General features: G+C 44.7%; 3 protein-coding genes across 4 annotated transcripts; 1 reads left to right on the top strand and 2 right to left on the bottom strand.

The window, feature by feature from the left end:
- Positions 1–8,033: 8,033 nt before the first annotated feature.
- Positions 8,034–8,741, bottom strand: LOC146617682 (uncharacterized). Its single transcript, XM_085373508.1, has one exon. It carries the CDS (start codon positions 8,739–8,741, stop codon positions 8,034–8,036), a length of 708 nt encoding a protein of 235 aa, XP_085229634.1.
- A 3,916-nt stretch (positions 8,742–12,657) lies between these two features.
- Positions 12,658–47,209, top strand: LOC146617681 (pleckstrin homology domain-containing family G member 3-like). 2 transcript variants are annotated; one of them, XM_085372355.1, is made up of 18 exons: positions 18,214–18,373; positions 19,509–19,571; positions 20,651–21,123; positions 27,357–27,466; positions 28,103–28,172; positions 28,256–28,302; positions 28,398–28,548; positions 38,228–38,359; positions 38,995–39,177; positions 39,272–39,364; positions 39,451–39,537; positions 39,618–39,651; positions 39,750–39,851; positions 39,931–39,963; positions 40,368–40,378; positions 43,539–43,640; positions 43,828–45,286; positions 46,173–47,209. In XM_085372355.1, exons 1-18 carry the CDS (start codon positions 18,214–18,216, stop codon positions 47,042–47,044), a joined length of 4,182 nt encoding a protein of 1,393 aa, XP_085228481.1. In that variant the 3' UTR covers positions 47,045–47,209. The 2 variants fall into 2 exon arrangements, with proteins under 2 accessions (XP_085228482.1, XP_085228481.1); XM_085372356.1 differs by lacking the exons at positions 18,214–18,373; positions 19,509–19,571 and adding an exon at positions 12,658–12,706.
- Positions 47,210–57,347: 10,138 nt separating this feature from the next.
- LOC146617680 (uncharacterized) lies at positions 57,348–59,508 on the bottom strand. Its single transcript, XM_085373506.1, has 2 exons — positions 58,216–59,508; positions 57,348–58,076 (listed from the first exon to the last, which is right to left on the bottom strand). Exons 1-2 carry the CDS (start codon positions 59,506–59,508, stop codon positions 57,348–57,350), a joined length of 2,022 nt encoding a protein of 673 aa, XP_085229632.1.
- Between the last annotated feature and the right edge of the window lie 12,223 nt (positions 59,509–71,731).

Here is a 71,731-nt window from a genome sequence, read left to right as displayed (position 1 = left end):
TCGCTTCCGCTTATCCTTTTCAGGGTCGCGGGGGGCGCTGGAGCCTATCCCAGCTGTCATAGGGCAAAGGGTGGGGTACACCCTGGACAGGTCGCCAGTCTGTTGCAGGGCTAACACACAGGGACAGACAACCATTCACACTCACATTCACACCTAGTGGCAATTTGGATTATCCAATTAACATATCCCCACAAGCTGCATGTCTTTGGACGGTGGGAGGAAGCCGGAGTACCTGGAGAGAACCCACGCAAACACGGGGAGAACATGCAAACTCCACACAGAAAGACCCCGGCCTGATGGTGGAATTGAACTCAGGACCTTCTTGCTGTGAGGCAACAGTGCTAACCACCGTGCCACCGTGCTGCCCACAATACATCATGTTACAGATTTTACACATTTAAGAAATAGCACTAATATATACAGATCACTCAAGTGTAAATATCAAGGATTAGCAGAGATGATTATAAATAAATATCAAGAAAATTAACAAGAATATTCCAGAGTATAAAAGAGCGTGTGTAAAAAGGGTGTAACTATTGCAGTGTTTACAGTGTATTAGATGGAGGAATTGTACAGGGAGATGGCGACGGGCAGGAATGATTTCCTGTGTGGTTCAGTGGTACTTTTTGGTAATGTCAGTCTCTCGCTGAACATGCTCCTGTGACTAGCCGGTACGTCATGGAGTGGGTGGGAGTTATTATCCACGACTGTCCTTATCTTGGACAACATCTGCCTCTCAGACACCACCCTAACGGAGTCCAACTCCAATCCACAACATTACTGTCCTTGTGGATCAGTTTATTTATTCAGTTGGCGTCTGCCAGAGGGTGTGTTGTAAGAAAAAAAGAGAGAGAGACAGAAGAAAGCAGTGATTTGCGTATCTCAAAGCCATTATTTATTCACAGTGTAACATAGAAAAGATGTCAAATGTCTAAACCTGGACTATGTCGTTAAAAATAACTCCTTTTGATGGCAGCAATATGTATCAAAACAGTTGGTATGGGGCGAGAAAAGGCTGATTACATGATTCGATATTAAAACAGCATCTTAGTGAAGCAGAGTTGCTCTGAAGGAAATGTGGGCAGAGGTTGATCAATCTGCAAAAAACTCCATTAACAAGGCTTGTGTCTAGACACTGTCCCACAGGCTCGTTATTAGCAAGCAGAGGTGAGGCAGATCAATTTTACAAATCAAATTTATTAAGAAAAACTACTACTGCTGTGGTCGGCATGAAGCTGGACACTCTGGTGACAGTGGCAGAGAAAAGGACACTAAAGAAACTGCTGGACATTATGGACAATGCTGGGCATCCTCTGCACACGGCCATAAACAACCACAGGAGTCTGTTCAGTGACAGATTGCTTCTCACAAAGTCAAGAACCAACAGACTTCAAAACTCCTTTGTCCCACATGCCATCAAACTGTTTAACTCCTCTCTGGAGGGGAGAGGGAGTGGAAACAGGAGGACAAAGGGGAACAACTACGCTGTAGTGCCTTTTCACTGCAGTGCTTAGCCGCCTAACGCTCTCTGCCTTGGATGGGAAAAGAATGACAAATGGCTCCGAATACAAAACAGTACTTTGATAAAAGTTAAGGTCTCCACTTATTTCAGAAAAAATCATTCTGTTATTTATTTGCTTTATCATGCTCTCCTGTTTATGTTATGCTAACATAGCTGTGTCGCTAGCGGTCATGTAGCACATCATTATATACCAGCTAGCCAAACTTCAGTAACCCTACAAAGGTCACTGCTGTTTAGTTTTCTGTCTTCATTTATGTTGGAAGTGATAACAGAGCTTGTACGTTTTAATTTGTTTCCAAAACCCCGCAGTCAGGACATGCTATATTGTATTTAGATAGAAGCTAGCGAGCTAACTTCCTGCTAACTTCTAACTCCGTTAAATGTCATAAATTCCGTTTTCATGGATGCCTGGATGTTAAACTCAATTGTTACACCTGGTAGAGCAGAACGCTGATCATTTTATTAAAGATGAAAGACTTTAGACAGTTTTTCAACTCTCAGTAATGCCATAGTGATCATTTGATATATGGACCTGCAGCGGAGTTTAGGCCCAGACACGGCTAGTGACGTCAGACTTAACGGCCGGATAGAAGGGAGAGATGGTCTGTAACGTCTCCTTCTCGAGCGACGACACCCCCATCTCTTCCCCCTCACTGGGGATGTCGGGTCTGTCTGCTGGTGTTCTGACAAAACGTCCTATTTTGGCAAAACGTCCTACTGTAAGTAGTTTATGCACATTTCTGCTGTCACAGTGTCCATTCCAGCACAAATGTAAGTAGGTATGACGGTTTGCCACTTAACTTTGCCCATCAGAGTATGCTTCATTTTAGCCGTTAAAGTATGCTTGTAGGTCACATTCACAAAGGTTGCATGGTTTGGCACGTAATTTTACCCGTCAGAGTATGTGTCTAGCTGTTATTAACAAAGGTAAGATGATTTGCCACAGAATTCTAGCTGTAAAATTATGCTTCTAGCTCATATTCACAGACGTAGGATGGTTCGCCACTTAATTTTAGCTGTTAACGTATGCTTGTACGTTACATTTACAAAGGTAGGACGGTTTGGCACTTAATTGTACCCATCAGAGTATGTTAGTAGCTTATATTCACATAGGTAGGATGGTTCGCCACTGAATTTCGTGTTGTGCGCATGCGTAGAACACCAGTAGCGCAGCTGCAGGGCGCAGCGCTAACAGCTGATCCCTAACATAAACAAAGGAGCCATGCGCAGGGTCTCCAAATACGGGTGAAAAAAAGTGGAGACAAAAGAAGAGAAAAGTAAACAGAACTAGCACGAAATGGTAGTGCATGGTGGCAGAATCTAATTGCTAAGATGTAAGTTAAAAGTTAAGAGAAGTAAAGAGGAACATATTAAAAAAGCTCAGAAATGAGCAGAACTGTCGTAACTGACCTCCCAGCCCATTGTTCCTTCAGTGGGCTGGTTTCAGTCATTATGCAAATGTACTGTTTATAAGATTGGGGAAACCTGCAGTCAGCTGAGACTGAAGAAGTCACTTGGATGATTGACGAAACGTTTCTCCCACAAAACGCTATGTCCAGATGAACAGAATCAACTTTTGGAGATTTACTTACCTGGATGATTGAGCATGCATCAAGATGTCGTAACAGACACAGTTAAGGTTTCAGAAAAAGCATTCTGTCTGCTAGATTATGCTTTAAACATATCAAAATGCATAGTGGGATTATAATACAAGTGAATACTGTGACAAACATTGGTACCGAATAGGCAATCACTTAGCAGCAAGGTGAATCTGTAATGAATTAGTATGGTCTGCACTTCCTTTTCTTTGATTGGGTGAAATCTGTTGAAAGTAATTGGATGAGGGTACCATGAGGACTGCCCTGCATAATTTCAAGAAAAAAGGCGTTTTAAACGCTGACACAGAACGCTGTAAAAAACCCCAAACAAAAACAAAACAACGCTGTTTTTAATCCGTCTTTGAACGCCGTTTTCTGCCGAGTGATGTAAAAAGCGGCGTTCAAAGAATGCCACTCAGATGGGGCGTTCAAGGAACCAGTCTGTGGCGTGAAAAACAGCATTCTGTTGGGACAAACGCCGTTTTTTATGGCCTTTTGAATAATTAAACGCAGTTTTTACGCCATTTCTTAACCAAAGAGGTTAGAAAAGTGGCGAATTTTTGCCCTGATATCTTGCCATAGATTACCTTAAAATAACAGGGCTATGTGCAGTGATGCTAATGTTAGCCATGTTAGTACGTTACCTTCAACAGGTGGTCAGACTGAGTAAAGAGGCGCACAGTCAGAGCTTCAGCTCTCCATTTTGCTGCAGGGTCCCTTCATTCTTCAAATATCCGTGTCGATCAGAGTGTAAATCCCGAGGCTGAACGGCCTTTGTACAAGCACACACGCTTGTTAGCAGGGCAAAGCTATGAGATAGAAATATCCAGGCAGACAGCTGAGAGCTCCTTACATCCCAAGGTGTGGCTAATTTGCATTGCAGCAGGATTTTTAAAATGTATAACGTATTTTCCACACTATAAGGCACACTTAAATACCTTTAATGTTCTCAAAAATCGAGAGTGTGCCCTATGTATGAATTCTGGCTGTGCTTACTGACGTCAAACCGATTTTGGCGTGCAGAAATCTGTTAAAAAAATGTTTTAGTACACTGCTTGATGGATTGTCAGAGCATTACGGCTGTCGTAGTGAGGAGCTTCGCGGAGTAATCTGGGTCCAAAACTCCGTCCCTTCAGGTCCCAAAGTCAAACGAACACTAAGAGTTAAAAACCGTCTAAATTCTTTCATCTTTATCATCAGCGTTGCTGCTTTATCGGGTGTAACAATTAAGTTTTACATCCATGCATCCATGAAAACAGAATTTATTAAATTTAACGGAGTTAGAAGTTAACAGGAAGTTAGCTCGCTAGTTTACACCTAAACATTTCATACCATGTTCTGACTGAGAGATTTTTGAAACTAATTAAAACGTACAGCTCTGCTACCACTTCATAAATGAAGACAGAAACCTAAACAGCAGTGGCGTTTGCAGGGTTACTGAAGTTGGACTACCTGGTATATAATGTTGTGCTACGTGATTGCTAGCGACACAGCTATGTTAGCATAACATTAGCACAGTGAAGCTGGAGGATGAACGCCAACTTTTTTTCCACTCGATAAAAGTTAATGTGGCGGATTCTGGTGGTTAGGGACAAATGCAATCGCATAGCAGGATGCTATATACGGACCAAACTTCAGTCAGGAGAACAACTGAGATTATTCATCCACAATACAAGGTTAGTTATTAATATACTGCAAGAGTATATAATATACTGCTAATCCAAATGTAATCCAAAGACAAATCGTTTCCTTCCTTGTTACTAAAACCGAAAGTACGACCTCACTAACTCAAAAGGTACAGCGGCATTTTGTCCTGAAACAACAGCTGTGATCTGTACATTACCACTGTTATTTTTCAGAATGATCAATAAATCTTCTAAATGTGGCTTCGATAGAACAAATTTGCTTATATAAACTTTAATTTCTATCACATTTCCTGCAATTTATCACCTAAAACGTGTTGTGCCATTTATTTACAACCCCACACCAATGATGTCGAAGTCTCAAAAATGTATTAAAACATTGGGTTAATTAACGTAATCCCTGGTTCTTTAATAACAGAGTGAGGTGTTTCACTATGGGAATCGCCTCGGCGTGACCAACTACGGAAGCTCCAATGACACCACGTCTGTCTATGACAGACCTGTCGAGCCGTGCTCAGGGCTCTGCCCCCTCATGCTAACACGGCCGACCAGCTCCTCCTAACTCATTCCAAGCAGATTTCTTTCCGTGCCTAAGCAAGGAGGGAAGTGTTGGTGAAACACCTCACTCTGTTATCAAAGAACCAGGGATTACGTTAAGTAACCCAACGTTCTTTTTCTAACTTCTCGGTGTTTCACTATGGGAGATATGGCCCACTCCTGGATTGCGCCAGCTCCCGAAGCTACTCTCCAATGCTACTCCAGGATCTCAGGTCAAACCTGAGGCACCAGAATCCAGCACCCTCTTAATTTGTAAAAATGTGTATACACACACACACACACACACACACACACACACACACACACACACACACACGTAGGAAAATATTTAGCATACACATCCAGAAATGCATACACTATTATATATTGTACATATATTTATTAGTTTCAGGTTGGCCATTCTTGTATTTTGCTCGTTTGTGTTGTTGTGTTTGCACATCTCTGTTGCTTGTGGGGCTCGCACACAAGAATTTCACTCGCATGTGCTGTGCCAGTGTGCCTGCACATGTGATGTGACAATAAAAGTGATTTGATTTGATTTGATTTGATTTGAGGGGAGGCCCAGGAAACAAACAGCTGATCCGACTTCCTGAATCCAGCTGGTCTGTCAACATAAGTCCCCAAGGCCCGGACAGGGCACAAAGTGTTCAGCCTCTGCTCCCTCCCTGAAGAGAATGGAGGGGGGTGAAAAGCTAGGAGCTCTACTGTAGAGAACCTGTATAACGTTTCCAACACTTTAGGGACAAAGGCTGGGTTAGGCCTCAGGAGTGCTTTAGTGAGTCCCGGGGCCAGCTGTAGACAAGAGGGGTGAATAGACAGAGCCTGTAATTCACTAACTCGCTTGGCTATGGTTAGAGCCAACAGCAGAGTGGTTTTAAGAGAGAGAAACTTCAACCCCACTGCCCCAATAGGGTCAAAGGGGTGGTGGGAGAGGGCGTCTAAAACGACTGACAGATCCCATAAAGGGACCAGTGGTCTAGAAACTGGGAGCCTTCGACGCGCCCCTCTCGTGAAGCGACATACAAGGGGGTGCTGCCCGGCAGGTTTATCACCAAACCCCACGTGGCAGGCTGAAATAGCTGCTAAATAGACCTCTATGATGGAAAAAGCTTTCCTTTTGTCCAGCAAGTCTTGAAGAAAACACAACAGCTCCACCACTGAACACTGAAAAGGGATAATCTGCTTTTCATGGCACCACTCTTCAAAAACACGCCATTTACTGCTGTAAATGGAACGAGTGGAGGAGGCTCTGGCATTCTGAATGGTTTCAATAACTTTCGGGGGCATGCCTGCTGCCTTCAAATTCCACCTTTCACGGGCCAGGCCCAGAGAGCAACCTGGTCTGGATGGGGATGGTATATCTCCCCCCGTGCGGCCATGGCTCGTCCACCAGAAGCTGGATGAGTTCTGCTATCCAGTGTTTGGATGGCCACCGTGGAGCTATTAAAATCAGTGACAGCCCCTGATCCCTCACTCTGATCAGTGTTGGGGAGATCAGGCTGAGGGGAGGGAAAGCATACAGCAGAGTTTTTGGCCATGGATGGGCCAGCGCATCCACGCCCAGTGGTGCATGTGCGTCTGACAGGGAGAAAAACAGAGGGCACTGTGTGTTTTCTCGCGAGGCGAAGAGATCTACGGCAGCCCGGCCGTATCTCTGCCAAATCTGCTCCACCACCTGTGGGTGAAGCCTCCATTCTCCTACCGCGTCTTCAGAGGCCCGCTCACAGCGCGGCTGGAGCGGTGGCACGCATGCGCAGTTCATCCCTGGGTCTTGTCAACCATTTCCCATGGTTACAGACTACAGTTTGCGGCAAAACCACCGAGATTCAGCTGAGTGTTAGCTTCTGTGGCCAGTGGTGATTCAGCGAATGTGCTGGAGGAGGAAATATCCTCCCTGTTACACAAACAGGCGATCAGAGTGGTTCCGAGCGAAGAAGCTCAGCAGGGTTTTTACTCCCGCTATTTCCTCATGCCCCAAGGTCTTTGGTTCTCTACCTTGGCCTGGAGGGCACCCTGCTGGCCTCCTGCTCCTCTCTGCATTCTGACCCCACTCTGTCTCCCTCTCACAGCTGCTGCTGCAAAAGCCAGCTCTTGGCACCTGCTAGGGCTGAGAGTTAGGTTTTCTGGGTAAGCAGAGGTTGAATGCTTCTCCCTCCTGCTTTCTGCGGGTGCTTGTTTCTCTCATTCTCTCCAGGGCTGGGCCAAAGAGACCCTTGGTTGGGTCATAGGCTGCATCCATGACCTCAGCCTTCTGAGCATCACCTAGGCTTGACAGGTTTAGCCACAAGGCTCTCTCTCCCGAGACTGCAAGGCCCATAACGCGGCCACACCCTTGGACTGCTCCCCTGGAGGAGCGAAGAATGAGATCATTAACCACGCAGATTTCATCCCAGAGGGCTGGGTTCGGGGAACCCGAGTCAAGCTGACGACCCATGTCTTCCAGAATTTCTGCCTGATATGCTGATAGCAGTGTGACTGCATTAAGCGAGCATACTGACTGTGCAGCATATTTGTACATCCTTTGATAAATAGATGCCGTGAGGCGATCTATCTTGTTGGGCAAAGAAATGCTAGAAGAAGCTGAGATTGCCCTGCGGTTAGGGTGAAGGTGATACGCCACTGAAGGTTCCACTGCTGGGGATTCGGTCAGCCCCAGTTCACCCAATCCCCTGGATCTCAAGCTTAGATCAGCCCTTGGTCAGAAGCTTGCTTTTAAAAGGGCTTGACCAATAGCGACTCATTTCTTTCATGCAGGCCGGGACTGCTGGCAGAAGCTGCTTTCGATGGAGGCAAGGCTGGTGGGAGCCTCTTGCCATCATACAGGTCGCGTTCTGCCCCTTCGGCATCCTTGGCGGCTGGCCATGGGATGCCTAGCTTGGCAGCAGCCCGTTTGCAGACCTCGTACAAATTGCTGTCCACCGGGGGTGCAACTTCAGCCCCACTCGGTGGCCTGGACTGCTGGGGAGGAAAGGTAGAGTCATCCTCCTGTTCCTCATCCATGTCCTCCAGGTCGAGGAGGTCGGAGTCGGCATCGCCCTCCGCGTCCTCGCCACCCAGCTCGCCCACGTTTTGATCGAGGAGGTCCTCGAATGATGGGGGCATGAGCGGGGACTCTTCTTCCATCATGTCCGCCCAGATATCGCTCGTAGCAGTAGCAGCTGACAGGCAGGGGTCCTGACTTTTCGTTACTGCTACTCTCAGCCTCCTTTCCAGGACTTTCTCTGGCATCAAAGCACAGTGTGGGCATCCCTGAGGGTCCGCCAGTGAAGCCCGAGCATGCTTGGCACCCATACAGACGATGCACATTGGATGAGGGTCCCTGCCCGAGATGGTGGCACCGCATGATGCGGGGCACGGGCGGGAAGCAGCCTCTTTAGCCTTCGACTCCGACCTTTTGGCGGGAGTAGGAGCCGTAGACATGGTTAGCGGAAAGGGGTGAGACTAGGCTACACCAGGCTCGTCTCGACACGTTAGCCCATAAGGAGCTAGGACTAGCAGTGGGTGTTAAATCCGATCTAGTCGCCGCGGGAGTCAGCTCGTCGTGACACGTTAGCTGCACTCCGCTAGCCAATATCGTTAGCAACTTAATGCTAACCGAACCCTAGGTCGACCAACAAGCTAATGCTAGTGAGACGCTAATGTGGTTCGTGGCCTGCTAACAAGTTAATGGTAGCCGGACACTGAACAAACAACTCGCTGTAACGTGTTAGCCAGAGTCACACAATGTCGGCTACCTCGCTAACTAAAACCAGGAACCGCTGGGACAGCTTGCCTGACGCGGTTGCTGTTCCACAGTGCAACTCTAAGTACACTTCTTTCGAAGGACCTACTCAGCACGATCCAAACTGGAACCGGAAAAACTGCGTTCGGCGACGTACTACTACACGGGACGCCTGAGAACTGTTAAGCAGCTAATCAAGTTAGCCTGGATGTGCTGAGGGAGCTCAAAGTAGTTTCTCACGGGAAGAAAGCGAGAATGAGTTAGGAGGAGCTGGTCGGCCGTGTTAGTATGAGGGGGTGGAGCCCTGAGCACGGCTCGACAGGTCTGTCATAGACAGACGTGGTGTCATTGGAGCTTCCGTAGTTGGTCACGCCGAGGCGATTCTCATAGTGAAACACCGAGCGAAGTTAGAAAAAGAACATATATGATACGCATGGCGTTGACGGCTTTGAGTCTGGGCCCCTGTCACAACCAGTAGCACTGCCTTTTTCTTTCACTCCTTTGTTACATCGATGACTCGAACTGTGTTCTCTGTGGTGTTCGTCTCAGGCCCATACATACCTGCAGCTGGCCCCAAACCCCGCCTCTCGCATCATCACTACAACTCCTTCCATTAGTCACATCAGCACTGTCCTTCAGCAATTTCGCTGAAACATCGGATTGAACCAGGAGCCAATGAACATCTCCCAGAGCCATCATGGGGTGGAAGAATGTGGAAACGAGCAGCTGCAGGAAGTCGAGTCTGGACTGATTACAGACAGGGTGACAGGCGTGGATATGGGTCAGGGTCAAGATCCAGAGCTCGGCCTGCGGATTTCACTTTAATCAGACCAAATCTCATGCCTCATGTCAGACTGCACTCCAGAACGGAGGTGAAAACTTTTCTGCCTGCGCTCTCAGACGTTACACTCGACACTGCTGCAGCCGGAGTCACGAGCTGTTCTTCTGCCCTCGGACAGGTCGGGACTCGTTTTAGGCTCGCTGTTCTGTAACTGGCGGTTTTGTGAGTCACAGACATCTGCAGACTTGCACAGCAGTCACTGACTCAAATCTCCACCTGAAGGAATGTGTCTGAGTTCACTAATCGGCAGATCTGAAGCCTGCTGCACTAAAACTGTTACTAACATCAGAGGAAACATTTGTGAGGGTCCGAGTCCACCGAGCAGGAAAACACAGGCACGAATACATCAAAATCAAACATGTTTCTAAGCCAGTAATGAACAAGTGCACAGATTTGGTTCCTCTGGTGCTGTGGAGCTCTGCTGCCCCCGAGTGGTCAGTGCAGTTTGGGTGTGTCGGATACGTGCACACATTTACAGTGTGTGTCTGTGCGCGTGTGTTTTACTCTTTTCCTTTTTCTCTCATTTTTTAAGATTTAACTATTTTGATGGGGTTGTCATATTTATTTATGTTTTTATTTTTTGAGCTATTCTACTTCATGAATTATTTTCTTATTAATATGATTTGTTTGTGCTGCTGTTATTGGGATAACTGAATCTTACTGAAACACACAGATTTCAAATTGAAAGCTGAACGAGGTTCTCTTCCGCGGCGTATTTTCAATCGATGACGCAGAAATGCAGATGAGGCTCGTTTTCAGCCTCTATTGCTGCTGCTTGAATGACACGCTGCGTTTATGCAAATCTATTTTGCCTCCTGTATTTACCTGCAGAGCTCTGATGTGTTTTATAATGGCGATGTGTGATGTCTGATAACATTCTCTAGTAAAACAGAGACAGCACTAAGCTTATCACCTTCGGTCCATCCAAATGTAGAGGTACCTGCGCTGACAGGTAGTAACCTCACCCTTCAACTCTCTGTTCTCCTCTGTCCCCTTCTTACTGATTAACGCACGTGTGTCTCTGTCTTTCATTTCTTTCACCTTCCGCTTCTCAGGTGTATTTTACGCGTCAGCGCAGTTTCAGTCGTTTTTCTACTTTTCAAAGGGAGCGCGTGCGCATGCGCAGCGGGAGTCGGCGCAGACCGTAAGGAAGCCGTGCTGCAGAGTTTATTTTTCCTGTAAAGTGCTGGGGTCAGCTGGAGGGCTGTGGCGGCTATAAATGAGGCTGAGGTGAGTCCACACTTTAACTTTTTTGGCTCACAAACTCCTCCGGGAGCAGCTCCGAGTCCTGCCAGGGCTCCGGGTCACTCTCCAGGCTGTGCTCGCGGAAGTGTTCTGCCTCAGAGGAAGAGCCCGGGCTCAGCTCAGATCCTCTTCATCACAGCAAAGGCACGTAGCGTGTGGGTGGGATTCTCAGTCATAAGTCCGTTAGGAAGTCTTCACATTTAAAGATGAGCTGATCAACGCAAATCGTATTACAGACACTCGGGGGTGGGGGTATGATGAGGGCGGGGGCACCTCAAATCTATGGCACCGCGTCTCCTCTGGATGTTTCAACTTTTACAGCTGTCGGTCGGAGCAGTCAGACCAGGGAGCAAGTCTGTACTGCGCACAGATTATCGGTCCAGATTAGGCTGTGTGATGAAACACGAGGAGCCGAAAACAAAGATGGGCCCAGGTGTTTGAGAAAAAGTACACGATCAAGTTCAGACATGTTTGTGTTTGCAGAGAAAATCAGAAAACACCAAATTAGACGCCTTTAAACGGAGCTCCGCGCGAAGGAAACAGCCGCGTTGCCCAAGCTTTAATGAGCTCAGATCACAGCTGCTCCTCGGTGGTGCCTTTTTTTCTTTATGTTTGGTTGTTTGTGTTTGTTTCATAAACACTTTGAGCTTTTGTTCATCTAAAGGTTATAAACAGCAAAACTTTATTCAAATCAGGCTTACCTGGAAAACCATGACAGGAAAGTCGACCAGTGCGCGTTCATGTGTTGCCATGGAAACCATCCAAGGTTCATACCTGCGCAGTGCCGCAGTCTGCACGTGCTCTGTCTCTTTGCCTGAGGAATGAGACTTTTTCTTTTTTTTAATCATTTTATTAATGAATTATTTCTGATGAATAACTTAGATTCATCAAATCAACCAAATCCAATAACTGAAATTAGCTGAAAGACTTCAGATTAAATTATTAAAATTTTCATTTATTTTTGTAGGAATTGTAAGAGTAAAAATTTGAATTCATTGAATACATACATTTCTAAATCCTGGGTTTTTTTCCACACAAGTCATTTTGTTAACCTAAGAAATGACAAAGTCATTAATTAAATTATTTACTATATTATATTTTGTTTAAATTATTTTTAATTGAATTTGTTGGTGCTTATGTTCATATTTGAGTTTGTGGACAGTCAGATGAGCAGTAAAAATAACAACTGTAATAAGTTTGTGAACAGGAAGCTTCAAAAGCTTTATACATAAAATCATCACACAGGAATCAGTGGATGCATCACAGGTGAACTCTGAATCGTGTCACTTCCTGATGTCTATGCAGGTTTCTGTCGGTCCAGTTCTTCAGTCCTCACTCTGCTCGGTTTCTGTTTTGCCTTCATCATCACTCTGCACACTCAGGTGAGTCTGATCACATGACCTCCTCCATCACCAGATGATGCACGTACTGACTGCTGCCGCTTATGTTAAACAGCTGAAGGTCTTCATCAGTCTCCTGTGTGTGTGTGTGTGTGTGTGTGTGTGTGTGCACGTGGATGCTTGCAGGTGATGCCTGAAGGATCTCTCTGCTCCTCCTCAGATCTCCCCATGGATGAAGGTAAGACGCTCTTCCTATTCCTCTTGGACCCTGGTTTTAGTTCTGACTTAAATTACGAGCTCCCTGAACGCATCTGGACTTCCCGTTCTGTAGGGGCACTCTCTGGAGCTGCTCCAGTTGGCAAAAACTTTATTTAAGTTGTAGAAGGGTGTCCCTGTGAGACTCCCTCAGGTGGACCTGAGGACTATCTGCTGGTCCCGGTTCTGGTCCCAGTCCTGATTCTGGTCCTGGTCAACCACAGATGAGTCTTTGTTGGCGAGAGTGGATGTGAGGTGTCTTTCTTCTGCGTGCTGGAGCGAGCTGGCGGCACTGTTGGAGGACAAAGGCTGTCTGTCCTCAGAGTGACGTCAGGCCTGTTGTTTCCTGTTTGCACGCACACGAAGCTGCAATTGAACGCTGCGTCCTTCGAGGCGCGGTGCTCCGATTTGCAGGAGAGCAAAAAGTGAAAAAGCAGAAGCAAGATTAAAATCAGCCACGTTCACAAACAACAAACATCCACCGACTCATGATAAAAAGAAAATAAACATCAATAATAAAAACAAATCTTTTAATAATTAATTTAATGACTGTAAACAATAACATAAAAACCTGAGAATGAAGAACACTGAATGTACAAAATTACAGTTCGCAAAGTAAAAGTATTAAAATGAATTGAAAAAGTGAAAAAAAATAAATAAAAAAACATAATAACATAAATAAAGGTCCCACATAAATAAAAAGAAAAAATAACTGAAATAATTATAATAAATAATTAAAACATTTAATATATTTTTTAATATTTACAATAATCTGATTTTCAATAATATAACAAATAAAATAAATAAAAAATTAGAGTGATGTTTCTAAAACTAAACCTGAACAAAGAGAAATGAAAGAGACTGTGTGTGTGTGGGTAAGGGTGTGTGTCTTTGTATAAACAGTTACTTATGAGGACCAAAACGGTTGTCCCCATGGGTTTGAAGACATTTTTGAGACTCAGAATGCAGTTTTAGTGTCAGGGTTATGATTAGGTTTAGGCAGGAAAACATTATGTCAATTAGATGTCCTCATTAAGCTATCAAAATGAGACGTGTGTTTGTGTGTGTGAGGGCAGGTCAGTCACCAGCACGTGGCATCTGGTGCTCCACGTTACTCTGAGCCTAATTAGATTAGGCTCCACCCCCTGGCATCAGGGTGGCAGGTGGATCAGTGAGACCTGGCAGTCCTGAAGAGACTCGGTCTGGAGACATCCTCTTTTGGGTTCTGCTTCTCGCTCCCTTTAAGGTAGGCTGGGATTCTAGAGTTTCAGCACAAATCTCAGGTGTTTCTGCAAGTGAAGGGTGAAGTGCTGAGAGATGTTTTTTTTGCAGAGGTGACTCAGCTTTTTGTGTAGGAATCTGGTCTCTGACTTGGATCAGCTGTAGAAACAACTGTGTGAAGGTTACCTTTCTGTTTAACAGCCACTCAAATCACTCCGTGTAGGAGCAGCAGGTAGAAAACATGCTGATTAAACCTGATTGTGTGATTCAAACCAGTTGAATGTGGCAGCCATGCCCCAGAGCATCATGGGAACTGAAGTCTCTAGATTCAGTCTGCCGAGTAGTTCTTATTGATTATTTTTGATCCCAGCAGGAGGTGTGTGTGTGTGTGTGTGTGTCAGACTTGAACATGATCTCAAGTCACCTGCCTCTTAATCACTATGGGAACCAGCTGATGTGTTGCATAAGATAGGTGGTGGGGTTATCGCGATGACATCATCATGCTGCTTTGTTTAAACTGGTTTGAGGCAGTTCTGGTCCACACAGGACTGGTTCAGACTGGCTCCTGTGTGTGAGGAGGTGAAGTTTGGAGTCCGGCTGTTCGCACTCGCTGGATCTTACTGACGTGCTCTGAGGTGGAGAAACTACAACGTACTTCAGCACATCGTTGCTACTCTGAGGTCAGAGTTCATGACAGCACTCTGAGAATCAGACTGAACGGGTACGACTGCTTGGAAGGACTTCACGGGAGAAAGCCTCTCCTCTGTGAAAGAACAGGGCAGCACAGCTGCACCTGAACAGAGCCCAGAGGAACAGACATAACCAGAGTGCAGGTGTTGGTCCATCATGGACAGAATCAAACACCTCAGACCAGCGGTGATGATCAGAGTGGACCATCAACTTCTCTGTAAACACAGTGGAGTAAGCGTGAGGCCGTCTGTCCCACAGCTCTAACTCAGAGAGCTGTGCATGTTCATGTTCATGAAACGCTGGTATGAACATGTGCTAGCTGCTGTCTGTCAGACCTCAGTGTGTGTGCAGCAGGTTTGTCTCCGTGGACGACTGACCTAAATACTCATACATGAATAAACTAGAACATCAGAGGAGTTCTTCAATAACAGAAACCCTGAGCACGGTAATCACTGAAAGCCTCATCACAGTGTGAAACATCAACATTTACCCAGATTATTAAAAACGGGAGAAGTGAGTGACGACTGGCCACAAGGCTCACCGACATCAGCTAAGAAAAACACGTCAAATAAAGCTGTTTGTCAGCAGGTGTGAGTCTGAGTAACAGGTAACGTGAGGCCAGTAGTCCTGGGCGTACCTGAGAGTATGGCCACTGTGCGGAATATAGTTTATACTTTGCTGGTGTTTTAAAGTGAGCTCACCTGTGCAGATTACAGTGGCTCAGGTCCACAGTGTTCAGCTCTGCTTCTCCTGTTGTTGTTTCCAGTGTGTAATCTGTGATGGATTAACTCACAACTTTAATCCCCATTACTCCAGATTAACACACACACGCCTCCAGCTGAGGAAACATGCTTATCAATAAGGAGATGATTAATCTGTAGGTGTAAATGTCACTGTACTTGTTCATTGTGCAGCTGCTGATCGATCACACCGACAGATTATAGATTTTGTTTCCGTGCTTGTGGTCGGGGTTCAGGAGGTGAAAGGAGCTTATGGGAAACGAGGGGTTATTCCTGTTAGAATGAGGCATTCGAGGTGTGCAGGAACAATGACGCTCCACGTTAATCCTACTCTCTTCCCCGCAGAGGGAGAAGATGTTTTGTTTACCTGCTGTTTGACTCAGCACTCTGACAGGAAGTGATGCATATCCTCAGACACCACTTCCTAAGTTATTGTGTGAAAGCAGCCAATCATGAGTCATCTCAGATGTCAGATTTTTTTTTATAAACCAGTAAAACAAAGTACTGAGTGTTACATTAGGAAATATTTTAACAGGAAACATCAGAGGATCTTGGACTGAACCCTGTGGAACGCCACACGTGAGACAGATTTAGCCAGTCAGCTCTTCAGCTTCCTGTACTGTGTTCGTCTGCAGATTAAAAAAAACCTAATCAAAATAAAAATAACATATCAGGAAACTAAGGTTTTTAGTTGATGTTGACTAGTGCAGCAGCAGCACCCCTGCTGTCTGAACTCACACATTTTTCTTTCATCACAACAAACAATAAAAAGTTTTAGTACTTTGGGCTGAAGCTGTGTGAGGTTTGAAGGATCTTTAGGAAGATCAGATCTGGTTCCTCTAAAAGAGGATAAGCTGCACAGATCAGGACCTTCAACGTGATGAATGCTTCACTCACTGTTTCCTCTCACACATGTTTCTTGTATGATACAAACCGTAACTCTGCCGTTCACGACTCACAGTGTCACACTTCTTGCAGCACTGATCTGTTCCTGTTCCTGATATTTTGTCCACCCCTGCTGGTTACAAGTGGCGTGTGTCTGTGGCATCATGGCGAGACACTGTGGTTAAACGGCTCCGTTGTGTCTCAAGAACAGTTGGCCATTATTCCCCCCCCCCCCCGAGACGCTTCAGGACACAAACAAACAGACCGAAACAAAATGGAGGAGCAGGAGGTGGAGGAATAAAAACATTCAAACTGGAGCTGAGCCATCAATGTCAGTGAAAGTAAGACACATCTCAGCTCTGACCTCGCTGAGCTGAAGGAGCGACAAGGAGAAGATGATGTCCAATTATTCATAGCTACGCAGCGTGCTGGAGAGGACGAACGTGACTCGGATCATGTAAATGTTCATTCAAAGCATTTCCATTTCCATAATATGTTTTGAATTTTCACACCCTAAACGTCTCGTGGCTGCAGGGACGTTTGATTCATGGAAACGCTGTGAATCGCTGTGTTTCCATTCAGCATCTGCTGATCAGGGTTTGTGGTTACTTCAGGTCAGCTGGGAAATGGAGGGGATAATAATAATAATAATAATAATAATAATAATAATAATAATGATGATGATGATGATGATGATGATAATAATAATGGATTGCATTTACATAGCGCTTTTCTGGGCACCCAAAGTGCTTTATAATTCTGACTGACCTGATTTTTGTTTCTGAGAGAAATGAGAGCCACATAGGAGGACATTTGTTTTAAATTTTGATAGAACAGTGGCAGTATACTGTCTTCGTAACTGGATATCAAGCCCTTGTAGAGCAGAATGTATTATTTTGGTCTAGACATCCCACAAATGTGATGTCCACATATGTGGACGCCAGTTCCTAGCAGGTTAAGACAGAGCTCCGTTTGTATTTGAAATGAAACCACACTCAGTGATGTCTTTCAGGCTCCATCCCCAGTAAACATGTGACTCTTTAAAATGAAATAAAAGAGGACCTAAAATAAATGATGATGCTAATAAAGTTTTTTATGAACAGAAACGGATGACATCAGTGATGAGTTCAGGTGCAGCTGGGTAATCTTCAGACTGCAGTTCAGGTCCCATTGAACAGAGCTGAAGAGAAAGTGTGTGAGGAGGCGCAGAGGAAGGCACTCAGTCGAGTACAGTGATTAAAGTTGTCCAGAGGGGCAGGGCCAACCTGCAAGCGACGAGTAAATCGGAGCCGACGGCGAGGTTGCCGTGGTTCTGCCGTGTTGTTGTGTTGCTGCCTGTGTATCTGTTGCCGTAATGTTGTGTTTTGTGATGTCTTGATGCTGCCTGTGTGTCTGTGTTGTTGTGTGTCTGTGACTGTGTTGTTTATGTCTGTGTTGTTGTGTGTCTGTTTTGCCATGTTGCTGCCTGTGTCCGTGTTGTTGTGTCTGTGTTGCTGCATGTCATCATTAAATCGTGAGCTCTTGTGTTTGTTCAGATGTTTCTGATCAGATCCCGAGTCTCTGTGGTTGCTCGGTAACGCCCTCTAGTGTATTTCTGGCTCATGTCAGGTCAGTTTGTAGCTCCTCCCTCTGCTAGCGTTTCTTTGTGATTCTTTTTTTTTTTAAATATTTTTTTATTCATTTGAACCCAAACAGAGAGGAGGAAGGACCTTCATCTTCCTCACTTTTTAAATCTTTTCCTCCCCTCAGCAACTCCTCCTGCTGTCTGCCCTTTCTCCTCCTCCTGTAACTCCTCCTCCTCCTCTTCCTCCTCATGTTTCTGTTCAGCTCTGCAGTCACAGTTTACAGATGTGGGGCATTCAGGGCACTTTAGAGCTGCAGGAAAACTCAACCTCTTCTCTTTCATCCGCTTTTTGTTTTTGAGGACGTTTGTTGAGCCCAGCGTTCAGGTTCAATGGGGTATCAGAGGAGCATGTGGCGCAGTCTGACTGGAGGAGGAGGAGGCGATGTAGCTGTGGTCAGGTGTTTCTGCTCAGAGAAACAGGTGAAGATCTCTTTCAGGAGTGTGGAGGAGGATCGGCGGCTCAGACGAGTGTTTGTGCGCCGCTGGTTTGGTGAGTCGCCGTCAGATGGTCCCTGAAAATCTCAGACTTTTTTCCTGATGCAGCATTTTGGATGGAGTGAGGTCTCAGAGACTGTTTTCTAGTGTCAGAGGTTTGAATAAAGCTCATTAGTGTTAAAGCTATGAGCGGAGTGGATAATTTATTTATTTATTTATTTATTTTTAAACAAACACGTTTTTCTTCACAGGTGTTAAACGGAGCAGGTGAAGAGGTTTCAGATGTTTTCAGCACATTTCTCTCCTGTTTGTTTGAGTTTTTATTCTGGTTTCAAACTCTGGTCAGGGTCCTAGAAAAGCTGCTCTTCCTGTTGGTCCAACGGTTGCAGAGGTCAAAGGTCAACCCTGTGTGTGTTTGAAGGTGTTTGAATGTAAACTCTGAGCTGTGACTGGCCCACCAGGCCTCATATCATATCCATAAACTCACTCCCTTCCTGTCTGGTGAGTAAACGCCTCCCTGGCTGCAGAATGGCAGGAAGCCAAAGAGCTAACGGACTAGTGTGTGTGTGTGTGTGTGTGTGTGTGTGTGTGGCTGTTTTCATTCAAACACGCACTCCTCCTCCCCTCCTTCTCCTGTGTTCCCTCTCAAGGAGGATTTGTGTTTTGGCTTCTGAGATTCCTGTCATGTGGGAGGAAGTGAACACAGCGTGAAACCCTCCGGCTGAGCTGCTCTTCGGAGCCGGAAGAGGTCCGTCTGATCCTCCCGCTGAAAGTCCTGCAGGGTTAATTTACTTCACCCACAGCTTCACATTAAAGGCTTTTAACTGACTTTTATTCTGAAGGAAATTCAGGAAACTGTGTTTGTGTCTGAGTTTGTTGAGTATTGGACAGAGGATCCGTTTGAAATGATTCAGACCTGAGCTGCTGTTGTGTTCAAGTGCAGTTTGTAATGTGTGTGCAGCGAAGCAGAGAGGACAGGTCCGAAAGCTGGTTACCCCCTGCCTTTGTGTGCCTGCTTTTCCACCTGTTGGGGAGCATGCTCTGTCTGTGTTCTGAAGTCAGGTTTGATAGTTCTGTGCATGTTTAATGGGAACATCAGAGACGGTGGCAGCAGGAACTTCCTGTCTGAGGAGCACTCTGCTGTCCTACTGTTGTCGTCCACATGTTGAATGTGTGTGTCTGTGTCTCAGGTGGACTGTCGGTGTCGCTGCTCTTCAGATATTTAGCCAAACCCTCAGAGGACTGGTTAGCCGGTACGTGCGCCAACCAAATCTCTCAGTATGCGATTCCAAGAAATCTGTCAATGAAGCTAAACCAATTAATCCAAAAGGAATCAATGACTATCGCTGATCTGCTACATGCTGATTTCACTGAAAGAGTCTGTGGGAACCTGCTGTGATTGGCTGGTTGGACCATGCTTGAACACCTGATCCGAGAATCTGGTTACATACATGAAACACGAATGTGTAGCTTCCACTTTCTCACAGTGTCATACCTGTAAACATCTGCCAGCATCAGCAAGTAACTGCACAGCAGCCATGTTGTTATTGTCATGATGATATCATGAAACTCATCCTAAAGGATAAAACAGCACAAATAAGACAGCTAGCAGCTACACCCATCTGTGTAACCATGCACCTGTAAGTCATAGAGGCCACGCCCCTGATAATGCAAACTCTCAGTCTTCATACACTAAACAGGTGAGTTATTGACTACAGGTGTTTTGAAGATAGATCAAAGTGTTTTTTACAGGCTGTAAACATGTTTATGTTAATATGGGAGTCAATGGGGACTGACTCACTGCTGCCTATGCTGGACACCAGAGGAACTATAGGTCGATGGAAGAAATGGGCGTTTGAGGCGTTTCACTTTGAAACTCCCGGAGCTCGAACCACCTGATGAGTCAGTTCCTGAACATTTGATTCCCAGCCAAGCAGCCCGCATGTACATGTTGAAATGTTGCTCATTCGTTCAGTTGCTTCACACAGTACAAACTGTTTCTTCACTGTAAAAACATCTAAACACATTTGGATTCCTGACATTCCTCAGGTGTGGTTAATAGGCCACAACCTGTGCAGATGTTTGCAGCTGTGGATGTGAGGCGTGAGTGTTTCCTCAAAGTGAATTCAGACTCCAGGACCAAAATAACACACTGCTTTATCTGTCTTTGCGGACAAACATTCATCATGTTCTAACTTCTCCTTACACAAGCTTTTATTGTGAAACTCTGCTCTCACTCTGACAGTGGAAAAACCTCAGTGCTTTTATTGTGAAAGGTGATGATGTAGAAGTTTGCTATCAGTGACATCATCTCTCTCCCTCCCCTCCTCAGAGTCCCCCCGCCTGTCCACCGCCTCCATCAGCAGCGATGAGCGTGCTCCATCGTCCACACCCTCCGACTCCTCCGACCTGCTGGCATCTTACCGGCGCCCCGTGAGCCTGATCTCCACTTTGTCCTCCGGGTCTGGATCTTCCAGAGACGACAACCTTGCGCTGCCTTCATCTATCACCAGCTCCTCCTCGGACCCTGACATCAACCTTAACCTGAGCCCCGAGGAGGTCGCTGCAGACCTCCAGGGGTCGAGCCCCCAACCCAACAGGAAGGGGCGGAGCTTCATTCACAACAAAAACAACAACAACAAAGACTGGAAGGCGAGTCGTACCTTGAGCCGCCGGCAGCCGGCTTCACCGTTTATCCGCGCCAGCATGGCGCCCAACCCTCAGCTGACCTACCTAGACCGCGTCGTCATGGAGATCATCGAGACAGAGAGGATGTACGTGAGAGATCTGCGCATGATCGTGGAGGTGAGTTACCTAACTGCGTGACCCTATAGGTGTCATGGTAACAGGTGTGGGCTCTACGGGCTCAAATTTTTCACTGATGTGGATGGTTGGTCATTGTGGTTGCCTAGGTAGCCACCTGTCCAACCATATCCTTTATTCTCATTGGTAGTTTAACTCAGTACCACCTCCTGAGTTCCTGGAATTCTGTTGCCGAATACCTGGAACATCGATCGCTGCTCGCTAGCGGCGGGTTCAGGACGAGTCAAGTTTGCTTTGATCACGCTCGCTGATGGTTTGACGCTTTATCCTGAAACTATCTCTAAAGTAACTTCAGGCGCTAAGCTTTTCTCTGAAAGTCTAGTCTGTGATCTCATGAAAACACCTGGATGTCCACAGAGGGTGGCGGTGGATGATCCCAGGATCATTTCCATGGTGTAGAACATGAAGTAGAAACACTTCCATCCTTGGGGTCTTATTTTCAAACGATGATCAGTGACCATGGAGCTGGACAGGGTTTGGTTTTTAAGCTGCTGATGCATGAGCTTCTCATCCTTTAGTTTTAATCTAAACTCACCAAGGTAAAACTGTCTGAACTTCAAACATTTCATTTCTATTCTGAAAGCACTCAGGACAAAAATTGACCCATTTTTCTTAGTCTGAACATTTTGGGCTCGTGAAACATACGCGTTTCCTGAACGCATCTCCACGTACAGAGGACAGCTCGCGGTGTCAGTCGTTACCCCGGCCATGACTCAGTGCCAGACTATAATTAACAAGCTAAGACGTTCTGCAGTGATGGGATTAGCTGCTTATGTAACAGGCTCACCGAGCTGCACGCACCTGTTTCAGTGTCTGAAGTACGACTCAATCAAACCAGGCTGTTTAAAAGACTTAGGAAAACAAAAAACAAACCAGTGAAGGAGCAACGGAAAAACGGAAATACTCTAACAGATATTTATTATGATTTATTTACCAAGGTTTCAGAGAATAACAAAGACCTGTCCTTATAATAAAATAATAACAAGTTTTAGGCTCTAAAAAAGCTCTAAGTGAGATAGAATATGTAATATGAAATCAGTAAACACATCAGACATACGAGTTTTCTCCATTTTTTTTAAATATTTAAAAATCAAGTAAACTCTGACACATTAAACATAAACTGATACACAGATTTTAAAGTTCAGTTTATAAAAATAAACATAATTACGTAATCACTTTTATTTAAAACAATAAATGTGTTTATGTACTTACCTCAATAATAAATACCAAACATATGGAATATAGATATATTTAATCAAACAGAAAGATAAGATAAAACTTTATTAATCCCTCGGGTGGGTTCCTCTGGGAAATTCAGTTTCCAAAAGCACAGCACCGACAGAAGTTACAGTTACAGAATATTATATATATATATATATATATATATATATATACACTCAACAAAAATATAAACGCAACACCTTTGTTACTGCTCCCATTCCCCATGGGATGGACGTAGAGACCTAAAATTCATTCCAGATACACAATATAACCATCCCTCCCAAACAGTGGTCACAAATCAGTCCAAATGTGTGGTAGTGGGCACATCTGCTATATTGAGATAATCCATCCCACCTCACAGGTGTGCCACATCAGGATGCTGATCGGACATCATGAGTAGTGCACAGGTGTACCTCAGACTGCCCACAACAAAAGGCCACCCTGGAATGTGCAGTTTTGTCTCACAGCAAAATGCCACAGATGCCACAAGCAATGAGGGAGCGTGCAATTGGCATGCTGACAGCAGGAATGTCAACCAGATCTGTCGCCCGTGCATTGAATGTTCATTTCTCAACCATAAGCCGTCTCCACAGGCGTTTCAGAGAATATGGCAGCACATCCAACCGGCCTCACAACCGCAGACCTCGTGTAACCACACCAGCCCAGGACCTCCACATCCAGCAGGTTCACCTCCAAGATCGTCTGAGACCAGCCACCCAGACAGCTGCTGGAACAATTGGTTTGCACAACCAAACAATTTCTGCACAAACTGTCAGAAACCGTCTCAGGGACGCTCAACTGCATGCCCGTCGTCCTCATCGGGGTCTTGACCTGACTCCAGCTCGTCGCCGTAACAGACTTGTGTGGGCAAATGCTCACATTCGATGGCGTCTAGCACGTTGGAGAGGTGTGCGCTTCACGGATGAATCATGGTTCACATTGTTCAGGGCAGATGGCAGCTGAGAATGTCCCAGTTCTTGCATGGCCAGCATACTCACCCATTGACATGTCACCCATTGAGCATGTTCGGGATGTGCTTGACCGGCGTATACGACAGCGTGCACCAGTTCCCACGAATATCCAACAACCTCGCACAGCCATTGAAGTGGAGTGGACCAACATTCCACAGGCCACAATTGACAATCTGATAGACTCCATGCGACGATGTGTTGCACTGTATGAGGCAAATGGTGGTCACACCAGATACTGACCGGTTCTGGGTCCCCAGACCCCCAATAGCACAAAAAACTGCACATTCCAGGGTGGCCTTTTGTTGTGGGCAGTCTGAGGTACACCTGTGCACTACCCATGATGTCAGATCAGCATCCTGATGTGGCACACCTGTGAGGTGGGATGGATTATCTCAATAAAGCAGATGTGCCCACTACCACACATTTGGACTGATTTGTGACCACTGTTTGGGAGGGATGGTTATATTGTGTATCTGAAATGAATTTTAGGTCTCTACGTCCATCCCATGGGGAATGGGAGCAGTAACAAAGGTGTTGCATTTATATTTTTGTTGAGTGTATATATATATATATATATATATATATATATATATATATATATATATATATATATAAAAAACACCCAGCACGCCCCTGCGGGCGGTTTATCCTTCAAGCTCGGGTCCTCTACCAGAGGCCTGGGAGCTTGAGGGTCCTGCGCAGTATCTTAGCTGTTCCCAGGACTGCGCTCTTCTGGACAGAGATCTCCGATGTTATTCCCGGGATCTGCTGGAGCCACTCGCCTAGCTTGGGAGTCACCGCACCTAGTGCTCCGATTACCACGGGGACCACCATTACCTTCACCCTCCACATCCTCTCGAGCTCTTCTCTGAGCCCTTGGTATTTCTCGAGCTTCTCGTGTTCCTTCTTCCTGATGTTGCTGTCATTCGGAACCGCTACATCGATCACTACGGCCGTCTTCTTCTGTTTGTCTACCACCACTATGTCCGGTTGGTTAGCCACCACCATTTTGTCCGTCTGTATCTGGAAGTCCCACAGGATCTTAGCTCGGTCATTCTCCACCACCCTTGGGGGCATCTCCCATTTTGACCTCGGGACTTCCAGGTTATACTCGGCACAGATGTTCCTGTACACTACGCCGGCCACTTGGTTATGGCGTTCCATGTATGCCTTGCCTGCTAGCATCTTGCACCCTGCTGTTATGTGCTGGATTGTCTCTGGGGCATCTTTACACAGCCTGCACCTGGGGTCTTGCCTGGTGTGATAGACCCCAGCCTCTATTGATCTTGTACTCAGAGCTTGTTCTTGTGCTGCCATGATTAGTGCCTCTGTGCTGTCTTTCAGTCCAGCTTTGTCCAGCCACTGGTAGGATTTCTGGATATCAGCCACCTCCTCTATCTGCCGGTGGTACATACCGTGCAGGGGCCTGTCCTTCCATGATGGTTCCTCGTCTCCCTCCTCTTTCTTGGGTTTCTGCTGCCTGAGGTATTCACTGAGCACTCGGTCAGTTGGGGCCATCTTCCCAATGTATTCTTGGATGTTCGTTGTCTCATCCTGGACTGTGGTGCTGACACTCACCAGTCCCCGGCCCCCTTCCTTCCGCTTAGCGTACTGCCTCAGGGTGCTGGACTTGGGGTGAAACCCTCCATGCATGGTAAGGAGCTTTCTTGTCTTTATGTCAGTGGCTTCTATCTCCTCCTTTGGCCAGCCTATTACCCCAGCAGGGTACCTGATCACGGGCAGGGCGTACGTGTTGATGGCCCGGATCTTGTTCTTACCATTCAGCTGACTCCTCAGGACTTGCCTGACCCTCTGCAGGTACTTGGTGGTTGCAGCCTTTCTAGCGGCCTCTTCATGGTTCCCATTTGCCTGCGGGATCCCCAGGTACTTGTAACTGTCCTCTATGTCTGCAATGTTGCCTTCTGGTAGTTCAATCCCCTCAGTTCTGACTACCTATCCAGTCTTGTTAATGATCTCACTGAGGGGGTTCAGGCCTATGCAGAACAGCAGTGGGGACAGAGCATCTCCTTGGTAGATCCCGCACTTGATGGTGACTTGTGCTATGGGCTTGGAGTTGGCCTCTAGTGTTGTACGCCAGGGTCCCATTGATCTTGTACAATTCTAGGCATTCCAGTATCCAGCTGTGGGGCATTGAGTCATAGGCCTTCTTGTAATCAATCCAGGCAGTGCACAGGTTGGTCAGTCTGGTCTTGCAGTCTCGGCTGACTGTTCTGTCTACCAGTAGCTGGTGTTTTGCGCCTCTGGTATTCTTGCCAATTCCTTTCTGTGTCCCACTCATGTATTGACCCATGTGCCTGTTCATCTTAGCCGATATGATGCCTGACAGGAGCTTCCATGTAGTACTGAGGCAGGTTATTGGTCGGTAGTTGGAGGGGACCGGTCCCTTCTTGGGGTCCTTGGGGATCAGGACCGTCCGACCTTCGGTTAGCCATTCCGGGTGTCTCTCGTTAACTAGCAGCTGGTTCATTTGTGCTGCCAGACGCTCGTGGAATGCAGTCAGCTTCTTTAGCCAGTAGGCGTGAACCATGTCGGGCCCTGGTGCTGTCCAACTCTTCATACTGGAGACCCTTCCTTGGATATCTGCCACTGTGATGGTTACTGGACCCTGTTCAGGGAGGTTGCTGTGGTCTGCCCTCAGATCCACTAGCCACTGAGCATTGCCGTTATGGGTTGCGTCCTTCTCCCATATGCTCTTCCAGTATTGCTCCGTCTCCAGCCTTGGTGGTGCTGTTCTCTTATTATTGTTCCCTTGCCACTGAGAGTACACCTTTGCTGGTTCTGTGGAGAACAGCTGGTTTATTCTCCTGCCTTCTATCTCTCTGGTGTACCTCCTCAAGCGGCTGGCCAAGGCTGTGAGTCTTTGCTTTGCTTGCTGTATTTCTTATGCACCTTCTTTGTCGCACCTTTCTGCAACTCTGTTAGTTGGCTAACCTCCCTCCGTGCTACTTTGATCTAGCCTCCTTCTCCATGGAGGGGCTATGTACCCAATCTCGGGTGGGGGTGATGATATCTCCCCCCTGACCTGGCGTCCTGACTCCTCCTTGCCGTAGCATTTGTGTTGTACCTCGTCAATCTCTAGCTGTGAGAGCAGTCGAAGAATCCATAGGTCCGTCATCCTATTCATGTAGCCCCTTCCGCCGGGGTTACTTGCGTAGTAGCATTCCAACAACGATGCCTTCTTGTTCCAGTAGCCCACTTTTCGTCAGGGTGCCCTGGTTCCTCAACACCTGACGCGGACCTTGTTGATCCGGGCGACGTCCGAGCCGGCATGCCTTCATATTTATCTGTGTCGCTCATGTCTGCGGTAGGCTCGCTTAGCATAGGGGGTCTAGCCTTAGGACCCTTACTGGATACAGACGCCCCAGGCAGGAATCGAACTTGCGATCCTGTGTTCCAAAGGCGTTCCAAAGGCGTGTAGTCTAACCACTACGCTATCCAGCTGCTAGTGGTACCAGGCGTGAGATAGAGATAGATAGATAGATAGATATATATATATATATATATATATATATATATAATACAGAGACATATATAAATAAAATATACGAAGGGGATAAATAGAATAAATAGGAATAAAAATAAAGATACAAGTGAATTGCACATTTCAAGTTTGGAGTCTATTGCACCATTGACTATTAACAAAAGTATTGCACAAAAGGTATTGCACAGTGAAGTGAAGAGGCACTACAGCTTAGTTGTTCCCCCCTCCTTTGTCCTCCTGTTTCCCCTCCCTCTCCCCTCCAGAGAGGAGTTAAACAGTCTGCATCTCTGATCAAGCCAGAAGTAATCAGATTACTGTGGTATAGCTCAGTGAGCGTTCAGTCTGCCTCCTGTTGGAGAAATGGAAACATTCCAGTTTATTTTAAAGGGTGTTTTATTTGACGCTGAGCTTTTTAAAAAGTGACCCCTGACCTTTCTGTCACTTCCTCTTATCCTCTTCTTCCCTGCTTGTCTCTTCCTTCCTTCCGTCCACTCTACTAACCTCTCCCTCCTACCCTGCAGGACTACCTGGCTCACATCATCGATCAGTCCGACCAGTCGGATCTGTCGATCCGTCCTGAGCTGGTCTGCGCTCTCTTTGGAAACATCGAGGACATCTACGAGTTCAACAGGTGAAGAAGATAAAGTTTAATGTGTCCGTTATCATAGCACGATATTTTGTCTAAAACGGTTAACGTTGATGTTACGTCTCCCCCATGTCAGCGCTCTCTGTTTCCTGTCGAGGGGTGAGTTTGCTTTGCAGACCGGCGCTGTTCTACTGCACAACATGGAGTGCTCTGTTTGCTGTGACTTTGAGTGCCTTCATGTTTAGGAACGATTCAGCAGGTTAAATATGAACAAACCGTTTCACCCATTTTCACTCCTGAACGGTGCAGCCACAGACGAACACCGTAACACAAACCAGATCGTATATATAAAAATAACCATGACCACCATGATGTCAGCCTTTGGTTTAGTGTTAGTCGAGTCATTCGAGTAGAAGGTAACAGAGACTTTCACTGCATGTCATTCGTCTGCTCTCCTCCCTCCTTCTTGTCTGCCTTCATGGTTAAAGGTAAAAACTCCAAAACATCAGAAGAACATCATGAAATATTAAAATGAGCGTTAGGGTTCAGACTCTGAAGTGAGAACCAAGGAAACTGCTGAAACGAGAGAAAAACTTCAGGTTTCCTTTGGTTTGCTCCTGGTGACATGCAAAGCGTTGTTGTTGCTGGGGTCGCCACGGTGACAGTGTTTCCTGTTCACAGCGAGCTGCTTCAGGATCTCGACCAGTGTGACAACGACCCCGTCGCCATCGCCAGGTGCTTCGTCATCAAGGTGAGACCAGATCTGATTGGATTTGGGTGAGGATGGTTCGTACAAGCAGCGGCTGATAAAACTCTTGGCTTGTTGTATTTCAGAGCGAGTACTTTGACATCTACACACAGTACTGCACCAACTACCCAAAGTAAGCCATACGTTAGGTTTCGAGCACATTTTAAAAACCTTGTCTCATTCACATTGACCTGTCCACACTTGTCTGTCTCCTCTCTCCTGTTGCAGTTCGGTGGCGGCGCTGACGGAGTGCATGAGGAACAAATCTCTTGCCAAATTTTTCCGGGACCGCCAGTCCTCGCTTAAACGTTCGCTGCCTCTGGGTTCATACCTGCTCAAACCTGTTCAGAGGATCCTTAAATACCACCTGCTGCTACAGGTACCACACCAGCACACCTGACAACCAGTTACACCTGCATCCAAACCTGTAGAAATAGACCAGAGGACTGAGATGAAGCAAATATGTCTAAGGCCACGTTTACATCACATTTCACACGAAGACTCACACGGATTCCCGGAGGATCAGTCAGAGTTAAAGTGTCTTCAGACATTTCCTGGTGTGAAAGCAGAAGTTATCTTCTTAGTTATATTTTTTTTTAGCCAACTAACTGAAAACTATATGAGCAACACATAAGTGAATTTTGAGTGGATATCCACGGTATTTGGAAAAAACTTCCAGATGTGGATGATTCGTTTGGGTTGAGAGTGTTGAAATCTCCCAATTCTTTGAATCTTTGGGCTGAAGGAAGGACAATACTCGGTGTATTTATGCTCAATCAACAATCATTTATTTCCATACAATTCAACACTTAAGAGCATAAGGACCATCATGATGGGGAGACATGCCTGAAGAGGGTCACAGCAAGTCTCAAAATGGTGACGGGTTGCTCAGCTTTTTATAGTCTCTAGTGGCCCCCATCTAGTCGTAAAAGCCAAAACATCACATTCTTTCTCCGTTACAGCGCCTAAGTTATGACCTCGGCAGTTGTTTCTCTGCTTTCTGTAAGGTGGGGGTATGGAATGTGGTCTGTCTATCTCCCCTGTCTTAGACACAGAGTCTCCTTCTCTTCATGATTCAACAATAGAACATGTCAAGAAAACAGTGTAACACATTCCCAGCAGATCAAGGATACAGAGTGATGCACATTTATCTAATGAACTAATATGTGAATATGTTCTGTTAACTCAAAAGTATAATGAGAACTAAACTACATACAGCTCACACACTCTATATTAAAGGGTATAATATGATCTACAGCAGTATTCTAATTCAATTACTTTGATTACATATATAAGGTAACATATAATAACAGAATAATCTAATAATTCCCCCTTTTGATCTCTTAAAAGAGATCACTTATAACATGCACTCCAGCATTGCAAGGTCCAGTTCTTCTTGGTCCTGAGGCCCTCTGTCCCCCTTTAACGGGTGGACCATATGTGGGATGACCTCTGTGTTCACGCAGTTCAGATGCAAGCAAAGTTAGATTTACAACCATAACAGCAGTTACAGATGACACTCCCATCACTCCCCAATTCTCCCACAGCTTTATTTTGGTGCTCCAGTTTTCCACCCCCTTTTTAATGCCCCCTTATACCTTTCAAATGTACTTAGACTAGAACCTCTGTCTAAGGAGCTTTTAACCTTTATTTTTATTGCTGCAGCTACCAGTGTCTTCCAGTTGGGTGATTCTCAGCTTCTTTCTTCGACCTCCGGGGTTAGACCACCCTTTAGTCATTGCACAGTTCTGGGGATTATTCTGCCCCGATTTCAAACAAGGATCTGTGTGTTTTTGGGATCACCGCCGTGTCCCCCTTTTTGCCAAGAGCCTCTCGAACCTCGTTGGTCTGGTGTTCCTGGTTTTCGCCAACCCCTTCATGGTTATTGCTGTGTTTGTGGGATCCATCTTCTCCAGGAGCCCAAACGCCATGACACTTGACCCCAGTTGCTGTCTCGGCAGTCCCTACATCTGTCTCTGCTGTGAAGGGTCCTCACATCTCCGTGTCCCCGTCTGGTGTCTGTTCCTTTCTCTGCAAGAGACAGAAAACCAAACACCTCTCTCCCTAGCCTTGATAATCTAATATTGTTATCCATTGTTGTTCTAATGATTCAAATTTGGTTTAAAATATTATGTTCAGGACTCTGACCCAGGGACTTATTCTAATCATAATCTATGTGTATGTAAAAGAAATCAAAAATTAGTGAACCCTTTCTAAGTCTAACACATTATAAGCTTAAGTTTTACCATAGCTAAATTATTAAACACAGAAATAACGTCATAAGATGTTCATAAAACCATTGTTTGATGTTCGGACTCAACTCCCCCTTTTTGACACACTCCCATGTGTCAATTCATTGGAGCTAGACAATTAAAAGAGAAGGTTAGTGTCATCATATCTCAGAAAGTATCAGAAATTCTTCTCTCGAGTACCGTTGCTCCAGCCTTGTCATCCCTGTGGATCTTCAATCCCGAAAATTTCCCTTCTCCTCATGTAATGAAGTCTGTCATCCTTCCATGCCCTGGTAACTGGTCCATCCAGAGCTGTAACATTTTGAAATGTACATACAACAAGCCAAACCACACCTTGGTCACACCAAGCCTTTTCTACCCTGAAGATGTCCAACGCCATCTTAGTCTGGACCAGGGTTGTAATAGTTTTGCAATTTTCATTAGTTTTTATTTTTATTTAGCTTCGACTTCAGATTTTCAATTTTATATCAGTTTTAATCAGTTTTTACCAATTGTTTGCTAGTTTAGTTTAGTTTTGATTAGTTTCAGTTATAGTTTTAGTTGTGTCTACAATAATTAAGTGTAGCAAAATCCCAGTCCCATCATATCAGTCATGCTCTTGTGCTTATCCTTGGGTATTGTGACTATTAACTCTTGCAGCACCGGGTGCTCCTAGTTTTGGTTCAAGTGAATTTATAAACTTTGTGAAGGGAATTGACTCCTCTGCACACTGGAATAAACATAATCAACATGATCCACATTTTACTGCGTGTTATTTCACCATCTTATTGATTCAAATGCTCCATCCTTATGTGGTTTGCGACATTATGTTTATCCACTCTGTCTCTAAATGTTTGAAGAATTTTCAAGTTTGGGGTCAAATTTTGAGAATTTGACCATAAGTGAAAGTTATGGTGTTATCACCCCCCTTCGGGGCTTACCTTTCCCAGTTTTGATGATATTCCTCCCTATTCTTTGCAAATACCCCCTGTTGGTGGCGAGAAACTGTTGGTGTGGTCAAGTGGGTGCTATAGAAACAAAAGCTCAGGACAGAACAGTTATCAGTCATGTACTTCATACAAATTTTGCATATATTGAATTTCATATTGATCCTCTGAGTGTAATGGTACATTTTAATTTGAATTTATCAAAACTAAACACAATAGGTTTTCTTTCTTTACTTTGCTCTTGTTCTTTTTCAGTATCAAATGTCCCTGTCGATTATATTCTACTTTTAATAACTTACTATTTCAAGCGAGAACCTAAATCACGTGGCCCAATGTTTGTTATTGCATATCTCTATTCTGAATGTGGCAAGTCATTCATAGGTATTGTTAAAGTTTTGGCGATTTTCCTCTATAAAATTTAATTAACTTTTTACAGTGGCCTGCTATGGTTAATAATAACATATTCCAGTCATGAGTGATATCAAACGTTTTTCTCCACTGTAGCATTTGGCATTCCCAATAATATAACATGATACCTTAATCAAAACACAGCTAATATAGCACAGTTTTCTTAATGCAAACATCAGTAACTCAAAATCAGCAACCAAAGTGTTAAGTCTGCAGTTCATACTCATGTGAAGCTACAGTCTCCTCCTCCAGTCTCTCTTATCCTCCTGCTCCTGAAAAAACAAAACAAAGCGAAGCATCCACCCTTCTCTTGTCCGCTGGGTGAATTGTTTATTGGCATTTATTAATCCTAAAGTGGGTGCAGTCATTGTCTCAGTATCAAGTCAGTCAAAACTTTTAGTCGTCAGTCCATCACAGTCCATTCACATGCATACCTCCATACACATTCATACCAGATGTTGCTGATAATGGAGTCTCACGCGCAACCTATTCGAGCATCCATCACCAGCAAGATGACGTCATCATTTTAAAGGAAAACAATTCTTTGTTCTTTTGTTCTGGATTGACTCGCTGCAATCCTTTTAGACTCAGGACTCATATGATCAGTGTCCCATATAAGTGAATTTCTCCCAAGCCAATTACAATCATGGAGAGACACACTTTGCAACTGTTTTTATAAGAATATTTCATAGCGCTTTAAATTTCAATCTTTCAGGCCTGGTTTAAAGAGCTGATTGTTAAATCATAAACTCACAAAATATCAACATATCACCACCGGTGGATCACACTTCTCAGATTTTCTTATCTCAGTGCACTGTAACAAAAACGAAAACAGACATAACCAAGAAAATACTACTAAAATAACACAAAACTAGGGCCCGTTGCAGACATGTCCAAGCATAAAACTATCCCTCTCTCGCTTACGAGAAAGAACACAAGCCAAAGCTCACTGATAAAATCAAGCTAGCGCTAAGCAAAACCAAAAAAATCAACCAGAAATTCACAGGAACGTTTTGCTTCCTGCCGGGACAATATTGTGTGGGAATGAGAACCTTTTGTTCCTCCTTGAATTAAATCTCAATCACAGAAAATGCCGTACTCCAACCTAAACTTACACTATTAATTCATCATTTTCACTCTGTGCCACTGTTCCTCATCAGGGCTGTGTGGAGCACAGCAAAGAATTCAGTCAAGGCCTTGAGCCACAAACAGACATCACGCACAGACATTGTTTTCCTAACCAAACCGTTTTAGACCTTATTCCTAAAATCTACATAAATGCCCTCTGAGTGACATATAACACATTCTAAGTAATCAATGGTAATCAATGGCTCCTCATAAAAATTATGCATTGGGATGTTTGTGTGCAGCATTTTGCATATCAGCATAAGCAAAGCATTCTTCATTGCATCAGCGTGTATGTGTGTGCGTGTGGATCACTCTTCATTGCACAAGCGTGTGTATGTGTATGTGTGTGCATCACTTCTCAGTGAATCATCATTCCAGTGTGTGTGTGTGTGTGTGTGTGTGTGTGTGTGTGTCATTTCTCACTCAATCAACGAGTGCACGTGTTCATGTGTGTATTTCACTTCATTCTGAATCTGTGTGTTTGTAGACGTGTGTGTGTGTGTGTGTGTGTTTCTCTTCATTCTGAGTCAGTGCATGTAGATGTGTGTGTTTGTGTGGGTGTTCGTGTTCATCACTTTCCTGTTCTGGTGTTCTGGGTAAACCACGGCCTGAAGCATGCCCTGGGGTCCTGCCCTCCTCCTTTTCAGTCTGTTTGCGACCATTGCTGTTGCTGCTGCTCAAAGTTCAGTCCGTCCTGGTTCTGACCCCAATTGGGGCAGTCCTTTCTCCAGTGTCCATGCTCACCGCAGGTGAAACCTGCATCTTCTCCTGTGTTTTTTGTCCATTCTGAGGTGCCTTCTGTCCTCAGTTACTCCTTCTGTCTCGGTCACGCCCTTTTTGCTGCCCGATCCTCCGTGTTGGTCCATCACTGTCCTGCACAGTGTAAATGCAGAGTTATCAAGGTCAGCATTCTTTTGCTCGGCCTTACTTTTCCTTCGGGCTTGGCGGGCGTCTCGTCACAGCTCTGTCAGCTGACGTAGTCTGGGAATTTTCCCGTGTAGTGAAACGGGCCTTAGGTTTAGTGCTCTCCGTCTCTGCTGCATGAGATCACATTCCTGCAGCACTGTTGACATTTTCAGGTCGTTGTTGTGGGTCCAGCTGTTACAGCATTTGGTCAGTGTCACGTATAGGGGAGAGCAGGAGTCCAGTCAGCCTCGGCTTTCAGGGCCGGCAAAGCAGCCTGTAATTAAATATATATAGAGAAAAACAAAAACAAAACAAAAACAGACAAAAACAAAAGCAAACGAACAGGAAAATGATGTTGTGTTGGCTGTGTTATTCAGAGAGGGGAGAAACAACGGGGCAGGCCCTGTGTCAGCCTTCTCTCCCCCCTTTTGTTTTTTTTTTTTTTCTCACCATATAATCCACTCATGACCCACCAAGCTGACAGGACAACACAGGTACATATTAAAATTCTTAAGATCATGTTTAAAAGCCCAAAAATGGAATTTTCTTTCATTCAGTAATCACTTGTATCAACCAATCAGCAGAAAACATGTCACAATTTGAATCTTTTAACCCCTAAATTTGTCATGTCTTCACTGGTTGGTCAGACCAGTGTCTTTTTCTTTGAAGTTAAATTGTTGTCCTGCAACCCAGAGAGTTTATTTGTCAGTAATGTATTTATCCTTTAACAACAGATGTATGTTAAGTTTCGCTGCTTTAGCCTTGCTGGAAAATCTTCACGTGTTCATGAGTGTAAGCTGTTTCTTCATTGCGTGTGTGTGCATTTGTAGGCAGGCAGGTTAATTTTATCTTTTTCTCAAACTAGGCGTTACCTTAAAAGGAGCCTTTCTCTCAGATTTCTCTGCTTGTGTGTGTTTTTGTTTCACCTTTTTGTTGTGATGCTCCGGGCGCCTTCCCAACCTCCACAAGTCCGTTGGCCCCAATTTTATGTGTTAAAGACTTCTCTTAATTCCTCCTCTAATTCTCTCCTTGCTGCTGTCTGTTTCACAGCTGCTGATTCGTGCTGGGTGTGGTTCCCATTACCTATAATTTTGCTTCGGCCTCTGTGCTTGTGGGGGCAGTTGGTCCAGGTCCGCAGCTTCCTGTATTAACACACTAAGAGATTTATTTAATTTCATTTTCATCACTGTTAAACAGATAAGCAGGCAACACGCCTACCTTGACAGCGTCATAATTCTCCACTACACACCTCTTACTATCTCTCTTTTTTTTATTTTTTTATTTTTATTACACCACAGAGTAATACACCCAATTATGCCCGTCTATCTCTATGTGGCTCCAAATTCCCTCTTTATTTAATTTCACACTCGTCAGGGGACAGGCACACAACAATTTCAAACCACTGAAGCGAGGAATTCAACCTTTTTATATTTCTTTACTAATCTAGACTCAACCTTTGTTCGCAAAATGTGTCTTGTTCTAGTCCGGAATAAATGTGAACCCGTGATTACACGGCCGTTCCAGTGTTATTTCCGTAGCTAATGCGGGAGTCCTCAGTTCCCAAGTTGCCACCTTGGCATCCAGACGCCGCTGGGCCTGGCCGCGCGTCCACAACCAGGAGGGTCGCCACACCTTGAACAAAATTATTTCCACAGGTACACTAGGCATCAACCTTTGATCCTAAAATGTGTCTTTGCTCTAATGTCCTCCTAATCAAACACATCAACCGTCACTGTCACTGTGTTCACGCTTCACACTCACAAAAAACACACTCAGAGCGCGCCTCACTCACACTCAAAACAACACCTAGAGCGCGCTTTACACACAAGACAGCACCCAGAGCGCGCTTCGCAGCTTCGCACACACTCACTCAGAGCGCGCCTTCACACACACACAACACTTTTCCTCAGCGGGAATTTTACACAGAAACCTCTGAGCTCAACTATTAGATCTTCTTAAAGCACACTGCACCATAGACCAAAATACCCCTTTCTATGCGCTTATGACCGCCACCACGGGGCAAAGTCGCATCATAAAAGTGATGCTTGCATCCCCGAAGTTATACCTGACATCATAAACCAGGTTTTGCTCTATGTACTTCTTGGCAAGTAAAATTTTACTTTGTTTTATGACCGCAGCCCTTAAAACTCGACTGACGCCACAAACCACCGTCAAACCTCTATCCAATGTACTAAAGCTAGCACCAACCACTACTGCACTTCACGGCCGCACCACCGGAACACAGCCGTATCATAAACCAAACCTACGGACGTGTTTCGCTCTCGCGTTGCCAGCGTTCAACTGCACCGTGAGCCAGCATCTGCTTTTCCTTAAATCAACTTCTATTTCATAGCCGGCAAGAGCCAGGACGTAACTGACACCATAAACAAACTTCAAACCTCGACTTCAATGTACTGAACTAATGGCTGCGTCTTCAGAAGAAATTCTAATGTATTATTGCTACAGAGGCCAGTATTAGACAAAATTAAATGTGGAAGGTAAAGTGGCTGCAACTAGTCCAACGTAGTATGTTATTAGTATCTCGGTAGAAGCAGTTTATTTAACACACTGGAATTCAGCCTCAACTTATGTTGTTAGTATCTTGCGCCAAAAACCAGACACCGACAAATTTACTGTGAAAATACGTGTAACTCAGTGAACAGATTAATTTGGAAAGCCCAATATGCACATTTGGTATTTATAATACAACAGGCTGTGCTTACCTTTTTATATTTGGACCGGTCCTGTGTTCACCTCGCCCCACGATCTCACCAAAAGCCAAATCTGCACTTCCTCAGCACACCAAAGATCCGGGTCACACGGCACCAAGTTGTTGAAATCTCCCAATTCTTTGAATCTTTGGGCTGAAGGAAGGACAATACTCGGTGTATTTATGCTCAATCAACAATCATTTATTTCCATACAATTCAACACTTAAGAGCATAAGGACCATCATGATGGGGAGACATGCCTGAAGAGGGTCACAGCAAGTCTCAAAATGGTGACGGGTTGCTCAGCTTTTTATAGTCTCTAGTGGCCCCCATCTAGTCGTAAAAGCCAAAACATCACATTCTTTCTCCGTTACAGCGCCTAAGTTATGACCTCGGCAGTTGTTTCTCTGCTTTCTAAGGTGGGGGTATGGAATGTGGTCTGTCTATCTCCCCTGTCTTAGACACAGAGTCTCCTTCTCTTCATGATTCAACAATAGAACATGTCAAGAAAACAGTGTAACACATTCCCAGCAGATCAAGGATACAGAGTGATGCACATTTATCTAATGAACTAATATGTGAATATGTTCTGTTAACTCAAAAGTATAATGAGAACTAAACTACATACAGCTCACACACTCTATATTAAAGGGTATAATATGATCTACAGCAGTATTCTAATTCAACTACTTTGATTACATATATAAGGTAACATATAATAACAGAATAATCTAATAAGAGGGAGTCTCTTTAATGAAGACTCCTTCAGTCTTCATTAAAAAGAAGACTCAGTCTTCTTTTTAATGATGAGGATGTACACATCATGGACAGGGAGGAATGCTGGTTTGAGCGGGGAGTCAAGGAGGCCACATGAAAAGGGAAAGCCCATCTCTGAATTGAGGAGGGGGCCTAAAGGTACATCTGTCACCATCTTACAATGCTGTGATTGCAGCCATTCCCGAACTCTCTGTGAATGGTACTTGTGGCCATTGATCAATAGGTTTTGATCAGTGTTCATTGATTAATGGTTGTTGATCCATGGTCATGACAATTTTCATATTAATGATCAACGAACTGACCTCACAGCCCATTGTTCATTCAGTGAACATTTCAGTTATTGTGCAAATGTACTGTTTATAAAATTGGGGAAACCTGCAGTCAGCTGAGACTGAAGAAGTCACTTGGATAAGTGATGATTTCTCCCACTGAAAACGTCCAGATGAACAGAATCAACCTTTTGGGAGTCTTCTTTTATTTTTTAGACTATATATACTTTCAAGCATGTATTGGGGAATATTTGTCAGACTTTTTGGTTATTTGGTTTGAAGCTACAGCGTGATCGTGTCTCTTTCATTTTACATAAATAAATTGGTATCATCTGCATAAAATTGTATGTTTTAACCTTTTCATGTATAGTGGTGACTACAGTGGACAGCTATCCAAAGGCTGTTTTCAGGTATTTGTGTCAGTGTTGATGGTATACTTGCACATAAACCACTACATTAGACACTGATACATTAGACACTGATGTGTCACTCCATACACAGTTGTCCACCTAAGTGTTTAAAAAATAATGAAGTTCAAAATTATTTTTTTTCATGCCTAAAAATGAATAAAAATACTTAAGAAAAATATCCAGATTGAGGTTGTCATAATTCATGCATGAACGGGTTAAACTGAACATGACTTTATGCTGATTTGTTGGTGTTTGTAATGGTTTTCTTTAGGAGATAGAGAAGCATTTTGACCCAGAGGATGACGGTTATGAGGTGGTAGAGGAGGCTCTCTACACTATGACGGGAGTGGCATGGTACATTAATGACATGAAGAGAAAACACGAACATGCTGTCCGACTCCAGGTAACTAATGGCAAAACAAAGTTTTTTCTATACACACTGTAATTATGACTATAAAGTGAAAAGAAAATATTGGGGTAGGGATAGCTCAGTAGGTAGAGCAGCGGCCCCATGATCGGAAGGTTGAGGGTTTGAATCCACTGAACGGCTACCCTGAGGTACCCCTGAGCAAAGTACCGTCCCTACACACTGTTCCCGGGCACCCAATGGTGAATGGGTTAAATGCAAAGAGGAATTTCCCCACTGGGATCAATAAAGTATACATTATTATTATTATTATTATTATTATTATTATTATTATTATTATTATTATAGAAAATAACTTTAAATGAATACATTCCTGTTTTTAGGCTGTGCAGATGAAGTTCTTATCAGAAGGTAAATGTAAGAGAGGCGTGTCCCAGATAAGAACTATTTATTAGCTCTGACATCTTGTGACAGTTTAGAGAGAGTTTGCTCCCAGTGGTGACATTTTCAAACAGGAAGCCCTGCACTGAATTGCTCTGATAAAGGAAATTAAATCTGGAAAGGTTGAACTTTCTTTTTCTACAAAGTTGTTTCAGGGCTTCCTTCCTTAAAAACAAACCAAAACAACCAAAGGCTGGAGTGTCTGAGTGTTTCTGTGTTTGGTTCTTCAGGAGGTTCAGTCACTGCTGCTAAACTGGAAAGGTCCTGATCTCACCACATACGGAGAATTAGTTCTGGAGGGAAACTTCAAGGTCCATCGAGCCAGAAATGAAAGAACGCTCTTTCTCTTTGACCGGGTGCTGCTCATCACCAAACGTCGCGGCGAGCACTATGTCTACAAGACGCACATCTCTGTGAGTGGCAGCAGACAAACATCTAAGAGCTGCAGGTTTTCAGGTCTTTGTTTTAAGTGCAGGTTTGATTCTTAGTTCTGTCTCTTGGTTTCAGTGCTCCACACTGACGCTCAACGAAAACGCCAAAGACTCCCTGAGTTTCAGCGTCATGCATTACAAAAACCCCAAACAGCCTCACACCGTCCAGGTGAGTCGACCTCCACCCGCCAGCCAACATATTTAAGCCTGAGAGGATCGGAGTTCACTCCGTGTTTTTGTCTTTTAATGTTTCAGGCTAAGACGGTGGAGGAGAAGAAGCTCTGGGCTCATCACATCAAACGCATCATTGTGGAAAACCACCAAGCCATCATCCCACAGAAGGTCAGAAGCATCAGTATACTCACCCATTTCGCTCCAGGTGACCAGTGCAGACACCAGTAATGGTTAGTTGTGTCTTTCAGGCAAAAGAAGCTATCCTGGAGATGGACTCCATCTGTGAGTAAACATCTCTTCTGCTGTAGAAGATTAATAAAAGCAAAGATTAATAAGGATGTGATGAAATGCTCCTCTGTGTTGTTGTTGCTTCCCTGTAGATCCTTCCAAGTACCGTTACAGTCCTGAGCGCCTGAAGAAAGCCACATCCTGCCACTCTGACGAGTTCCCACGAGATGCTCGTCAGGGCCGCCGACAGTCAGGTAATCAGATTACCTGGATTACTGATCAAGGTATCTTGTTGTTATTGATGTGTAACGACCAGTTTTGTTTCTTCTCCAGAGCCAATCAAACAAACCCTGAAAAGCAACAAAGGTAAAGTCATTTCATTGAAATCGATTTTGATAAATCTTTGATCAGTATGTCCACTTTTGTGACTTTTGTCCTCATAGTAGTTTCTCTTGGAACGTTTTTGTTTAGGTTGTATTCTGCCCAGGTTTTAGATTTCCTTCTCAGACATGCATTTGGACCTCTAGGTTATCTCTTATAATATTTTGCAGATGTTTATTTCGGGCAAAATTCAATAAAATGTCTGGACTCTAACAGATTGACCCGCTGTGGACCTAATAAGGGTTAGCATGGTAGAAAACACTGTGAGGATTCTGAGGCCTGTTGCTCTCTGGGCTGATTAAAGCTGCAGATGTTAACCGGTAAAGCTGTTGTGTCTAACAAATCTTTTTGCTCTTGTTCTTCTGCTGAATCCCCTGCTGGACTCTCAGCGCTGCTGGAGGTAAGACCCAAACTCATTGAACACACGCCTGCTTGCTGTTGCTCAGATTTAAAGACTGTTTCTTCTGTTTTCTTCTGTTTATGACTCTGTGAACTTTCTGATGTGTTCTTATGAGCGATGTTTCGGTGAGGGTTACTGAGGCTCAGTCCTGCTGTCAGAGCCACACTTTAGTTTTAGGAAGCAGAAACATGATAGTGTGTGACGTCCTGCAGTGCTCAGATGACAGGCGCTCTCTGCGGGCCACCGTCAGCAGCAGCATGCTGGGGGAGTCTGTCACGGAGGAGGAGGCGGAGCTCGGCAGCAGGAAGGACTCGCTAGAGCGCCTGCTGTGCAGCGTGGAAGAGGCGGGTCAGTTGGATGATGCTCTGCTGGAGGACAAGCAGGTAGACGACTTTGCTAGCTCCGTGCTCGCTGCCATCTCCTGCTGGCACGTCACTGTCCAGGCCTTCTTTTCCGCCGCGGGGACGGTGAGGCTTTCCGGTGCCAGCCCAGTCTTCATCACCCGCAGCCCCTGTAATGCGCTACAAGGATGCTGCTGTGGAGCTCAAAGTAACTGCTTCATGGGCATCTAACACTAGCCGAGCTGCATGCTTGGGTTCAACACACTTAACTACCGCAGGGTGACCACATGGGGCAGCGTTTAAAGGAACTGACAATATTTGGATGAAATTCATTGTTTTTTGTTTTCCTTCAGTCAGATTGTTTCAGATGGGTCACTTTCTTTGCAAAAGGTTTAGCTTAGATTAGTACAAAGACTGGAAGCAACAGCAAACTGCTAGGCTAGCTTTGTTAAAACCTCACATATATCAAATCAGAAAGATGTTGAGGTTTTATGAGCACTCATGACCTCAGTCATCATCTCTAAAGTCCTAACCTCTGTGAATCTTATCAATCTGTTTATCTATAAGCACATTTAAAAACAACACAGTTGACCAAAGTGCTGTACAAACTAAAAAGTGAAACAAAGACACAACGAGAACAAAACAAAAACTCAGTCACAGTTAAAAGTTAGGGAGTAAGGATGTGTTTTCAGACGGGATTTAAAAATGTCGAGTGTTGGAGAGATCCTAATTTGAAGAGGCAGACTGGTCCAAAGTTTAGGCACAGCAATCGCAAAGGCCCGGTCACCTCTGTGTCTTAGTCTGCTTCTAGGAACAATCAGAAGCAACTTATCACCTGACCTAAGCGTTCTACTAGTTCTAATCCATTATAAGAGACTTAAAAACAAGCAGTATGCTCTTGTTCTGATGGCTAGTTGGTTAGCTAATTCACACACCAACTGTCACGGACCGCCGGGGCAGACCGTGTGGAGTGAGTGGAGGACCCAAGAGCAAACAGAGGTGAGGACACAAAACCGGACTTAACAGAAGGCGAGCCTTTATTGAGGGCCGAAGACTTAAGGAACAAGGCAGCAAAGCAACTGAGGGAAAACCTGAACATAGACTGGGAAAACTATGGCTAAACAAAGTACAAACTAGGACTAGTTAAGGCTGGGGAACTATGACAAGGGGTAGGGGAGATAACACAGATGACGCGACGCAGACTACATGAAACACAGAGACTAAATACACATGAGGGATGATCAGGGGAAGTGGCCACACATGGGATCACAGCTGACACACATGAACCTAACGACAGGACAGGAGGGTGCAACTGAATACACTGACAATGAATACAGACTTACAAAGTAAAACAGGAAACATGGAAATTAGACACGACAAGAACTAAACATAACCACGCAGACAGGACTCATGACCCAGGGAAACTTAGTACAGGGGAGATGACATAGCTGACAGCATGAACTTGACAGTACAAGACACACAGACATAAACACACGAAGGGCAAGGGAGACTTAATGCAAGGGTAATATATACAAATGGCTGGACTACCTTAGAGAACCTAAACAAACAATAAACATCAAAATAGGCTAAACATAACACACTGGGTCACACGACCCAGGACCATGACACCAACAGGTGTAACTTAGGAAGAAGTCTGTGAGAGTCTCTGTGAGGACGTGAGCAACCAGGTCCTGTTTTTAGGTTGGTTGCTGATATGAATGCAGCTCACAGTGTCTGTACAGCCCAAAGTCGCTGAGCCAGCTGCCCAAATATTATGTCCCATGTTTGCTTTTCAAAGGTGGAAATAAAGAACAGGTCCATGCCACATACCTCATGCAAAGTGCTTCAGCTGAAAAATACCCAGCTGCCCACCGTAATCTTTTCACTGAAGGCCATACTGTGGTCAGTGTCTGGAACATTATTTGGTTTGTTGATCATGACATCAGTTTGATGTCTGAATGACATCAGTACCAGGTCAGGACACCAGCGCTGTATTGTAGCAATCCCGGGCGTGCACATTATTCCACAGCAGCGGGAAAAACAACCTCCTTTAACCACAAAAGCATTTTCTGTTATGTTTTCCAACAACACGAGTGCTCTACATTTTCACACTGAGAAATAATCTCATTGACTTCTGTGCCTCCTGCAGTGTCTCCGTCAGTACCTCCTTCAGTGCCTCCTTCAGTTGGGGACATTGACTTTAGAAGTTGTTTATTGTAAACAGAAATGTGAAATGTGAGCAGATTAATGAGGCACACTGACAGTTTTTCTTGGATCAAATGTTTTTGCTAAGCGAAGGTTGTCTGTATGCACTGAAACACCCGACTCTGGAGAACAAACAAACAAAGACTTCCCAAAAACTGTTCCTGTCGTATTAAAGAATGAGAACAGCTCTTTGACTGATTTTGGCTTTTTATCTTTGCAAAGTTTAAAAGTTGTTGTTTTGTTGTTTTTTTTCCTCTGGGAGCTTCTTCGAACATTCGTCCTGCAGCTTTACATCCATCTTTGTCTTTAGTGCTGTGAGCATGAATACGATTGGTGATTCCGTGTTTCTAGGTGTGGTTGGATGAACTGGACATTTGCTGCTGCCTCTCAAAGTTTTGTTGCATTGATTTGCATTGATGGCTGCTCTGTATCATGTAATAAATAAAGGTTCAGTTCACACAATAATAACAAACACTCTTTAAAACCGAGTAAGAAGCTTTTCCATGAACGACACTAATGACTTCTTGGTTTGATTTTTTTTAAATCATATTATAAAAACTTTTCTTTTCCTCCAGCATTTCTTGACTTCCTGTTCTGTTTGTTTTTTGCTGAAGGAGACAGAGGGAGGCAGCGTCTCTTCAGACAACTCTAACAAAGAAAATGGACAACTCCCTGAAGAAGAAGAGCCAGGTGGCACCGAGCCGACACCTAAGCAGGTAAGTAACACTCAGTCGCTGACTTGCAGTTGTGAGGCCATCTCCATCTCCAGATCGCCCAATCTCTGGGCTGTCAGTGCTTGTTGATTTTGAGGGGTGGGGGGTGTTTGCAGGTGGTCGTAATCTCTTGCATCATGGCTGTATTTCCCACCTCTAATTACTGCTTCTGTGTTTTTGTCCTGTCCAGCCAGCAGTAGAGAAGCTACCACAGGAGAAGATGTCTGAACCAATCTCAGAACCAGAACATTTCACTGATCCGACCCCTTCCAACATCTCCAATTCCTGTCGAAATTCAGACAACCTGAAACCTGAAGTAGATCCAGAACCCACAGAGGAGCCATCCTCAGCTACACCTGATTCAGATTTGAAGACCTTGAGCAGTGGGGAGTCCTCTGATGATGAGGACAACGAGAAGGAGACAGCAGAGAAGGAAGGCGAAGCCACCAGCATCCTCCCGTCCTCCGTCCTGGACAAAGCTAGCTCCATCGCCCAGCACTTCACCAACAGCATCAAGCGAGGCACCGTGGCCCAGGATGACGCCCGCTCGCTCGGTTGTCCTTCACCTCGGTTACCCAGCAGGAGTGGCAGCAGCCTCAGCCTGAGTGCCGAAGCAGACGACCGACCTCCGCGGCTCTGCAGCTTTGTTGCCGATCCTGCAGAGACCTTCGGTGGGTCCGATTTGACCATGTTGTCTCCTCGAGATGACAGTCTCTTTGACAGCGACCGAAGCATTAGGCGAAGACGGGACTCCATGCTGTCCATGCAGGACCAGCTGCTCATTGGGAAAATCAAAAGTTACTATGAAAATGCTGAAAACCAAGATGCCACTTTCAGTCTTCGGCGCAGAGAGAGCCTCACATACATACCATCTGGGTTGGTCAGGAGCTCCGTCAGCCGGTTCAACAGCACCTCGACCTCCTCCACCTCCACTGTGGACCCTACTTATGCAGAGTCACACTCTGCTTTACCCCAAAACACCCAGGATCTTATGGGCTGTAGTGGCTCTTTGGACTCTTTGAAGTCTGAACAAAGAAGCACTGATCCAGAAGATTCAGAAGGCAGCCAGGGGTCCAGGTCTCAAAGTGTGCAGGATAATCTCTCTGATGATGAAGACTTCAAACCTTCATCTGAAATGATTAAGATCTGGCAGGCGATGGAGCGAGACATCAAAAGATCCCAGAGTGAAGATGGAGGGCAGGATCAAACCAAAGAAGCTGCAGTAACCTCCAGAACCTCCGGCCTTTCTTTCCCAACCAAAAACTCTTCCCAAGAAAGCAGAGCTTCTGATCTCAGAACAATCAAAGAAGAGTTGACAAGCCCTATGCCCCTCAAGCCCAAAGCCTCGGAGGTGAACCGGACAGGAAGCGTGAGGGACACGCTAAAGATGTTTGGGGAAGAGGCTGCTGTCCTCAGGGCTCCAGTTCCTCAGGTCAACCAGCTGAAGGTGGAGGCAGAAAAGGACCACCCCAGTAGCGCTTCAGACCAGGTGGTCGAAGTGGACAAGATGGCGAGCAAAGTCCTCCACCTGGCTCGTCAGTACAGTCAGCGAATCAAAACCTCCAGTCCGATGGTCCGACAGCGAAGTCAGGGTCTCCTATTTGGAAAGAAGAGCTTAGCCAGTGTGGTAGAGGAGAGGGAAGGTTCGGGTACGTCACTTTGCACACTGCTTAACATTTCAAACCAGCAATCCTCAAGGAAATCTATCTATTGATTGTCTATGTGACCATAGGACCACTAAATCTTCAATCAACGCAATTCAGAAACTGTATTTAATTCTCTTTTGACTTCTTGACATTCACCAGATCATCAGTGACCTTTTGAGGTACAGTTAGGGTTATCGATCGTCAACCTATCCATTTTATATGAAATTCTAATTTAGAAAATCAGATAGTACACCTGTAAGGTGATAACACAAAGGAGAGACTGGATTAAAAATGTATCTTTTTTTATATACCATGTACGGGAAAAGTGTGATGTTAACCCTGACCATACTCTGAGTCCTGCACGGGCTCGATGACCTGCTGGATGTTAAGAGATTAATTGTTGTAAATGTTTGTTCTGTGTGTTTGCAAAACTGGGTATATATTCAGTCCTGCTCAGCCTGAGCCTGCCCTGCCTTCAGCAAACTCTGCTTCTTTAAATAAACCATTTCCTGTTGAGCAACCGATCAGTCCAACCTCCCCACACATGCTTAGTCTGCACCCGCTGCATGAAAAGAAAAACAAAAAAACAATGGTACCACATGTAGTTATAACACTGTACTGCCACCTTCAGGTAAAGATGGTAAAATGCGCTGCTTAGGGGCAGATTATAATCTGAACAGCCTAAAGTGATGAGCCCATCTTTCCTGAAGCTGAAGTAAAATATCACAGCTGCATGTGGTACCATTGTTTGATTTATGTAGAAGCCAAACATATGTTTATGGATTATTACGGCTTTTGTTAATCATTTCTGTCAGTTATCGGAACACTGTAACGATCAAATTTAAGAGTGATTTAAATATGTTTCGTTTGTTTTGTTTTTTTCTGGCAGGTAAATCCAGCCTGACTCTGCCGCTGGTTTCTCATAAGCAGGCAACTTCTTTGCCGCTGAGTCCCGTAAACCACGTGAGGTCTTTAACCCTCGGCTTCACCTCCAGCTCAGCGGGAAACTCCAGGGGCGTCTCCTCGGGCCGACCTCACTCTCGCAGCCCCCTCAGTCCACCTCCTCCCCTCGAAGGCTTCAACTGGCCCGATGTCCAGGAACTCCGTTCCAAGTACTCCGCCAACAGCTGCTCCCAGAAGAGCGCAGTCAGTCGAAGTCGATCCATCCCGGAGCAGTTCGACAGCAGTCTGAGGAGGCACTCCAGCTGCTCCTCAGGCTGCTTCCTCGCTGATGAAGCTCCCAGAAGGGTTTCTTCACAAAGGCCTCACAGAAACGCCAGCCAAGAGGAACGCAGCAGACGGCTCCTCAGAGCCAATTCCCTGGATCCTCGGCTGAGTGAATCTCAGATGAGTGAGTTGCAAAAGCTCCAGGACCAGGTGGCAAACGACGGTTACTACATTGCAGCTGAGGCCCCCCTAACAAACGACCCCGAACACAAGATCATTGTCATGGAGAAGTTTCCAGAGCCAGAAGAAACAGCCAGAGACAAAACAGATGAAAGTTACGTCCAGATCCGTTCACCCACCAGCAGAGAGAAGATCTCCATCATGGCTGTCATCGACCGGTGCCGGGCCTACCAGGAGTCTGACGAATACCAACAGAGGGAGGAACTGAAGGCCAAAACCGAGCAGAACAAGTCCACAGCATTGTCTGCTGATCAAGATGTTTCCCAGAAAACGAGATCAACCTCAGGACCGAAGGCGGAAGGTCAGCAGAGCATCGTGAAGAACCTGAGGGAAAGGTTTCAGAGCCTGAGCTGAAGAGAGAGTTGTCCGAGCTCTCCTCTACATGTTACGACTCTCAGTTTCTAACCAAAGATGTAACAATGACAAGCTGCTCAAGTTTTAATGATGACATAATTATTTAATTTATGTGAGCATGAAAGGAAAAGCTGTTCTAGCATGTGGTAATGGCACAAATGTTCAGGGGGGTGAAATATTAAAACAAAGAAGTTATCATATGTGTATATAAAGTCTGCAGTTAGAATTCTTTCTGCTATCTGAGAAATGTAAATATCTTATTGGAAATCTTGATGGGAGCACCTTTCTGTGCAGGATGCCATGTTTTACACAGGGTTATTACATCATTTTCTGTCCAGGTGGAATCAGGACTACACTAAGGGATCGCTTAAAGCTCCAAACTGCAGCCACTTAAACTTAAACTTTAAAGCTCCACTGTGAGAGGACTAACCACTAAACTCACATTCATTCCCGGTGTAAAAAGCGACCAGGTTGAGTGTGTGCTGTGTGCCAAGCATTTCACCTCTTCACCTGACCTCCCTGAAGCCCCAACTCCTGTGACTCAGAGGTCAGACTGATGCAGTCGTTTGGAATTACTGCAGCACTCGATCACTGATTTTAAATTTCAGAATATGGATTTTTGGATTTTAAAAATATGGAGGTCTACATTGTCAGCACCAGACTCACCTCTTTGTTTTCAGAGGTCTTGTTGCAGAAATTACAGCCTTCATATTTCACTTGTTTGATGGTGATTTTATCAGAGACCACCCATTCCTTGGTGATAATGAGTCTTTGAACAGTCACCTCTGAATCACCAGAGCTTGGTTGGGGTATTTGGACCACCCGGAGCAGCGGGGTGTTGGTAACGCCACCGTTCGGTGAGGTCAGATTGTTCTTTGTGTTAATGTCTGCTTGATATGAAGGCAGCTTTAATCCCTCCGTGACACACAACCACAAAGACCAAACCGTCCTTTAAAGGAGCGGTACTTTATATTGAACTCTCTGTGACTGGCTGCGTTTAGACTGTCTGTAGGGGGATGTGTTGGCTCCAAAAGAAGAGGAAAAGCCCCTCAGAGTTTGTGTGATCTGCACTTAGTGAGTTGGTAACTAGTAGAGTGAGGAGCTGACCAAGCTGGTCGTGACTGAGGGCTGGGGTGAGAGGCCTCGTCACGATCAGGACTTCCTCTCCCGGATCCGCCTGCTATAGATTCAGACTGTTGAGACTAGAAGACGGTTCAGTGAAGCCAACATGAACGCACCTGATACCTGCACACAGTGTCAGTTATTGATCATCAGCTTCCAGTCACACTGATTGATTGTGGTCACCATGTTAAAGTCAGACTGTTCCTTCCAGTGACTAGAACTTTAAAGACATAACCACGAGTAATTGTTCACGACAGCCAGAGCAGTGCACAGAGCCCCAAACCTGCCTCATTAGAAAAAATAAATAAATAAACACAGGTGATGGATTTATTAACTGTCCAGTAATTACTAAACTGTAAATAAGTGAAGTACAAATGATTTTTTTTTTGTTTGGCCAAGTTCTCTTTTTCCTGTTAACAATCATAAATATTCAACTGTAAAAGTCATTAGTAGTTTATTCAATAATTGATATTTAAAGGAATTTCAGTTTTTGTGCCTTGTTGTATTTCATCATATTTTATGTAAGTCAATATTTTCCTAATAAGTCATGTGTTGGACTCTGCTGCTAGCACTTTGTTCAGAGGCACATGGCAGATTTCAACATGTGACTTCCCACCTGCATATCCTGCTCCTCAGTCCACTGTCAACAGTAATGTGACGATGTCATTTACTCCTTATTTATTTGATCAGATGTAAATAGAAACACATCACCTGTCTTTCTATAAATGTGTGCGTGTGTGTCTACAAATGTGTTTGTATGACGTCTGTTCTGCATTAAAACTAAATATAGAAGAAAAAGCGCGTACATTCTTTACATGTACACAGTATTATGTGTTGGTGTCATGCACACAGTTCTCTTCCTGCAGCATCCCTGTCGGTCACAACGACTCTGCTCATTGGTTGATGGATGCAGGCTCGATTTCATACTGAAGAAGCTCAGAGTCGTGCAGCCAGCTAACGTTAGCGCTCAGACTGCTCCTCTCACATTACTCACCCAGAATTATCATGCTGATAAACACTGTGCACGCCATAATTTGATGTTAAATTTGTGTTGTTTTTTTTAAGTATGATAGAATGACGTAAAGTAATTGATGACAACCATCATCAATTACTTTGCGTCATCCCTCCACGATGATGATGGTGGTTGTCATCAATACTGTAAAAGAAGCCTGTACAGACATTTATTACACACCCAGTGTGTAAGGTTTACACTAGGGCTGGGTATCGTCACTGATTTCTAGAATTGATTCGATTCCGATTCACAAGGTCCTGAATCGATTTGATTCGATTTGAATAGGGGAAATTTTGCCTCAGACAGTCAGAAATATTATAATTCTGTATTTATCAGTACATATCTATATTTTTATAGATAAAAAGAAAGCTGATACTTGTGAGACTTTATCAAAGGTGTAAGCATCACAGCAGATGCCTTTGTTGCAAAGTAACTGAGGATAAAACACAGGAAAAACATGAAGGCGGTTTTCCTGGTCTCGGTTTTTATATCAGATGACCTTAAAAATATTGTGCAGTCAAAAACGAAGACAAGCAGAGCAAAGTTGTTGTTTTTTTTTTTGTTTTGTTTTTTTTGCCTGTCCCGTTTGGTTCTTTTGCCATCAGAATTATTGTCTAAAGGGGAAGAAAGATGCCCAACGGATTTACTATACCAAATGGACCATCCCAGCCTTGCCGTAATATCTATTTGATTCACCTTTTATTGTTTATTTTATTTTTCATTTTCACTTGTTAGATATGGGACAGACTTGAATGAGGAAAAGAAAAGGGAGAAAGAAAGAGGGAAAGAAAAACAGCAGAGAAGAGGGACGGGGATAAAGGGCAAAAAACAACAAAATAAGCAGACAAAAAAAATACATATATCAATCACCTGGATCACCTGTTGAGAAAGAAAAAAGTAAATACTAAATATTAAACATTCTGCAGCATGCAAGATCGACAGCGCACAGTGTGCTTTGAGGTAGGAGCCAAAAAGGGTGTAGTTTGTGTGTGTGAGCACCCGTGTGTACACCTGTGAGCATGAACGCGCTTGTTTTTAAAAGGTTCCTTCATGTAATGATCTGCTAGAGGGTGTGGGGGGGGGGGCACAGCCCCGTCCTCCAGGGCATGAAGCAGATATGGAGGAGATCAAAACTCCAGACATCCAGAGGCCCCCAGAACACAAGAGACCAAGGAAGACCAACAGAGGGGCAGCCGCGCCACTGTCCCAGAAAGAGCTGAGGAGAGTCCCAGATGAGGACTCACTCAGCAGCAGAAGCCAAGGGGGGTTGCAGTGACGTGCCCGTCAGCTCCACCAGCAGCCAGCGGTGCCAGAGTGACCAAGCCCCAGGCCGAGAGGCCGAGGGCACCCCACCCCCGAAGTGGCCCGAGTGAGCCCCAACAAGCAGCCACCAAGGAGTGAGCCGGTGTGTACCTGGACGCCCATCCCTGGACACAAAGAACCACCAACGCACCGATGTCTGAGGAAGTCCGCCACTGGCAGGGGAAGTGGTGGGGGGAGATAGGCCTCCAAACCTTGGAGGGCCCGAGATGTCCCCAGAGAGGTGGCGTCTGATACCCGACCTGACATATGGACAAAGACAAACAGGCACACACAGATACAAACATCCATTCCCACCCTCATGCTCTCATATGCAATTACTCAGCACTCACCCAACGTGGAGACAGACATAAAGAGACGCTGTACACACGATCACACTCCCCAAGCGTACTCTAAGCCCCGGGTCTAGGTACCCTTGCCCCTGGAGGGGGAAGCTACTCCCAGACCCAGGTGGTGTTACCCTTTTCCCTGGGGTGGGGAGAAACAGACCACTCCGACTCCGCAGCAGCAGGGAGGCCCCATATTCCAAACCCCAGGAGACCAGGAGATGTCCTTACTGAATCATCAGAGCTGAACAGGTGATGGAGAAATAGGTTTACCTTTTGGGTGACATGAATGAGCTGAAGGGAAGTTATGAACTGTTTTAGAGAGACAAATAACACCAGGATCTTCTTTTTACTTAGCTGACAGCTGGTAACTGCGTAGGGGCGGGTCTGGCACAGTCAACGGCGGTCCAGGCGTGGGATTTCTCTCGTGGAAATATGCACATTATTTTTTCCTTTCTATTGGTAGGTGGCACAGTGCACTTGTGGCAAGTAACAAGCTAGAGGACTGGTAATCTTGTTGGGTATCCAGTTACGGAAGCAACACATTAACAAGAGAATTCTGAGTAAAACCAAAGTTACTTTCCCTAGTAACTAGTTACTCTGAAAGTAACAAGTAACTTGAAGTAACTGAGTTACTTTTGATAGAAGTAACTAGTAATGTAACTAAGTTAATCATTTAAAGGAACTTACCCAACACTGCTAATAAATAAGCGAATAATGCAAAAAACAGATTTTTAGCGTTGGGTCCGCGTTTTGTGTTTATGTCTTTGTGCAGAATCCATGTACCTGGGGCCCGTTCTTCGTACGTCGCTTACTACATCCAAGATCAAATGACACATCCAAGATCAAATCATCGCGCTAACTCTGAGCTCGCTATTCCGGTTCCCCGAACACACCTGTTGTTGACGATTAGTATAGCTGGATGAAGTAATGTGAGATCACTGGGTGGCCCAACAGGGGCTACGCATCGATAGTAGAAACATTGATCGGCAACCCTTTGATTGGTCGGCGAAAATGTCGAAGGAGCGCGCTCGGTATTCTTCGGCAGCAGAGCAAGAACTCTTGAGTGAGGGATTTTAGGAGTTTCAGAGTCTAATTAAAACGCAAGGGAACACTGCAAAGGCTGCAAAAGCAAGGAGAGAGGGCTGGCAGAAAGTTGCTGACAAATTAAACTCGTAAGTAATTTAATAATAACAATAATAATGGAGTGGATCTATATAGCGCTCTTCAAGGCACCCAAAGCGTTTTACAATGCCACTATTCATTCACTCTCACATTCACACACTGGTAGCTGTCACAGCTGCCCTGGGACAGAAGCCAGGCTGCCATATCGCGCCATCGGCCCCTCTGGCCAACACCAGTAGGTGGTAGGGTAGATTTATCATATCACACTATATTATCCAATATTATATTACATTATATTATATTACATTATGTTATATTATATCCCCTTTCACATTAGAGCCACAACAGGACCCACTAGAACATGGGAACAAGTAAAAGTGAAATATAAGAATATTCTACAGCATGGTAATATTTATCACTTATATTGCTTTTCGTCTCTTGGACAGAGACCCTGAAATAATCTGTTTGTTTGTTTATAACAGCAACCAAGAAAAGGGGCAGCGCAAAAAAAGACAGGTGGTGGTCCTGCACCCCCTCGTCAACAAGTTGGTTAAGTGAATAATACCCTCACGGGAAAATCGATATCTCTCTATGAGCACACTGTCGCGCTGAGCTAAAGGATCCTGTCTGTCCCGCAATATACGCTGGATTCTGAGGACTCTCCTTATCAATCTTGCACCTTCCGCAATGGGTGGCTCGCGTATACGGACAGGACATGGCTGCAACAGGCTTCCCAAATCCACCTTCGCTTTTATAGCCGTGGTCTCCCATCTTGATTACACGAAGTAAATTGCAATTACTACTCTGAAATCTGAATTACATCTGTAATAATCACATACATGTAATATAATGTTAATAGTACATTTCCCTTTTTTAGGAAATGACCTGTATGTATCTGTGTGACATCAATAAAAGGATCAAGTGCTGCATTATCTTTAGTTACATTGATGTTATTTATTTATGGTACAACAGTGGTAAAATATCGCTGTTGCTTTCGTATACATGAAGCGGAAATACCTGAGTGGCCGCGATCTAATCCTGTTTACATAAAGTAAACCTGCTCCCGAGCAGGTTTACGCTTACGGCTCTGTTGCTATGACAGCAAGTCCCGGATGGGCTTCGAAGAACCGAACGATCCAGGATCACGCGAAATCGTCAACAGTCAAATCCGGCTAACTTACTTAGCGAGGTACGAAGAACGGGCCCCTGCTCTCATTTACTGTTTTTGCTGTTTGGTGGTTGTAGAAATTTTGTGAGGTTTAACCTGAGATCCTGGCGTTTTAGGCAAAATACATTTATGTTTAAAAATCGATTCAGGATTTTAATGAATTGATATCACGTTATCCAAGCCAGAATTGATTTTAATTGATAAATCGATAATCAAAACCCACCCCTAGTTTACACCCCAGCTGCCCTAAAGTAACAGCATTAGTAACGTTCATGTTTTTGTACTGGTTAATCCAGCAGTTTGCACAAGCTCTGTAAATGCTTAAATACATTCAGTGTTATTCTCTTTTTTCTTGTTTTTGTTTTTTTTGGGGTTTTTTTTCGCCTGTCCCGTTCAGCCCTGATAATCAGAGTTATTGTGACACACATCTGCACCTGGCGCTATCACCACGTTTGAATTCTCGTTTTATGCACATTACATTTGTGACTTTCAGTGTTTTCAGTTTTTGTCTTGCACATAAACCTTTAAACTAAATGAAATGTTTTATTTTCAGCCTACTGGTGAAGGTTCTGGGCTGCCTTTCCTCATAACAGCCATTCCTCAAGAGTCTCCCCATTTAAAGCAATGCACTAACAGGGACTGTAACATCTAGTCCTTTTTACTGAATATACAATAGTATAAGTCACCCTGCCTCCAGCTAGCCAGTTAGATGGCACAGATTTGGTGCTTCTAGTGGAGTTTAGCCCATTTATTCCCTTTGTACAGGCTAATATGCTCAGCATTGAAAAGACATCAGTAAGAAAGTAGATTTGTCCTCCACAGAGCGTCTCGGCCTAACACAGGCATCTGTTAGCCTCATCGTGCAGTAAGTCTGTGGGTAGATTGACCTTGTGGCGGGAAACTTTGCTAGAATCAGTGCTGGATCAGAAATTCATCCCAGAAACAAACTCACTGAGGGCTGGTTCTGCTGGTTCTGGACCAGCTATAGCTGGTATTTGAACGATCAATTGTTTCACAGGATGACAAGCAAATAATATCAAAACATGAAAACTAGAGCTATAGATTGATTAATTTTAAATGATTTAGTAATAAAAACAAGCACAGTGACAGTACTCCTCACTAACTGTCCAAACTCACCAACGTTGACAGATAATATCAGAGGAATCATGTGGAAGCCTGACTTACACAGCTCAACTATAATGCAATATACAAAAGTACAGGGTGGGCCATTTATATGGATACACCGTAATAACATGGGAATGGTTGGTGATATTAAAGTCCTGTTTGTGGCACATTAGTATATGTGAGGGGGCAAACTCCTTAAGATGGGTGGTGACCATGGTGGCCATTTAGAAGTCGGCCATCTTGGATACAACTTTTGTTTTTTCAATAGGAAGAGGGCCATGTGACACATCGAACGTATTGGTAATGCCACAAGAAAAACAATGGTGTGCTTGGTTTCGATGTAACTTTATTCTTTCATGAGTTATTTACAAGTTTCTCTTTGTTCACAGCCATTGACATGTCGAAGAGGTTAACACGTGAGGAGCAGATCGAAATTGTGTTGATATCTGGTGAACGCGGTAACCGGGTCATTGCAGCAGATTTCAATGTAAGACACCCTACGAGACCACCCATCTCCCATGCTACAGTCAGCAAACTGCTTGCTAAGTTTCGTGAAACTGGTTCAGTGTTGGATTTGCCAAAATGTGGACGCAAGAAAACTGTCACTAATGAAGAAACATCAGTGGTTGACCTAGCTTCATTCAGCAAGAGCCCACAGCGTAGCACTCGCCGCATGTCACTGGAGAGTAGCATTAGTCGAACATCCCTTCGGCGGATATTACTGTATACTAATGTGCCACAAACAGGACTTTAATATCACCAACCATTCCCATGTTATTACGGTGTATCCATATAAATGGCCCACCCTGTACATCTCAACTCTGTGGGGCCTTAAAAGAAAATCAGATGAATGTGTGTTTTCTGCACTGTCACCAGTATTATACCACCAGTATTATAAAGATTCAGGATTCGAGGTCTTTATTGTCAGTACAACAACATACACAGTATACAGCGTACTGAAATGCAGTTTCTTCGGCATAAAAGAGGGAGCAGAGGGGCAACAATCACTCTTCGACTTTATTAACATCATGCTACCTAAGTGGCTGGGATTCCAGCACAACCCATGCAGACTCAGGATCCTGTACGGTGGAAAGATCCACCTCTTCTCAACACCTCAAGAAGCTGAAAAATTCTACAAGAATCTGCCGAAGGAAACAGCAGAGGATGCTCATCACCAGTGAGTCTGTTAAATAATAGGTTAACCATTAACACACTCCATAAGACTGCCTCTGCTTCAACATAACCGACCAGTAATTGAGTCACTGATAAGAGACAGATACAATTTTGAGCTCGAATTTATGTGGAACTTATGTTAACATAAATATTCATTCTAAGTTTAATCGCAATTGTTTTTGGGTTATATATTAACAGCTCTAAGTCTTTTTTGTTTTGTTTTGTCCTACCAAGGGTAAACTTTACTTTATTATGGGGAAAAATCACTATCATTATATGGTTAGTGTACACTGTCTGATTTATGGGGTTTTGGAGAGGTCGCGTTGACTAGTTACTCCTCAGTGATGTGGATTAACGCCCTCCAAATAATTTGTTCAAGGGAGGGGGGAACTGGTGCTTCTAATGATTGAACATTTGCATTTCCTTCCAACAAGGAAATGCAAATGTTCAATCAGAAATTGTTTACAAGTTCTTTATCTGGTATGTGTGAGTGTGTGAATGTATGTGCAAAACTGCTTCTTCAATTTTTCCTTTACTTTGTTTATTTAAGTAAACAGTCTGACAATATTTTATGGAGAGGACAACTAAAGAAAACATTTGAACGTTAACATTACGACCTGGAACGTTAGGGGGATACGGAAGTTAGTTAAACTGAAACAAGTATTAAACCAACTAAAACATTTTAACTCTAGAATTATTTTCGTACAAGAATCTCATCTTACTGCATCAGAGATACATTTATTAACCAAAGGATTGCAGGGTCAGGTATATTACTCTTCTTTTACTAGACATGCCAGAGGAGTCATTACTCTTATACATAAGCCAATCCCATTTCATCTACGAGGGTGATTACAGATCCAAATGGGAGATATGTAATTGTGCAGGGCCGTATCTCCATGTTAGAAATAAACCTGATAAATATCTATGGCCCCAACGAGGATAACCCATCCTTCTATGAAAATCTTTTTCTCACAATATCAACCTTGGAGGGCCTTTATATCGTAGGAGGGGACTTCAGTTGCACCCTGGACCCTATCCTGGATAGGTCGTCTCAAACTGACACTACTCATAACCAGACTAGAAAAATACTTTTGAACTATATGAAAGATTTGTCACGGTCTGGCTGGCAGACCGTGGGGATGTGGGGAAAGGAGGACCCAAAACGCAGACTCTGCGATGCAAACAGTGCTCTTTATTTACAGTGGAAAGCTGTAAACACAATAACTCCCCGTTGCTCCCTCGAACCCCGTGCGCGTGCTTCCCTCCGATATCTGTGCTCGTGCTCCCCGCTGTTGTGTTTCCGCACCCCCGTGCGTGCTGCCTCTCCGGACCACTCCTCCTCCTGTAGGGAAACCAGAGACGCAGCCGTCAACACTAACCAGCACATATACGCACAGCACAGACCTACGCTAACACACACTGACTTGGTAAGATAACTCAATGATCCCGCGTCGGTGGGAGCTCCAAGACTCTCCTAAGTAGCTCCCCCGACGAGCCCTGATCAGCGGCAGGTGTGTGGCTTCGGGTGTGGCCAGTCCCTCCGCAGGGCCACACCCCTCAGGCCTGCAGGTGGCCGAGCTCCATCCTCCAGGCACACCCGCAGACATGCACACCCATACCTCGCCTAAACATATGAGTGGGACACAGACTAACACAGCACAGAGAAACACACATATGTACACGCACAGAGAAGGAGAAACGACACCAAAAATACATAATAATAATAATACGCAGGTCCATGACTGCCCAGGGATCCTGGGTCGCCCAGTCCCAGGACCCTGACAGTACCCCCCCTCTAAGGGTCGGCTCCCGACGACCCAAAAACACAAACCAAAAACAGTACAACCAACCCAGGGCGGGCGGCGGGAGGTCCAGGACGGAGGGCAGAACCAAAACAAGCAAAAACCCCCAAAGAAAACAACCCCCCCAAGGTCACAGTCCCAGAGTCCGACCGCGCATCCCGCAGCGGAGCAACAAAAAGAAAAAACGCCACAAAACAGTCTCAGGCGGCCCATCAACATAACAAAAGAGTTCAGGGGGCCTACCTCGAGCCCAACGGCGGCGACGTAGCAGCTCCGGCGGACGGCCCCGGGTCCGGCAGCAGCAGCAAAACAGTTCAGGGGGCCTGCCACGGGTCCGGTGGCAGCGGAACGGTTCTGGTGGCCTGCCACGGGTCCGGTGGCAGCGGCGCTGCTCCTCCGGCGGCCTGCCACGGGTCCGGTGGCAGCGGAACGGTTCTGGCGGCCTGCCACGGGTCCGGTGGCGACGACGCTGCTCCTCCGGCGGCCTGCCACGGGTCCGGTGGCGGCGGAACGGTTCTGGTGGCCTGCCACGGGTCCGGTGGCGGCGGCGCTGCTCCGGTGAGCAACAGCGAGGCGTGGCACCAGGCCCATGACGCGCCGACCGCTGACTTGGACGCACCGGACGTAGATGGCGAGGAGGCCGCGCTAGACGTGGAGGTCCCTCCGGTCCGCTGATCTCCGGCTCCGGCTGAGCGGGTCCCTCCTCGGCTGTTGGCAGCGAGAGCTCCTCCTCGGCTGCTGGCAGCGAGAGCTCCTCCTCGGCTGCTGGCAGCGCCGGTTGTTCCTTCCGCTCGCCGAGCTCCTCTGCTGGTGGTTCGCTGAGCTGCTCCGGCTCGCTGAGCTGCTCCGGCTCGCTGAGCTGCTCCTCGGCTGGCGGCTCGCTGAGCTCCGGCTCCCACTCGAGCGCGAGCTCCTCCGGCTCGCCGGGCTTCTCGGCTGGCAGCGCGAGCTCCTCCTTGGCTGGCAGCGCGAGCTCCTCCCGTTCGCTGAGCACCCACTGGGGCCCGCAGAGCTCCCACTCGGGCAAGGCAGGTGCGGGTGGTGAGGTAGGCGGCCAGTGAAGCAGACGGCTGAGGGGCGACTGCAGGCGGATGAGTCGACGGCTGCGCTTCAGCCACAGATGGATGATCCGGAGGCAACGATGGTGTGGCAGCCACTCCCGGTAGACTGGACAGCGATGCAGGGACAGATGGGTGAAATGATGGCAGAGGTGGTCCGGCCGGCATATCGACCTCCAACTGAGGATGAAGGTGAGAGGCTGACAGGACTGAAGACTGAGCCACCAGCTGGGCAGCAGGCTGAGGTGAGGGTGAGATGGCTACTATGAAGGGTGGAGAGGATGAAAATGTTACAGCTGGCCCAACAAATTCCAGGGGTCCAGAGGCAACTGAGACCTCCAGTTCGGTCTCTGGGGAAGCCCTGGGGAGAACCTCCGTCTCCATGCGGCCAGACTGAGCCAAAAAGTCATTTGGGTCTGTATGCTCGGAGCTCCCTAGCTCCCAGCTTACAGTCTCAGAGGGAATATTTGCTGGGTCTTTGGAGGTACAGCAAACAGTTTCTATTTTTATGTTTACAGAAAGGGAATTTATAACACCGGCAGAGTCCATTTTACTCACTGTGGCATCCAGAGCCGCTGGTCCTGAGTCTTCGACCAGCACAGGAGTGAGTGTGGATGTGGTTGAACGCTGTTTGCGAGGACGCCTTCTCCTCCGTGAAGGCGGGGCCGGGTGTATGGAAACAGTCTTCTGCTGTTCATCTGGGTTGTGATTTTCAATGACATGATTAATAGACACAAACGAGTCGGGTTTACTCACTGCGGTGATGAGCGCTGTCGGTCCGTTGCCAGCTGACCGGGCTGAAACCGCAGGAGTGGGTTGAGGCGTAATGGGATGGCGGTGGAGAGTGCGGCATGCCTTCTGTAATGGCGGATCAAACGATTGTGCCGCGAGCATCGACGGGAAAGCCCTCCGCCGACGCGTGAAAAACCAAGCGGCAAGAGTCTCTAGGAGAGCAGCCGAACTGTCCGTGCTAGGACCACCCAAGCCAAATAGTTCGAAACTCGAGCTCTCCCTTAAACTAGCGACCAGGTGCCTAAGTTTGTGAATGTCCAGAATGTTCGTGGTGAAGGTAGTGGATGAGAGGTAATTGTCAAAGAACACTACCTGTATATGTCTCTTGGGTGGGTCTACAGCCTGGATTACGCTCCGGCAGTAATCCCATAGCTGCGTGAGCGATCTCTCCTCCGTGGCAACTCCTGAGTTTGCTGGGTCCATGGTGGGTGGCGGGATCATTCTGTCACGGTCTGGCTGGCAGACCGTGGGGATGTGGGGAAAGGAGGACCCAAAACGCAGACTCTGCGATGCAAACAGTGCTCTTTATTTACAGTGGAAAGCTGTAAACACAATAACTCCCCGTTGCTCCCTCGAACCCCGTGCGCGTGCTTCCCTCCGATATCTGTGCTCGTGCTCCCCGCTGTTGTGTTTCCGCACCCCCGTGCGTGCTGCCTCTCCGGACCACTCCTCCTCCTGTAGGGAAACCAGAGACGCAGCCGTCAACACTAACCAGCACATATATGCACAGCACAGACCTACGCTAACACACACTGACTTGGTAAGATAACTCAATGATCCCGCGTCGGTGGGAGCTCCAAGACTCTCCTAAGTAGCTCCCCCGACGAGCCCTGATCAGCGGCAGGTGTGTGGCTTCGGGTGTGGCCAGTCCCTCCGCAGGGCCACACCCCTCAGGCCTGCAGGTGGCCGAGCTCCATCCTCCAGGCACACCCGCAGACATACACACCCATACCTCGCCTAAACATATGAGTGGGACACAGACTAACACAGCACAGAGAAACACACATATGTACACGCACAGAGAAGGAGAAACGACACCAAAAATACATAATAATAATACGCAGGTCCATGACTGCCCAGGGATCCTGGGTCGCCCAGTCCCAGGACCCTGACAAGATTTGAGAATAAATGAGGTCTGGAGGACAAGGAATCCAAATAACAGAGAATTTTCATGTTATTCTAGTTCGTATCGAAGTCATTCGCGGATAGACTGCTTTCTTATCTCTACAGAGTTACTACTATGTGTTGAGAACTGTTGGTATAACAGCATTGTGATTAGTGATCACGCAGCAGTATGTCTATCAATTAGATTGCACCTTGATCAACTTCACCCAAAGGATGCAAACATTTTTGTTAAAGGACCCATCATTTGTCAAATTTATAGAAACTTGCATTGATCAATATTTTCAAATAAATAAAGATGAAACCACAGCTAGTATTAGGTGGGAAGCATTTAAAGCTTACATAAGAGGGGAAATTATAAGCTACAGTAGCAACAAGATTAAGCAATATTGTTGGGTCTGTGTTTCCACAAGCCCCGCTGGTTTTAGAGACTTATTCATCATGAAAGAAAACAAGACAATCAGCGATCGATCAATTACTCGCAAGGGAGGCCTTGTTTGTGTCCACCACAAAAATGACTCCAAATCCAGCCTCCGATTGCTGCCTTTTATTGAGAAACAGTTCACACAAAACACATCACAGCAATGCAATGCCCACATGGTTCTAAGACAAGGCATTGTATGTATATGTGGTGTGTGTGTTATGTGAGAATGTGTGTGTGCGTGTGTGTGTGTGTAAGAATGTGTGTGTGTGACCTCCTGCTGACCAAAGGGTCATAAAAGCAGGAGCAACATCACAAGAAACAGATCTTCCAGATAGGATGTATCTGCAATAAAACACTACTGCCCCCCACCCAGAACCTCAAGAATCTGGGGAGGGGGACAGTGGAATTCCTTTTGTAGAGATGGCAAGCATAAAAATGACAACATTTAACAATTCACTCTAACAAATATAACCAAGAATTAAAATCAAGGCAAATTAAATCTAATGAAACAGAATTTTACCAGAGCAATGATCCCACTAAACTAAACAATCTGACTATTCTAAGAGCCAGGTATGATAAATTAACAACAGAGAAAGTGGCAAAAAGTTTAATGTGGACCAAACAATTATTTTATAACTAAGGAGAGAAGGCAGGAAAATTATTGGCCTGGAGGATAAAAAAGATGCAAGCAGAAAAAGCCATCACCCACATAAAGTCCAAATCGGGTATTATAACAACAGACCCTTTAGAAATAAACAAAAATTTCAGAGAGTTTTATCAATCTTTATACAAATCTGAATATACAGGAAACAGAGAAACACAAACATTTCTTGATCAGTTAAAATTTCAAAGAGGATTTCAGAAGAGGATAAAACAGCCCTTGATAGTCCTTTAGCAATAAAAGACCTGTCAGAAGCCATAGACGACCTGAATAGTGGTAAAATGCCTGGTCCTGGTGGACTTCCAATGGAATTCTATAAAACATTTAAAAATAAATTAATACAGCCACTTCTTAACATGTATGAGGAGTCATATAAGTCCGGAATACTCCCAGACTCACTGAGATTAGCTACAATAACCCTTTTATTGAAGCCAAATAAGCCTCTGACTGAATGCTCCTTTTATAGGGGAATTAGTCTTATGGGATGTGATACAAAGATTTTGTGTAAAGCATTCTCTAGGAGACTAGATAAATATGTGCCTAATTTGATAACAGACGATCAACAAGGTTTTGTTAAAACGAGACACATCCGTTGTATACACATCCAGCAGCACAAGTTTTAACTAATAATAACGTATCAAAACCCTTTAATTTACAGCAATCAACCAGGCAGGGCTGCCCCCTGTCACCAATTCTCTTTGTGTTAGCAATAGAACCTCTGGCCATAGCTGTGAAAGCAAATGCAGGAATATCAGGGATAAGAATTGGAGGAAGAGACCATCTAATTTCTTTATTTGCAGATGATATTATTATTATTTTTTGACTAATCTGAAAGATAGTATCCCTAATTTAGTAACATTAATAAAAATATTTGGAGAATTTTCAGGATACAAAATTAACAATTCTAAATCAGAATTAATGTTTCTTAATGAAGAAGAAAGAAGAAGCCCTGTGGTGGCCACCCCATTTAAAACAACTACAACTTTAAATATTTAGGCATTAGGATCACCCCAAGCCTCAAGGACATAACCTCAATAAATTACGATCCCCTTGTAGAAGAGGTCACGGAAATGCTAAACCGTTGGAAAAACCTGCCTGTATCTATCTAAAAATGACAATTTTACCCAAATTTTTATATTACTTCCAAACACTTCCGTTGCCTCTACCAACTTCATATTGTGAGAGTTTAAACAAACTATTTAACCAATTTATTTGGAAGGCAAGGCTCCGCTTACAACTACTTTACTTGCCTTATGAAAGAGGAGGTCTCCAAGTCCCCAACCTCAGATGGTATTATATGGCTGCCCAACTAACATCAGCCACCCATTACTTCTGCCCAACAACACCTACAGCCTGAGTTGACATTGAGCAAAAATCTGTTCCAGATCTTCCTTTACACACTTTTCTATATTCTTCAGACACTAAGACTGTCATGATCCTGGGTCATTTTGACCCAGCGTTTTGTGTTTCCTTGAAGTTCATTTTGTGCCTTGTGTTTATTCTGATTTTGTATTAGTTTAGGGTTGAACCTGAAGTTTAGTGTTTTATCAGCCCTACCTGTGTCTGTCCTCGGTGCTCTGTTCATGTCCCCGTGTTTGTGTTGTAAATCAGTCTGTGTGTTTCCTGTTTTACTTTGAAGGCCCGTGTTCTGGATTTCCTGTTCTATTCTGAAGGTCTGTGTCTGTTTTCATTGTGTTCAGCTTGTGTTCTCCAGTCATCGGCTGTGTCCCAATTAAGAGACTGCACGCTTGAAGTACGCGCACTATGCGTACTACGTACGGTGCGTACTATAAGTACGAGAAGTACGGAAGTGAGAGGCTTGTGAAATGGGACAGTACACGCTTCGTCGCGCTGTTCAGGTTGCCTAGCAACCATGATACTAATGCGAGACACGTTACATACAGCTTTGTTTGACAGAAATGAAGGAGAAAAATGTTTTGTTGGTCATTCATTTTTGTCATGACATCACTTTGATTAGTTGAGTATCTGAGGCTGAGACCACAGGACTGGAAAACATGATTGTTGGGCTTCATTTCTGTGCTGAACAGTTATTTAAGATTAGTTAGTAAATAACAATTAGTTAATGTTGTTCATGAGACTAAAGTCATCTCACTGTGGTAATGTAAATATAACATGGCCAATATTATAGCATTGTCAGATTATTATGAGATATATATATATATATATATATATATATATATATATATATACACACACACACATATATGTATACACACATATGCATATATCACTGACTTTCAGCTTGTTGTGTTTGTGGATATATGACTGACTTTAATTATTAAACATTCGCACATAAATAAGTGACGTCATATTCAGTACTTTTGACAGTTCACTCTTCGGCCGCTCCATCTTATTAGGGAAATTCCATATACATAAATGTAAATTTCAAAACTCAACCCCATCATTTAATTTGTTTTTGATTGAAATTGAATATTACTTAAACTCTCTTAAAGGTTTATCATTGATTGAAATTCATTCAGAAATGTTCAACGAATGAGCTGTCACAACTGTCAAGTACAAAGTTGTTATGAAGTCTGTCACATTCCCCCCCTTTTTTTTCTTTTTTATCCTTTATTTATTTATCCTTCTTATTTCATTGTACTGTATATTGTTACTCTTATTTGCCTTGTATGTCTACTGTACAAACTGAACTGGAATGACTGACTGTTCGCTTTATAATTTCAATAAAGTTTGGGGGAAAAAAAAAAACCTCTTCGGCCGCTCCCTTCTGCCGTATAGGGCTTTGGAGCGTGATGTCAGAGGAGGCGGGCCACGCCCCCCGCCGCCATGACAGTAGGCCAGACAAAGGATACAGCTTCAGCTATGGTTCGAGTAATAGGTAGTTTGCACAACAAGTTCAAAATGTTACACACTACAATGCCAATCCGATTACTCTTATCATGTGAGGCTGAAGACACCACACTTCTTGATAAGATCGTTAAGGTTTGCTGTGTTTTTGTTAATATGTGCCCCAGTGTTGTTGTCAAACCAGGGCCAAATGACACTTGCTCCTGTTGAGTATTCTTAAAGCTGTTTTTTTTTTTATGTACAGTACATTGCAAATAGTTGTACTTTGTGTGAAGTTGTTTTAATAAAACAAAATAGAATAGTATATTTGTTTGTTTTTCTTTATTATAGATCTATTCACATGTACACAGCAATCACATAAAAATGAAATGCAAACTATTTACATCGCACCACACAGCTGTCATCAATCTTTAAGCACAACATGAAACATTACAGGCTATTTAGAGCAGCACGTTGTTTCCAGAAGTATTTCCCAACAACTTCAGGAAGGCACACTTTACGAAAGAAGTCTTGTGCTTGCTTTAAGCGCGGTTGCCAGAAATCCACAGCAGGGATTAATAAAAGGCCTGTAATTAACAGAGGCTAATATAGATGGGTTGGCTGTACGTGCAAATCAAAAACTGTAACAAGGAAGCTGTTTAGAAAGTTATCAAGTTCAAAGCGACTTACCTTTGTCTTAACGACAACGTACTCACAGCGTGGAGGCTTAAAGATGGACAAATCTTGCACCCAGCCGTTCGTGAATTGGATGTGGGCCTCCAGGGATTTATAATTCTTAAACTGGTTCACTGTGTATGCGCTGACTCCACAGACAAGGTATGCGAAGATATCGGGATAGGACAAAGGCGGTAGGTCGTCTGGGTTTCCACTCCACTTCCTTATTTCATATGGGTCCACATTACCAATGCACGCAATTTTTTCAAAGTACCGTCTCTTGGCGTCTGGGCACAATCAGTCGCGATACAGCCCTTTGTCTTTTGCGCTGATTTTGAGCATGGTTCTGGCAGTCCCGAATCCAACACTCCAACACTGTGCGCTTGTTTTGCTTTCTGGCCTACTGACATAGCGCCGCGATCCCACAATGCACTGCGGCGTGACGTCAACTCCAAAGCCCTATTTTGCAGCAAAATTATCCACACCCACCGCCGCGCTATGAATTGTGGGATATATGGGACCATGAAGCGTGCACCAGACCACGCTTGATATTTGGGGAAATTGACGGCGCATTTGGAGTATGCATCTGAAGTACACTTCGAATTGGGACAGCCGTCGTCGCGTGGCGGTGACGTAACCGCACTTAAAATGCGTACTTCAAGCGTGCAGAGCCTGAATTGGGACACAGCCATCGTGTGTATTAGGATCAGCTGTTCTCCCCTCCTGTGTGTGATTACCCGATTACCTTGTGTATGTATATTCAGTGGGTGTCGGTCTGTGCTCGTTGTTGGCTCGTCTGTGTTTCTTGGTGTCCTATTCGTTGGTCTGCGTCTCTCTGCCTTTCAACCCGTTTGCTGAGGATTTCAAGTTTGCTCTTTAGTTTTTCCCAGTTTAGGTTTCTGTTAGTATTTCTCATGCTTCGTTGTCTGTTTCTGCCACTGCCACTTGTAAATAAACGTCACACTCTTCATCAGTCAGCTGCCTGCATTTTGGGTCCTTTTCATTCCACAACACGACTGCTACCCCAGCCGTGACAAAGACATTAAGAAAAAATACAAGGAACCCTTTCTTGAAAAATACAATTATAATTTGGCATGCAGCTCATAAATATGTGGGCGATCCTCCATCGCTTTCGCAATTTACCCCTATTTGGGGAAATGAAAAGTTCACGCCTGGTAAAAGTAATGAAGGATTTAAAATATGGAAAAATAAAGGCATTCAAAATTTTAAAGACCTATATGCAGACGGCATGCTGCTCACATTTGATCAGTTATGTAAAAAAATATTTAATACCCCCAAAGCACTTTTTTAAATATTTACAATTGAAAAACTATTTGTCATCGAAACTGCAAAGGATTGCTGAACTTCCACCATTAACAAAAATAGAGGAGGCATGCATTAAGAATAAAAAAAGAAAAGGTTTTCTCTCTATATATTATAATTTACTGATGCTTTCCTTCAAAGACTCAGCAGCAGATAAACCGGATGCTTGGAGAAGGGAGATCCAAGAGGACATAGATGTTAAAAGCACAAAACAAACAATAAACACACGCTTTAAACTACTGCAATATAAATGGCTCATGAGAACCTATATAACACCTGTCAAGCTTCATCATATGTCCAATGATATTCTGGACATCTGTACTAAATGTTTAGTTGAAAAAGGAACTCTTCTTCATTGTCTATGGGGGTGTCCTAAAATCCAGGAATTTTGGAAAGATGTTATAACATATCTGTCCGAAGTGTTTAAGGTAAAAATCCCTTTAAAATGAAAACTCTGTGTACTTGGAATATATCCAAGGGAATTTAAGCAATCGGGAAAAAAAACGAAATTACTGGACTATGGACTACTTCAAGCCAGAAGAGCCATTGCGCTATGTTGGAAAAGTATGGATGCTCCCTGGAAGAAGGAAATTGCAGTCTCTCTAGGCCTGGAAAGACTAGCATATATTGCAAGGGCAAACAATGGGACTTTGTGAATATGTGGAAGCCATATATGGATATTTTAGGGAGTGGAGGTGAAGGACATTTATGAAAAAGAAGGAAAAGAAGAAGGGAAGGAAGGGAAAATCGTGTCTATCCTAACCCATTGTATTTTTGTATTACTGTGAGAACTATGCTCATTTCTACATTTGAATGTGATGTAGGCAGGTTTGATGTATGGATGGGTGTGTGAATGTGAGGGTGTTCAAAATTTGTTTGTATTGCACTATAAAAAATTTCAATAAAAATATATATAAAAAATAATAATAATAATAACTCACTAAAAAAGGTACTATAACTAACTATATCTATGTACAATACACAAAGACAGGACGGAGACAATATGAAGTGGATTGTCCAGTAGGTATTGAATAACAGGTTCAGTTTATTATTATTATTATTATTATTATTATTATTATTATTATTATTATTATTACTATTATTATCATTGTATCTTTAATTCAGACATATACAGAAAAAAACAATATATACACAAGTACACATACTTGCATTTACAAATACGAATATATATGTAAATACACACACGTATGTGTTCAGACAAAAAATAAAATAAAATCAATAAAATAAAACAGAGTCTAAATGACATGAAATGACAATTATTAAGTCTGAAATGGAGTAGGAAGAAGTATAACATACTTACCCCATGCTCAACATTTTATTGAATCCCACTATTCATTGTTACCCCTAATTCCCATCATCACTTACCCCACACAATAAACAAGGAGGACATGTATAAACATAGCTACAGTGATAGATATGATTTAGATACAATTTAGCAATTTAGTTGTGAGTTGGGATATAGTAGACAAGACAGGACGAAGGCATGTGCAAGATGGAAAATGTGCAATATAGCGTTATGTAGATGTGTTCAGTAACTATGTGACGGAGGTGTGCAAATAAGCATATTGTTCCCAGGCCCAGCTTGTTGTGGATTTGTGGATGTTTCTGGTGTTTTTGACTCTTTTGGTGAGTAGTATGAAGGTTCAAGGTTCAAGGTTCTTTATTTGTCACATGCATAGTTATACAAGTATAACACACAGTGAAATGTAGCCTGACACGCTCCTCGACATGTGCAAAAATTGGGGGGGGGGGGGGGGGGGTGTAGAGGAAGGTGTATGAGATGTTTTTAAAAGTCTTTGTGCTTGTCAGTCCTTTAGTGGTTGTGAAATGAGGGCTCTGATTGCTTGGGGGGAAAACTCTTGCAGTGTCTCGCCATTACGGTTTTGATACTGCAGAACCATCTGTCAGATGGAAGGGGGGAGAACAGTGCATATGACGAGTGGAAAGTGTCCTTTACTATGCAGTTCACACGTCAGATGATGTGAGTTTGGAGATGGGTGGGAGAGGGCTTCCAATGTTCCTCTCTGCTATCCTCACTACTTCTTTTCAGTGAAGGTGCAGTTCCCGTGTAACCCAGTCATAGATTACACAAAATGTGTTCTTTATACCTAACTGTTAGGACCTTCAAGCCTGTAGTTATATTCATTATCAGTTAGAGCCCCTCCTCATTGTTTTTCTTCTTCTTTGGTGCAACCCTATAAATACAAGCTGTGTCCCAAAACGTAGGCCGCATCCTTTGGAGGACCCAGCCTTCGTGGTAACGTGGGCCGGGTCCTTCGAAGACCAAGAAGGCCGGAAGTGCAAGGCTGTGAAATGGGACAGTCTAGCCTTCAGATTTGCATCACCGCTGTGTCGGTGGAGTTTAATAAACTCAGCTGTCTGCCCCTTGCTATCTAAAATATAACAGGACACTGCCGTAAATTCTTGACCGTCTCACACTTCTGTTTAATCAGTTTTCTGTTTGACATTTATTCAGCTGTGTGAAAATCCCAGAGGAACCCACCCGATGGATTAATAAAGTTTTATTTAATCTAATAACTTTGATCTCAGCCAAACCGATTTGCTCTGGAACAAATAAAACACTGAAAAAAGCCAAACAATTACATTTTTAAGTTATCCGAGTGACTTATATATCATGTTTAACCTGAGTAGCAAAAGACAGCGGGGGTCTGAAAACAATGAAGCTGAGAGTCTGTTGCTCTCGCCGGCTTGAGTGACTATTGAACCCCCCGGCTAGCTATCTACCAGGTGGGTAACAGACATCTCCAAAAACGTCGGCGCACTTTTGCCTGGCAAAAAAGGTTAAAATGACCAAAGAAAAAGTGGAAAACAGCTAAACATGAGAGGTTTTTGGACAAAGTTTTTTTTTTTTTTTTTCCATTGTTTAAGCACTGCTTCCAGCCAAGAGTGATACCATATATGACCTATAGCTGCAGAAAAGGCTAACATTGTTATCTTTTTACAAAAAAACAGCTAAACATGAGAGGTTTTTGGACAAAGTTTGTGTTCTCCATTCTTTAAGGAACGGTTCGAGCACCGTTTCAAAAGTACCGGTTTGGCACCGGTATCGGATAAAACCTAAATGATACCCATCCCTAGACAACGCAGAAACACACCGGTTATACTCGCACCAGATAGTGATGTGGCAGCAGACAACGTTTTCAGTGGTTCCCTGGTAAAATGATGTGAGGATGGAAGGAGGGAGACTGGCCGTCTTCAGTTTCCTAAGAAAGTGAAGATGTTATTAGGCTTTCTTCATGATTGTGGTGGTGTTCAGGTTCCAGGAGAGGCCATCTGATATGTGCACACCCAGGAACTTCACACTGTTGACCATCTCAACAATCTCGGCCATCTCAACAGCAGATCCATTAATAAAAGCTATCGTCATTGTTTGCAGTATTCAGTTCATCAACAGTGAACCCCAACGCCGAAGCTGCTGCAGATTCAGACTCTCCCTCCTACTCAGAACACACAGAGTCAACTGACCTACTCTTAGCCAGAACAGCAGTCATGGCACTAACTCGTGTCTCGCCTCCAGCCTTTGATGCCTTTGATGCCATCTGCTCTGAGTCCGGACCATTGCCCTTTTGACTACTTTAAGGAGATTGTCATCAGCTCCACGCTTCAGCTAACTCCTTCAAAGCTGTGAGACCAGTTGTGAAACTTACTGCTGGTTGTTTAAACTTAGATCACATTCGTGTTGTACAGCTGTGAAATCATAAACCTTTCACTGAAAACATGCACATGTAATCTTTTAAAACAGCTGCGGCTCACACTTCTACTGAAGAGTCGTGTGCAGTATCCTGGAAAAATGCTGAGGCCACTTCAGATGAGTCTATCTGAGGACGCCATCACACCCTCATAACTGCAGAGTGTAAAATATCATCAAAACCTGCAGAAAAATATTTGCTCACAGCAGATGATGGAGTTCTATTGTTTGGCTACTAGATGGAGCCAATCAGCAGCTAAATGTCTAACCTCAGAGTCAGAATATCAGCCGTTCATCAGATTTAAAACGTGTTAATTACATAAATAAAATGTAATTTTCTCTGTAGCACTTCATGGATTTCATAAGCAACACACCTTAGTTGTTGACACAAAGCATAAAGGTAAAAAACAATATATACAGTGTTATCTTCATTTTAGATGTCAAAAAGTATTTGCAGCTCCCAATGTTTTCTTTTGCGTGGAACCCGGGTCCAAATGGCTCTTTAGATGTAAAACGACTCTCTGCATCCAGTTTTTCTCCAATTCCAACTTTTTCATTATTGTTATCTGATTGCAGGGCATGTCCTGTAAGAGTCCATAATGAAGTCCAAATTACAAGAAATAAAATTAAAAGAATCGCTGGTGGAGGGGTTTGTGTGTCCCAGGGATCCCAGGGGCTATGTTGTCTGGGGGCTTTTGCCCCCTGGTAGGGTCTCCCATGGCAAATTGGTCCTGGGTGAGGGACCAGACAAAGAGCGATTCAGAAGACCCTTATGAAGAAAACATCAAGGGAACAGTTTACCCTGCCCGGGATAGGGTTACCAGGGCCCCGCCATGGAGCCAGGCCTGGGGAGGGTGCCCGAGGGCGAGCGTCTGGTAGCCGGGCCTTGGTCCATGGGGCCTGGCCGGGCACAGCCCGAAAAGGGGACATGGGCCATCCTCCCGCAGGCCCACCACCCGCAGGAGGCGCTATAGGGGTCGGGTGCATTGTGTGCCAGGCGGCGGCCAGGAACGGAGGCCCTGGCGGACTGATCCCCAGCTGCCAAGACTGGCAATTGGGACATGGAATGTCACCTCTCTGGTGGGGAAGGAGCCTGAGTTAGTGTGTGAGGTTGAGAGGTACCGGCTAGATATAGTCGGGCCCACCTCTACACATGGCTTGGGCTCTGGAACCAGTCTCCTGGAGAGGGGCTGGACTCTGTCTCAGTCTGGATTTTCCCCTGGTGAGAGGCAGCGGGCTGGGGTGGGTATTCTAATATAATCTTGGCTTGCTGCTGGTGTTTTTCCCGGTGGATGAGAGGGTTGGGGAACGAGTCCTGACTGTCATCTGCGCTTATATGCCAAGTGGCAGTTCAGAGTACCCAGCCTTCTTAGAGTCCCTGGGTGTGGTGCTGGAAGGTGCTCCACCTGGAGACTCTGTTGTCCTGCTGGGAGACTTCAATGCTCACGTGGGTAACGACAGCGAGACCTGAAAAGGCGTGATTGGGAGGAACAGCCTCCCCGATCTGAACCCGAGTGGTGTTTTGTTATTGGACTTCCATGCAAATCACAGTTTGGCAATAACGAAGACCTTGTTCGAACATAAGAGTGTCCATAAGTACACGTGGCACCAGGACGCTCTAGGTCGCAGGTCGATGATCGATTTTGTAATCGTATCACCAGACCTGCGACCATATGTTCTGGACACTCGGGTAAAGAGAGGGGATGAGCTGTCAACTGATCATCACCTGGTGGTGAGTTGGATCAGGTAAAAACGCGTTGTGAGGGTGTGCTGGGAACGTCTAGCAGAGGCCCCAGTCCGCGAGATCTTCAACGCACACCTCCGGCAGAGCTTCAAAAGCATTCCGAGGGAGACTGGGGACATTGAGTCCGAATGGACCATGTTCAGCGTCTCCATTGCCGAAGCTGCTGCACTGAGCTGT

This window comes from Diplotaxodon limnothrissa, linkage group LG15, assembly GCF_057381915.1.
Source record: "Diplotaxodon limnothrissa isolate DT_005_m linkage group LG15, D_limnothrissa_male_GT1.1, whole genome shotgun sequence".
NCBI lineage: Eukaryota > Metazoa > Chordata > Actinopteri > Cichliformes > Cichlidae > Diplotaxodon > Diplotaxodon limnothrissa.
Note: the sequence above shows the minus strand (reverse complement) of the source record. Positions and strands in the feature narration are given on the sequence as shown.

What these genes read in the sequence shown, in the direction of transcription:
- LOC146617682 (XM_085373508.1), bottom strand. Translation starts at nt 8,741, where the DNA reads ATGTCTACGGCTCCTACTCCCGCCAAAAGGTCGGAGTCGAAGGCTAAA.
- LOC146617681 (XM_085372355.1), top strand. Translation starts at nt 18,214, where the DNA reads ATGGGGTATCAGAGGAGCATGTGGCGCAGTCTGACTGGAGGAGGAGGA. An exon ending in AAGCCATCATCCCACAGAAG is followed by an intron (nt 39,538 to 39,617) that starts GTCAGAAGCATC and finishes TGTGTCTTTCAG; the next exon opens with GCAAAAGAAGCTATCCTGGA. An exon ending in AGAGGAGAGGGAAGGTTCGG is followed by an intron (nt 45,287 to 46,172) that starts GTACGTCACTTT and finishes TTTTTCTGGCAG; the next exon opens with GTAAATCCAGCCTGACTCTG.
- LOC146617680 (XM_085373506.1), bottom strand. Translation starts at nt 59,508, where the DNA reads ATGATCCCGCCACCCACCATGGACCCAGCAAACTCAGGAGTTGCCACG. An exon ending in TGGGAGCTCTGCGGGCCCCA is followed by an intron (nt 58,077 to 58,215) that starts GTGGGTGCTCAG and finishes GCCGAGGAGCAG; the next exon opens with CTCAGCGAGCCGGAGCAGCT.